Below are 72,089 nucleotides of genomic sequence, written 5' to 3'. Positions count from 1 at the left end.
CTGGGTCGGGGTTTTTTGGTGGAGGCTTTGTCATGGTGCGCAACAATGCCAGCATACGCCCCTTCCGCCGGGGTGCTGTTTTCAGTTGACCCCTTTGGCGCCTGTCTTGCCCGCAGTGCTCCAGGCTCGGGTCTAAAGCCTGCTGCCTGGTTTCCCCGGTGCGCTGCCTGCTTCCGTTATGGTTAGACTTTTGAGTGCTTCAAGTTTCGGCCATGCTGACTGCCTGTGTTGCAGAGTCAGTATGCCAGGCGGCGTACTAGTGGGGGAAGGGCCCACTCTTGGAGGGGCCCTGTCCGAATACGCTGGCGATGTGGGGGGCGGTGTCACTAAGTGACCGCCTGGTGAGGTCTTGATGCCTGGCGTCATTGACCTCTCCGGGCCCCCTTTTTCCGGGGGATCCAGTCCCTTCAGTGGGTCTGGGTCTTCCTTCACGCTCCGCTGCTACGGCCTTGCCACAGGGTTGAGTTTGTTCTTGACCCTGTGATTTTGGGGGCAGTAACGAGGTTTGTTCCTTCCGTTCGTTCCCTGGTGGCATGCGGGTTGTGCGTGTGCGTAGTCGTGGGGTCAAGCCACGGTCTGCTCACCCTGTGTGTTGAGTTGCTCGAGTTCCTCTTCGCACGGTCGGATCCGTCTCCCTCCCGTCCTCCAATAGGGAGGGTATCCCTCCATTAGGGAGGGTCGGGGGGGGCTCGGTCCTCCCCGGTTCTGATGGTTGTGGGGGGCCTCAGTGGGGTACATTTGTCGAGCTTCTAGCTCCCGCTCAGCTCCTGCTATGCATTATGATGCTGAGCGGAAGCTAGCATGAAACAGAACGTAAGGTTATGTATATAACCAAGTTCTGTGAATGCTAGTGACGCTCAGCATCTAGGCGCCACTGCGGCCCTTGATCTTTCATTGTGGTGAAATTTGTTGGGAAGGAGATGAGTGTGTGGCCCCACCCCTGCTTATGTAGGCAGCAGATGGGGGTGTGGTCAGACGGATGTTGGTATGTAAAGGTACATTTTGAAATTTATTCAGTGCATATCCACTGAAGCGAGATATATGCATTATGATGCTGAGCGTCACTAGCATTCACAGAACTTGGTTATATACATAACCTTACGTTCCGGCTGCAGAATCAACCAGTGGCTTTTTCCCGTGCGGAGGATTAATATACTGTCTCTCCCTCAGTTGAGGTCTTCATCTTCATCCTTCCTCCCAAATGTTTAACCCCTCCCTTCCCCCAAATCTACAGTTATATATGGTGTGCCCCCCCCCCTCTCCTGACTATAAAGGGTCTCTCTCTCTCTCTCTCTCTCGCTCTCTCTCTCTCTATTCTTCCTCTTCTATCCTGGTGTCAAAGCTGGCCACTCCAGCCATTCTCTGGTCACTCAGGGTGAGGGCCATCCAGCCATTCTCTCTACTATTTTGTATGTATTGATCTCTCTGAGTTAATACATCGTATTAACCGGATCCATTCGACTCAGTAAATTATTCATATTCTCAACACCCTCTGTCCCCCAATAATGTATAGCCAGCTATGTTACCTGTGGGCTAGCTGTGGCTGACCGTTAATTTCCCCCTCCTTTGTTTTGCAGAGTGTTCCCTCCATTGTTTGTGCCTTCCCTTCCCCATCACCGTTGCTGTATTTAGCAATAGCGGATATTATAGGCAACCTGTTTTAACCTTCCCCTGTGTGTGTCCCCCCTTGTTCCCCTACTTGGTTGACATAGTTGACATCCCTAATTGTGTGTAGTGTTTATGCCTGTTGTGTGTAGTGTTTATGCCTGTTGTGTGTAGTGTTTATGCCTGTTGTGTGTAGTGTTTATGCCTGTTGTGTGTAGTGTTTATGCCTGTTGTGTGTAGTGTTTATGCCTGTTGTGGGTAGTGTTTATGCCTGTTGGGTGTAGTGTTTATGCCTGTTGGGTGTAGTGTTTATGCCTGTTGGGTGTAGTGTTTATGCCTGTTGGGTGTAGTGTTTATGCCTGTTGTGTGTAGTGTTTATGCCTGTTGGGTGTAGTGTTTATGCCTGTTGTGTGTTGTGTTTATGCCTGTTGTGTGTAGTGTTTATGCCTGTTGTGTGTAGTGTTTATGCCTGTTGTGTGTAGTGTTTATGCCTGTTGTGTGTAGTGTTTATGCCTGTTGGGTGTAGTGTTTATGCCTGTTGGGTGTAGTGTTTATGCCTGTTGTGTGTAGTGTTTATGCCTGTTGGGTGTAGTGTTTATGCCTGTTGTGTGTAGTGTTTATGCCTGTTGGGTGTAGTGTTTATGCCTGTTGTGTGTAGTGTTTATGCCTGTTGTGTGTAGTGTGTATGCCTGTTGTGTGTAGTGTGTATGCCTGTTGTGTGTAGTGTTTATGCCTGTTGTGTGTAGTGTTTATGCCTGTTGTGTGTAGTGTTTATGCCTGTTGTGTGTAGTGTTTATGCCTGTTGTGGGTAGTGTTTATGCCTGTTGTGGGTAGTGTTTATGCCTGTTGTGTGTAGTGTTTATGCCTGTTGTGTGTAGTGTTTATGCCTGTTGTGGGTAGTGTTTATACCTGTTGTGTGTAGTGTGTATGCCTGTTGTGTGTAGTGTTTATGCCTGTTGTGTGTAGTGTTTATGCCTGTTGTGTGTAGTGTTTATGCCTGTTGTGTGTAGTGTTTATGCCTGTTGTGTGTAGTGTTTATGCCTGTTGTGTGTAGTGTTTATGCCTGTTGTGTGTAGTGTGTATGCCTGTTGTGTGTAGTGTTTATGCCTGTTGGGTGTAGTGTTTATGCCTGTTGGGTGTAGTGTTTATGCCTGTTGTGTGTAGTGTGTATGCCTGTTGGGTGTAGTGTTTATGCCTGTTGTGTGTAGTGTTTATGCCTGTTGTGTGTAGTGTTTATGCCTGTTGGGTGTAGTGTTTATGTCTGACAAATTGTTCAGAGTATATTTGCTTATAAAACGTAATTGTCTAATTCAATTATTTTTTATTTCTCCACGTGGTGAATACACAGGTCACAACATGTTTACATGAACGCTTTGGAGTTGTATTTGGAGTGTATTCTACAATCTGTTAATAAACGTTTCAATCAATCAATCAAACTATACACTGTAAGGCTCCGGATCCGCCTCACTTCCAGTGATGAAGCTAAGCTATGCTAACGGAGCGACTGTTCCCTAAGCTAAATGCACGCACGGAGACAAAAAAGGTATGTATCTTCTTGTCTAACTCCAGGGAAGATGTTAAATAAGCTAATTTCCCAAAATGTTGGAGTTTTCCTTTAACCCTTTCACTGCCTGGGAAACTACATTAAACAACCCTAAACCGCTCCATTCTCTCTCCTCCTGTGTTTGCTATAATCCCCTCCTCACAGAAAGGGTTAGCCTTCTGTATTGTCGCAGTGAAAGGGTTAACATTCTGTATTGTTGCAGTGAAATGGTTAACCTTCTGTATTGTCGCAGTGAAAGGGTTAACGTTAGGTTATGGCTATAACCAAGTTCTGTTAGTTAGGGGCGACGCTTGGCATCACCTTACTGCACTATCTCGCGTACGTGCACGCGTACTGAATAAATTCCACAAATGTACCTCTAATACCAGTATTAGTCTGACCACACCCCTCATCAGCTTACCTTCATAAGCAGGTGTGTGGTCACCTGCTCTCCTCCTTCCCAAGCTTTCACCACAAGGTGAGGTCAAGGGCTGCAGCGGCCGTCTGATGCCAAGCGTCGCCCCTAACTAACAGAACTTGGTTATAGCCATAACCTAACGTTCTGTTTCATTAAGGGGCTCAGCTTGGCATCACCTTACTGCACAAGGGAGGCCAAGCGGAGCCGCTGGCTGACAAATACACCCCGCTGACAGCCCCCCACAACCATCAGAACAGGGAGGGCCGAGCCCCCCCGACCCCCCCTAATGGAGGGTAGCCCCCCTATTATGGGCTTCACGGGAAGGCGACGGACCCGACCGTGCGAAGAGGCACTCAAGCAACTCAACGCACAGGGTGAGCAGACCGTGGCTTGACCCCACGACTACACACACGCACAACCCGCATGCCACCCGGGAACGAACGGAGGAACAACCTCGTTACTGCCCCCAGAATCACGGGGTCAAGGGCAAACCCAACCCCGTGGCAAGGCCGTAGCAGCGGAGCGCGAAGGAAGACCCAGATCCACCAAAGGACTGGACTCCCTGGAATGGGGGCCCGGAGAAGTCCACGATGCCAGCATCAAGACCCCACCAGGGGGGCACCTAGTGACCCCGCCCCCCACATCGCCAGCGTATCCGGACAAAAAGGGCCCCTCAGCCGAGCGGGCCCTTTCCTCCCCAACAGCACACCGCCTGGAACACAAGCCCTGCAACAGGCAGACAGCATGGTTAAACACACAAGAGGTAACCAACGGAAGCAGGCAGTGCACCGGGGAAAGACCAGGCAACAGGCTGTCAACCCAAGCCTGGAAAAACTGCGGACGAGGCAGGCGCCAGAAAGGACAGCTGAACAGCCGCCCCGGCGGAAGGGGCGTATGCTGGCGTTGTCGCATAACCAAGCTTTCAAACAGCACGTCAGAAGTGGGATCCGTAGACCACTCGACCCCTGACAGCTGCCCACAGAAAAGCCCATACGATCGGCAGACGTCATGAACGTGCAGGGGCACCCTCAACCGGAGAACCGGGAGTTGACACTGCAGCAACACACCAGAGAACCAACCACCCAGGCATCACCCCATGCAATGGTTGGTCCCATAAGCCCTCAGGAAAGAACCCCGAAACACACCTGCGGCACCGCCGCAGCCCGCGTTCCGGTTCCCAACAGGGCTATCCCGGGCCTACGGGTCAACGAGCATCACCCCGGACCGGGCCCGGTGATACGGGGAGCACAGGATCCCAGAGGAGGTTAACCCCACCCAACAGGCTCCTCAGCGCCAAAACGCAAGAGAAGAGCGTAATATGGAAGACCAGCCCCAGCACCCCGCACTCGGTATTCCCAGGAGGTCACCCAACCAAGTACCAACCAAGACCAACCCGTACAGCGGCCGAGATCCGACGAGATCGGACGCGTACAGGTCGGCACGGCCGTAAGCCATTACATACAACGCACCCAACAAGGGTCCCATAACGCTCAACCCTGTGACACCCGGATCGACCTAGCATTTTTCCCCCTGAAAAAACCCCAAGTCCCTCAGGGTACCAGAACAGCAGATCTGCATCCCCAGCGGACAACGGGTGCACTGATCTGGACCAGCGCGACCAGAACCAGTCCCGTGCCCTAATCACGCCGACCTGCCAACCCCAGGAGAAGGGGCAGATATGCGCGTTTGATCCCAACATAAAAAAGAAGGCGCCACCCAGACATGTCGGTATGAACCGCGTCCGGTGGCCCACCCCTAGGGCGTGAGACCCTTCCCCATATGTCCAGACCCATTCCGTCATCATCCCCTGACATGAACGGGAACCCATCGACAACACACAGGATGTCGGAAGAGGAAAAACCCCCATCCCAATTGCTCCATAAAAACGCTGTTTTACCCAAGCAAACGAGGCGCGCCAGTCAGCAAACGGCCCAAAGCACATCCTGAGCCAGCACTATGTGTGCGTTCTGACATACCCACATCAACAATAGGCCGTTTAGACCACCATATTGAATCCCCAAGACGCCCAGGGAACGACAAGAGGGGCGAGATGCAATCAACTCCATGAATGAATGAACGAAAATATTTACCCAACAGACTGCAGTACAGGAATACATACAAAAAGATAAGGGGAGGCAGACCTGAGAAAGACGTTAGTCTTGTTTCCATCAGGGACCCTCATTTCATATCCATCAAGACACATTCAACTCTTTATAAAATAAAGAAAAGGCATCACCCGTATGACCCAACTGCACAGCTGGGAGTAAAAACCCTGTTTTTCACATGATTTTAATCCAGTCACTCCTTTTAATCAGAGTGTAAGACCAGACTCCCCCAGAAAACACCTTCCCACATGAGACTACGGTCAAGAAAAAGATATGTAAACTGTGAGACACGTGACCAACAGACTCAAGTTTGACACATAAAACGGGCGCAGCAGGCCTGTAAGTCCTGCGCCCAACCTCGACATCTTTAAGACACCAGCTCATGGAAGGCGTCGCCATAGCAACAACGCTACAACGGGCGGGGAAACCCACCGGATCCTGTCATAACAGGAGTCGGTAGAATACCCCTATGGATCTCTCCTCTGCCATCTCTCTGCATGTTGAGGTCATCAATTGCAAGGCCTTCCCGAACAGGCCAGCGTCGGAGAGGGCGGCCGTCAGAAGAGGGGCTCTCTTCTTCTCTGGCACACGGGCCTGCTCCAGCCAAAGGTGACGCTGGCCCAGGGTGGCCAGGGCGCGCACTTTCCCCATGGCTATGGCCAGCACCTGGGAAAGGTGCAGGACAGCTCCCGCAGCCTGGGTGATCTGATCGCATTCTACCTCGTTCAGATCCGTGCCGCCCGTCATTATCCCTGATACAAATCTAGCCAGGTGGGCGATGTTAGACGCCGCAGCCAGCGACTGTGTACCAGCGATGAATGACTGGTCACCCCAATAAGCCAATCGCCTAGCCGACTTCCCCTGGAGGACCGGCTTGCATAGGGGTTCCCACACCATATCCGGACAGAGGAGCGCGGCCATCGGATTGTCAAGCCGAGGTACGCCCTCCCCCATACCTTTGACTAACCCCGACACCCGCGTAACTGGTACGTAGGCGGGAGTTAGTCCCATGATGTTGGACACCGCCTGACCCCGACGAACATAGGCCCCCATCGATGGGAAAAATGGGTAGACAACGTCCACCCCTCTCACTGGGGGACGCTGCCAGGGATGGCCTATGAGGTCATCAGGGACAGGTGCAGGCAATGGCAGCGGCAGCGGCACACCGTTTGCGGTGGCGGCTACCGCCATGAGCTCGGGAAACAAGGCCCGCAGTTCCCCCTGCGAACCCTCCTCCACCGACCCCGCATCCCTCGCATACAGCAGGCTGCGACTGGTCAAGGAGCCACAATCCGATGCGGCCGACAGTAGGGCATCCTGCTGATGAGGCCAAGGTGGTTCCTCGACATCCTCGAACAAGGCGCCCCATGGAGCCATTTCTCCCCCCTCCGGGGTCTCCGGAGGAGGGATACTCTCCTCCACGGGACCATCATACAAGAACCCGTCCGCCTCCTCCATGAAGTCTTCAGTTTCCATCAGAAATCCAGAGTCGGACGCGTCCTCGCTGGTCTCCAGCAATTCCCCAAACCCAGGCCGTTCGCGTCTGCACGCCACCATCTTGCGACGCGAGCGAGCAGACGCAAAAAGTTTTCGTCGCAAATCCTCCGGCTCCAAAACAATCCCCCGTTCATCAACGGGCGATTCCCCAGAACCAGAGGAACCAGAGTCGAGATCAGGCCATCGCCGGAGCGACGGCACCGAACCCTCGGCTCGTCGGTGAGGAAAACTATTCACCGGCAGTCTCCCGGGCTGGGTCGGCAACCACGAGAGTGGCAACAGCCCAGCACCGAGGCGCACGACGGAGGCGGGAATGGAGAACCGGTGGTGAAGAGTAGGTCTAGCGGGTCTACTCTCCGCGGAATACATTATGACCCAAACCTTTTCTTATACAACAAGTGAGAGAAGAAAAGGTTAAGCACAATGTAAACCAGTCACAACTCTTTTCAACTAACAAACACGTCAAGTGGGGTACTACCGAGGCACTTTCCTTGTGGTGAAAGCGAGAAGGAGGAGAGCAGGTGACCACACACCTGCTTATGAAGGTAAGCTGATGAGGGGTGTGGTCAGACTAATACTGGTATTAGAGGTACATTTGTGGAATTTATTCAGTACGCGTGCACGTACGCGAGATAGTGCAGTAAGGTGATGCCAAGCTGAGCCCCTTAACGAAACAGAACCTTATGTATTGTCGCAGTGAAAGGGTTAACCTTCTGTAGTGTGGCAGTGAAAGGGTTAACCTTCTGTAGTGTGGCAGTGAAAGGGTTAACCTTCTGTATTGTCACAGTGAAAGGGTTAACCATTTGGTAGTGCGGTAGTGAAAGGGTTAAAGCACCCAAGGCGCCCCACTAGCCAGGGCGGTTTAGGGGAGCGGTTTAGGGGAGCCCCTTCTCACTGTTAGCGGTAGCCTCCCTAGCCCCCAGGCAGCGTAGTGTCTGTGGAGTAGCAGAATATGCCAAAGTGTGTGCGAGCTCAGACTCAGCGTGTAGTAGCAGTGATAGCCTTTGTTGCACTGCAGTGTGCTATAGCGGTAGTCTCCATTGTGTCTACGTTGTGTCAGTGTGTCAGAGGTACACAACAGGCATAAACACAACAAGCATAAACACAAAGCACAGGTATAAACACTACACCCAACAGGCATAAACACTACACACAACAGGCATAAACACTACACACAACAGGTATAAACACTACACCCAACAGGCATAAACACTACACACAACAGGCATAAACACTACACACAACAGGTATAAACACTACACCCAACAGGCATAAACACTACACACAACAGGCATAAACACTACACACAACAGGCATAAACACTACACCCAACAGGCATAAACACTACACACAACAGGCATAAACACTACACACAACAGGCATAAACACTACACACAACAGGCATAAACACTACACACAACAGGCATAAACACTACACACAACAGGCATAAACACTACACACAACAGGCATAAACACTACACACAACAGGCATAAACACTACACCCAACAGGCATAAACACTACATCCAACAGGCATAAACACTACACACAACAGGCATAAACACTACACACAACAGGCATAAACACAAAGCACAGGTATAAACACTACATCCAACAGGCATAAACACTACACCCAACAGGCATAAACACTACACACAACAGGCATAAACACTACACACAACAGGCATAAACACAACACACAACAGGCATAAACACAAAGCACAGGTATAAACACTACACACAACAGGCATAAACACTACACCCAACAGGCATAAACACTACACACAACAGGCATAAACACTACACCCAACAGGCATAAACACAACAAGCATAAACACAATACACAACTAGCATAAACACAATACACAAGTATAAACACTACACACAACAGGCATAAACACTACACCCAACAGGCATAAACACTACACCCAACAGGCATAAACACTACACACAACAGGCATAAACACTACACACAACAGGCATAAACACTACACACAACAGGCATAAACACTACACACAACAGGCATAAACACAACAAGCATAAACACAATACACAACTAGCATAAACACAATACACAAGTATAAACACTACACCCAACAGGCATAAACACAACAAGCATAAACACAATACACAACTAGCATAAACACAATACACAAGTATAAACACTACACCCAACAGGCATAAACACAACAAGCATAAACACAATACACAACTAGCATAAACACAATACACAAGTATAAACACTACACCCAACAGGCATAAACACAAAGCACAGGTATAAACACAACACCCAACAGGCATAAACACTACACACAACAGGCATAAACACTACACACAACAGGCATAAACACTACACACAACAGGCATAAACACTACACACAACAGGCATAAACACTACACACAACAGGCATAAACACTACACACAACAGGCATAAACACTACACCCAACAGGCATAAACACTACACACAACAGGCATAAACACAACACCCAACAGGCATAAACACTACACCCAACAGGCATAAACACTACACACAACAGGCATAAACACTACACACAACAGGCATAAACACTACACACAACAGGCATAAACACAACACACAACAGGCATAAACACAACACACAACAGGCATAAACACTACACACAACAGGCATAAACACTACACACAACAGGCATAAACACTACATCCAACAGGCATAAACACTACACCCAACAGGCATAAACACTACATCCAACAGGCATAAACACTACACACAACAGGCATAAACACTACACACAACAGGCATAAACACAACAAGCATAAACACAATACACAACTAGCATAAACACAATACACAAGTATAAACACTACACACAACAGGCATAAACACTACACACAACAGGCATAAACACAACAAGCATAAACACAATACACAACAAGCATAAACATTACACATAATACACAGGTGGGGCTAAACAAAGGGTCTACGAACAGGTCGAAAAGTACCTTGCGAAAAAAAAATCGAATTTACGAATTCCAATCTGGCTTCAGAACATCCCACTCCACTGACACATGCCTTCTCTATTTGAACGACCACATCAAACAAGAGGTGGACGCGGGCAAATACTGTGGCATGGTCATGCTGGACCTACAAAAGGCCTTCGACACTGTCAATCACTCCATTCTGATTGACAAGCTAAAAGCTATTGGTTTTGATAGTTTATCAGTGAGCTGGATGCAATCCTACCTTGAGGGGAGAGAACAGATGGTGGAGGTAAACTGTACTCTACCCCCCCCCCCCCCCCCCCCTCACAGTGAGCTGTGGTGTTCCACAAGGAAGCACACTAGGACCGCTACTCTTCCTAATTTATGCAAATGACATGTCGTCAGCTTGTGACTGCAACTTGTTCTTGTTCGAGGATGACTCAGCCCTGCTGGTCTCTGACAAGAACAAGTTACAAGTTGAAAAAACCCTCAGCTCAGAACTCGGCAGAATCTGCACCTGGCTCGCTGATAACAAACTATCATTACACCTGGGTAAAACAGAGTCCATTCTCTTCGGTTCAAATAACAAACTCAGCAAGCCCGACGGCTTCTCAGTTACAGTGGGTGACAATATTGTCACAAGGAAAGATGAAATTAATCCATCCAAGGTAATAAAAAAAATCAACCAACAAACTAGATTTTTGTACCGGATCTCCTCTCTGGTGAACAAGAATACCCTGAAGACTCTGGCAGGAGCACTCATTCAAGGGTACTACGACTATGCTTGCACCTCATGGTACCAAAGCAACTCAAAGGCGCTAAAAACAAGATTACAAACATCACAAAACAAACTGATCAGACTACTACTTGACCTTACTCCTAGAACCCACCTCACCCCTGCCCACTTTGACTACCTAGGATGGCTTAGAGTAGACGACAGAGTACAGCAACTTGCAATGGGCCTGGTCTACAAGATACACTATACGACTAAGGTACCCATGTACATGTCAAAATACCACGACCACAACACCAGAGGAAGCTCAACAAATCATGTTAAACCCAGATTCGGCTCAAACAAGGGACTAAACACGTTTCGCAATTATGCCACATCAATGTGGAACGCCCTACCCAAAGCTGTAAAGGAATGTGAATCCCTACCCACATTCAAAACCGCTCTAAAAGAGCACCTACGGGAGGCTGCAATTCTAAACTGGCCACCGTAAATGTCCAAACCCCCCCACCCCGACCTAATAGACAGTCTCCTTCCCACCGTCTGTATATATTCTCTCCCCACCGTATGTATATTTCTCTCCCACCCACCCACCCCTCCTAATGTACAGTCTCCTCCCCATCATATGTATATACTCTCTGTCAGGATCTATGGGTAACAGTACTGTATATTTGCATATCATATATGTCACAAATGTAACAGTACTATATACCTGTATGTCATGTATGTCCCTATGCCATAAATGTCATGATGTCATGTATGTTGTGTATGTCATAAATGTCACTATGGATTGAAAATGGGGGACCCTGATGTAAACAAGACAAACGTCTTTCTCTGGTCTGCATCCCCTTAACAATTGTATGTATTGAGCCGTACTGTATTGTACCCATTCTGCAATCTGTTAAATAAAGTTTTCATTAATTAATTAATTAATTAATTAATTAATTAATTAATTCATTCATTCATTCATTCATTCATTCATTCATTCATTCATTCATTCATTCATTCATTCATTCATTCATTCTCCAGTCTGAAGGATTCTTCAAAAAGGCGTTTGGCCTCATGGCCTGGAGAGGGCGCTGTGCTCCACTGGAAGACATGAGGGAGAGAGAGAATAGGTGAGTGGGGTCCTTTGCTTGGGGTAGTCTCTCTCTCTTTCTCTCTCTCTCTCTCTCTCTCTTTCTCTCTTTCTCTCTTCTCTCTCTCTCTCTCTCTCTCTCTCTCTCTCTCTCTCTCTCTCTCTCTCTCTCTCTGTGTGTGTCTCTCTCTCTGTCTGTCTCTTCATCTCTCTCTCTCTCTCTCTCTCTCTCTGGGGTGGATGAGCTCACAGTCACACACCATGGACAAAACAGTCATTAATGCTCCTTTCTGTGAGAGAAGAGAGAGAGAGAGAGAGAGAGAGAGAGAGAGAGAGAGAGAGAGAGAGAGAGAGAGAGAATCCATGCTGGTACAGGCAGGTGGTCTTCCTCTGTCAAACTCTCTCCATACATTCAAGGGTTTCCATTGGCTCCTGTTTGTAAGAGAAGGCTGTTGGTCCCAGGTACTTACCTAACGGTGGGGGAGACAGTTTTAGCTTCTCAAAGTACACGCTTTAATTCAACACACACACACACACACACACACACACACACACACACACACACACACACACACACACACACACACACACACACACACACACACACACACACACACACACACACACACACACACACACACACACACACACACACACACACACACACAATATACACAGTATATCACAATGCACTACACTGCTCAAATTAGATTAAAATGTATTGTCATTTCACAATTACTATACAACAAAAAGAAGTTGGCATTTAAAACCAGAGTGCAAATGTAACAGTAAAATGCATGAACAATATACAAGTGGTATAACTAGTAAGTGTAGGATATATATATACAGAACAGGAATATATGCAGATTCAACAGTTGCATGGCCAAATTTTCCACGGGATGAATAACGTATTTCTATTCTATTCTATAGTATATACAGTATTATAGTATTATTGTACATGGCTATCATACTATCATAGGTATGTAAACAAAAGAACAACCCCCTCTGGCTGCTTACTGGAACGTCTGTTCCTTCTGAGTGTCATCCTTCTCATCTGGTTGTCTGCTCCTGAATTATATTTTAATGTTAGGCCTATTTAGTAGGGATGTCCGATATTATCGGCCTACCGATATTATCAGCCGATATTGGCATTAAAATGTGATATTGGAAAATATCGATTTATTTTTTTACATTTCTATAACCTTTATTTACCCAGGCAAGCAATTAAGAACAAATTCTGATTTTATTTATTGTCAAAAGTATGCATAATGTTGTGTTAATTCCACAACAAGAGATAAGTAATGTTAATTACCTGAAATTATTCTGTTTTTTGGGGGGGGGGGAACCCTGCATATATCGGTATCGGTTGATATCGGTTGATATCGGTATCGGAAATTAAGAGTTGGACAATATCGGTATATCAGTATCGGTAAAAAAGCCAATATCGAGCATCCCTACTATTTAGGTTTACTATAGGCAAGATGTCTTTAACTTTACCCCTATTTTATTTGTGTGGTAATTATATAGACAGAATGTTTAAATAACATGTAATTACTACTGCTGCTGGTGTACTACTATGTAGGCCTATCATAATAATACGTATTATTATATTGCTGTATATATGTGTAACGGATGGTATTGTGAAGCGCAGTCAAGAAGGGCTGGGGTGAGTAGCGGTGCTATGGGTTAAACTCACTCTCACATCCTCAAAAGACAGATAGACACGTTGCGAAGTAGTGAATTCACCTCTTGGTATAGCGGCCTGTGTTGCTGCCTGCGGTGTGGGAGACCGGGGTTTGACTCCCACTCGGGGCATCGAAGTTTGACGTGACGTTGTCACAACCGTTACATAATGCAAATATCAGTGCATGCTATTGCTATACATATCACATAATCAAAGACGGTGATAAAGCCTTAAGCTGAATGAATGAATGAATGAAAACTTTATTAACAGATTGCAGAATGGGTTATAAATATATCTGTTAAGTTATAACAGATATATTGTTGTAAACTATAATATTGTATATTTCCCCTGTTGGTAAATCAGCCCTGGCATGTTGACAAGATGCCGTTCTGTGGTGTAATGTTAACTGGTCCGGTAGAACAGCAGTAACGTCACGCCACGTATAAATTATATTAATTCATTAACTACACTAATTAAAAAGTAAAATGTCAGGGAGCTCCCGTAGCTCACCGCATATCTCGGTGCTATTTCTGCGTCGGGGAAAACCGTGCTCGTCACGGATCTGGGGGACACGAGTTCGATTCCCGGACCCGCCGTCATTTCTCAGAATGTCTTCCCCTGATCTACATCCCATTTCAACCTGTTTCTGTCGGTCATGCTTGACCAGAAAAGCTAAACGCTAAAAAATAAACTTTAAAAACAAGAAGTAAAACGTCTGAACTTACGTTACTTGTTGAATGTGTTTCCCAGCGTTAGTTAGTTCGGTAACGTTAGTTCTGTTTCATTAGGGGCTCTGCTTGGCATCACTACTGCACTATCTCGCGTACGTGCACGCGTACTGAATAAACCACAAATGTACCTCTAATACCAGTATTAGTCTGACCACACCCCTCATCAGCTTACCTTCATAAGCAGGTGTGTGGTCACCTGCTCTCCTCCTTCTCGCTTTCACCACAAGGAAGAAGTGCCTCGGTAGATCCCCACACTTGACACCATGATGGAAGAAAGGTTTAGGAGCAGCTTTGGGAAACAAGGATACGTTGACATCATATCTTTATTTTCTCTCTCACTATTTTCGAGAAAATACGGCGATATTGTCTTCGTACTGGAGTGTCTGGAAGATGATGATCATTCTAAAAACCCTCCACCGGTTTTCGTATTGGGAGCACGCCGCTGCATGCTTCTCAACTGCAGTTCCTTGCTGTGTTTGTTGGGGTGAAACCTGTCAGGCCACAGCTGAACTGTCGGACATGCCGCTGTTGTGAGAAGCGGTGCGTTCCAGGTTGGGTGAGTAGTGTTTGCTGGCTGGCTCCACTTGTCTGTTAGTGCTATGGGGGCTACTTGACAAAGTTTATGGAAACCGGCCCCAGGCTAGGGTCCTTTGTTCAGCCACCTAGGCGACAGAAGGCCTTGGTCTGGAGACCATTATAGTTTTAACTAGTGGGCCGCGACCATTGACACTGGTGATCCCTGTGTGTTCTGGACGAGTGGATTCTCTCTGTCACCGTGTTAAGGCCCCATCTTTCATATCCAAATGAGAGTATTCCTTCACGAGGGGATATGTGCATGTAATGTGCGATAGCGGCAGATTCATGTTCAAAGTCAGCTACACAGGCCAGTTGGTACTGTGCTGATTCCGTCGGATGTGGTAAAGTCACCGTTGTGGAGCGGTGTTGACATCTTGTTTTCTCTTTTCTCTTAAAAAGTGAGGAGAGGTTCAGAACGGCGGCCTGTCTGGGTGAGTGTTATGTCATTGTTTACATGTTCATAGCTTACGGTTAGCCAGTCAGCTGTTAACTGCTGCGTTAGCCTGCTGGATCGCTGCATGGCCTGCTTAGGGCCTACTATTAGCCAGTCAGCTGTTAGCTGCGGGGCTAGCATGTCGTGGTCGCTAGGTAACGTTAGCTTGCTGCTATGGCCATGGCTGGCGTGGGGTAGCTTAGCTTCTCGCGCGCCGCCGTGAGCTCGCTTCTGATCGCGATGCTATTCTGTTGAACGTGCTTTGATTTTAACATGTTTTACACTCTTGACCGCGACGTCATCCTTGACAGGGGATGTTTCGTCGACCCTGCCCTGAGCCTGGACGGCAAGGTTGCATCAACGGGGGACTGTAGTACGGGTTGGGGCGGTGACGCTACCCAGTTCGGACAACACAGGACGGCTGTGTTCCTATGGTGTCTGTGACTGCACTTCGCTGATCTGCGTTCCGGGTAGGAACGGGGTTGACCAGACCTCATAACACGTCTTCTGGTTTTACTTTGCTAAATGTATTGTGAATAACGGTGTTTTTCCCAAAACGTGTGTTGCTACAATGCATTTAGGATACGTTGCGGGTTATGTGTGAGCTGTTTTTGTCACTGGCAGTTAGCTTCTCCGTGCAAACGGGATGTAATGATCTGGTTGTTGTGTGAGAAACACGGCCGTGTACTCACAACTAAGGTAACTAACCTATGAAGCTATGCTTGGTGACAAGTGAGTAAAAGAATGTTCTTTCTCAGACTGTAATGACAATGAACAGTGTGTTCACACATTAACAGGTTTTCCTGTTTTAACTGGCCGTATTGAGGGTAAAATAGGAGGATTGTGTTTTTCCCCCCCGGTTCCCTGGGGACTTTTTCATCCTCCTGTCAGACATGTTGTGCATTAATTGTGTCTTTTGTGTGGTAGGGATACGATGTAACTCTTAGCTTGATTGCTGAGGTTGTGCTAAATCTGCTGGAGAAACTTATTTCCTAAAGGGAAATTGGTTTGGTTGCTGTCATGTGTGCTTAGCAAGGCCTGTGGTCGATACTAATCAAGAATGATGTATTCTCTCATTGTGAAAAAAACGGCGTTCCTCTGTTGAGTGTTTTTGTCATTTTTTGTAGGTGATGATGGGTTGTGTGTGTCATGTGACCTACAACTGGGTTGTACTGGCCACAGAAGCACATGTGTATGTTGGACCGGGGTTCTTAGAGCCCTCTCTATTCTGTGTTTTTCCTTAGTAAAAATCAGATAGCAGGTTAGCTCATGCGCTGTGTGGAGCTGTGAAACGCTTCATAGAGCTGACTATGACTGTGTCATATTCTCTTTTTGTCGTTACATCGTATCATGGGTGTGGGGTCGTAAAGGGGTGAACTGGTAACCTTTCCTCTCCCCATTGTTCTGTCGGTCAGGGGTACACCCCCTGTCCTTCAAGGTTCCCGTCACGTGGCTGTTCGGCACGTTACGGGGGGGGGGGGGGGGGGGGGGAGGGAGTTCCTGGTCCCACGGCCTGGTATATTGGGCGTGTGCACCGCAGGAATTCCCCCGCCATAGAGTACGTCACCGTGCGCGTCTCTGTTGGTAGGACTTCCGTGTGCTGTTCAGGTCCATGTGATGGATCTGTTTTCAGGGGGGGTGGTCAGGGCTCCTCCTCACCAAGCGCCTATTCAGGCCTTCTGTGAGTTCGGACTCCTTCTTCCATGTGAGGAAGCCTCCATCAGAGTACAGAGCCTTCCTCCTCAGATTGTCAAAGTGAGTGGACCCTCTAGAAGGGTCCTTTTCTATTGTATGTATATTCGATTCAATTCGTTTATTGAGTGTGTATGGGTTCAGTGCCTCTTCCCCGGAGGCCCTAAAACCAGTTTTTTACATGGCTCAAGGTGCAATATATTCTTTTCAATCTGTACAGCTCGCGTGGGAAGTCTCTCTGGGGATCCCCGTCTCTTTCCTATGGGAGGGTGGTGGGATGTAAAAATGTGAACATTTTTTACCCCGGCTGTGTAGACTGGGATACATACTGTTGATGCTTCCTTCTTTCTATTCCAGAAGTGTTGGAGTTAGGGAGTGTCACACCCCTCTTGTCGTTCCCCTGGGCGCCTTGGGGATTCAATGACAGGTCTAAATAGCCTGTTCATTGATGGGGGTGTGTCCCGACGCACGTATAGTGCTAGCTCGCTGTAAACAGGCGATTGACTGGCACGCCTTGGTTGCTTGTGGTTGAAACAGCGTTTTTATAAAGCAACTGAGATGGGGGTTTTTCCTCTTCCGACGACCACATCCCATGACCTGGGTGGGTTGTCGACGGATTCTCGTTCATGTCTGGGGGATGATGACGGGATGGATCTGAACATATGTGGTGGGGTCTCACGCCCTTGGGGTGGGCCACCAGGCGCGGTTCGTCCGAACGTCTGGGTGGCGCCTTCTTTTCATGTTAAGATCAACACGCATATCTGCCCTTCTCCTGGAGTAGGCATGTCGGCGTGGTTAGGGCACGGGACTGGTTCTGGTCACGCTGGTCCAGATCAGTTGAACCCGTTGTCCGCCGGGGATGCAGATCTGCTGTTCTGGTACCCTGAGGGACTTGGGCTTTTTTCAGGGGGAAAAATGCCAGGTCGGTCTGGGTGTCACAGGGTTAAGCGCTATGGAGACCCTGGTTGGGTATGTTTTTACTCAGCACTGTCGTCATGGCTTACAGCCATGCCATTCTGTACGCGCTCGATCTCGTCGGATCTCGGCCGCTACACAGGTTGGTCCTGGTTAGTACTTGGTTGGGAGACCGCCTGGGAATACCAAGTACGGTGTGCTTAGGGGCTGGTTCTCCATTATTTTTCGCTCCTCTCTCACGCATGGCGAAGAGGGGCCTGTGGGGGTGGTTTTTTGACCTCCTCTGGTGACCCTGTGCTTCCCGTACCGCCAGGCCCGGTCCGAAGTGATGTTTGCGACCCGTAGGCCTGGGTTAACCCTTTTTTGAAAACTGAAACACTTGTACTGCGGTATAGCCGGTGTATACCCGCAGGTGTGTTTTGGAGTTTTTTCTTGAGGGGTTATAGGAACAACCACCGCATTGGGTAACACCGAGGTGGTTGGTTCCCTGGTGTGTTGGTGCAGTGTCAACTCCCGGGTTCACCGTTTGAGGGTGCCCCTGCACGTTCATGACGTCTGCCAATCGTGTCAGCCTTCTCTGCCTCGACCCCTCTGGGTGGGGGTTTTTAAATGGAGGCTTGGTCATGCAACAACGCCAGCATACGCCCCTTCCGCCGGGGCAGCTGTGTTCAGCTGTCCCCTCTGGCGCCTGTCTCGTCCGCAGTCTCCAGGCTAGGGTTAACAGCCTGTTGCCTGGTTTTTCCCCGGTGCGCTGCCTGCTTCCGTTGGTTAACCTTTTTTGTGTGCTTACGGCCATGCTGACTGTCTGTTCTGCAGGGTTAGTGTGCCAGGCGGTGTACTGTTGGGGGGACGGGGCCCGCTCGGCTTACGGCCATACCGACCTGAACACGCCCGATCTCGTCCGATCTCGGAAGCTAAGCAGGTTCTGGCCTGGTTAGTACTTGGTTGGGATACCGCCTGGGATTACCAGGTGCAGTAACTGGGGGGCCTTTGTCCGAATACGCTGGCGATGTGGGGGGCGGGGCACTACGTGCCCACCTGGTGGGGTCTTGATGCTGGCATCATGGACTTCTCCGGGCCCCCATTCCAGGGAGTCCAGTCCTTTTGGTGGGTCTGGGTCTTCCTTCGCGCTCCGCTGCTACGGCCTTGCCACGGGGTTGGGTTTGCCCTTGACCCCGTGATTCTGGGGGCAGTAACGAGGTTGTTCCTCCGTTCGTTCCCGGGTGGCATGCGGGTTGTGCGTGTGTGTAGTCGTGGGGTCAAGCCACGGTCTGCTCACCCTGTGCGTTAAGTTGCTTGAGTGCCTCTTCGCACGGTCGGGTCCGTCGCCTTCCCGTGAAGCCTCTAATAGGGGGGATACCCTCCATTAGGGGGGGTCGGGGGGGCTCGGCCCTCCCTGTTCTGATGGTTTTGGGGGGCTGTCAGCGGGGTGTATTTGTCAGCCAGCGGCTCCGCTTGGCCTCCCTTTGTGCAGTAGTGATGCCAAGCAGAGCCCCTAATGAAACAGAACGTTAGGTTATGACTATAACCAAGTTCTGTTAATTAGGGGTGACGCTTGGCATCAGACGGCCGCTGCAGCCCTTGACCTCACCTTGTGGTGAAAGCTTGGGAAGGAGGAGAGCAGGTGACCACACACCTGCTTATGAAGGTAAGCTGATGAGGGGTGTGGTCAGACTAATACTGGTATTAGAGGTACATTTGTGGTTTATTCAGTCCGCGTGCACGTACGCGAGATAGTGCAGTAGTGATGCCAAGCGTCACCCCTAATTAACAGAACTTGGTTATAGTCATAACCTAACGATATCTAAGATCACCCGGCGTTGTTGACACACGCAGCGACGTTTCCCTGGCAACGGGCTGGAGAGAGCGCGTCTAAATGAATGAATGAATGAAAACTTTATTTAACAGATTGCAGAATGGGTACAATACAGTACAGCTCAATACACACAATTGTTAAGGGGATGCAGACCAGAGAAAGACTTTCGTCTTGTTTACATCAGGGTCCCCCATTTTCAATTCATAGTGACATTTATGACATACACAACATACATGGCAGCATGACTTTTATGACATAGGGACATACATGACAAACAGGTATATACTGTCAGCTACTCCTTAGAGACAATGAATTAGGAAAGATAGCCCCAGCGGAATGTATTGCATATGACCTATAATTGTATTCTATGTTATCTGGTTTTATAAACGTGGGAAAAGAGAGATAAAGATTAAAGACACAGAAGAGTATAAACGGGTGGACCTCGCGGGAGGTCCAACGTGACGTCAGACGTGTCTTTGGACCTCCCACCGAACGAGAACTGCGAGCAACAACAAAAAACTCCCTGGGTGACGTCAGCAGTACTAGTCATACTTCCTGGTTATGGTTACTGTGTTTGGTTCAGGCATAAATAATATAATATGACACATGGAGGACTGAAGTGGATCGGGCTGATTCCTCTAGCGCTCACGCTCCGCGCACTTCCTTGTATCGCCTGCAGATCTGGAAGCAGGTACTGTAGGCTGTGTGGGATTCATGAGGCTCGTTTGAGATGTCACTCAAATCTGTATTATTACTTATTATGCACGAGTGTTGTGGCTTTGCTCTGGGTTGATGCTAGATGATCACACACCGGTGTCAGGGGGACCCTGATGGAAACAAGACAAACGTCTTTCTCAGGTCTGCATCCCCTTAACAATTGTATGTATTGAGCCGTACTGTATTGTACCCATTCTGCAATCTGTTAAATAAAGTTTTCATTCATTCATTCATTCATTCGTAGCCCCCGAGTGAACACACAGTCCCTTGTCCCACCATGTAGAATTCCTACAATTAAGTCTGTCTCGCTTTTCTTTATCAAAACGCTCCTCGTACAAGTGTCGCAGAGACATGTCAAAGGTACTCAGAGTTGCACGAGGGATTCGGACAGACAAACGCCAGGGTTTGAAAGCTCGGCGTTACTAATAAACATTTTAAATACGTTTTTTATAAACTGGTCAACACAGTTTTATTTCCGGCGTTGGGTGCCTGTGATCACAGCGCAGGCGCATCAGGCAGCTAAAGCCGTTTTGAGCAGCGTTGACCAACTTGACCATGCAGTTTATAAAAACTTCCCACGTTCGCTTCACCCAGGACCCAGGGAGAAAGAGGATCCCCAACAACAACATTCTACAAGATACTGCGTGGTCGTGAGTAACGTTGCATTGCGCAACACATGGGAATCCCGCGGGGATATTATGAACTTGAATGACTTAATCTTGGATCCGACGTCTTTGTGGAAGGGCTACCAGGGAGGTGGCTCTGATTCAATTATTCTCCGCTGTGGATACATTTGTTTGACCATAACGCACAGACTGTGTTTCATTGTGTTTCACAAAGCATAATAATAAACACCGAAGCGGCTTTACGCATGGATGACATTTGCGGGAATTCTGAACTGTTAAACTGTTGACATTGCATCACTGACGCTGTCACACACATAGCTGTCAACATTTCGTTTTGAGAAAACGTGCACGTTTTAGCCCCGCCCCTTCTCCTGGCCCCGCCCCCTCAGCCCGCCCCCTCCAACCCGGCCCCGCCCCCTCCCAATGGAGCTGCCTCGTCGCTGCCATCTGCTGGTCAAAACCTGTATGTACCCAGCCATTTCGTTGTAGGGTAAACTTTTCCTACTTAGTGTAAATGCTATGTAAATTATGGTTTTGTTGAACATTTGTATTTCACAGGAGAGAAACTGTATTCAAAGAAAGCTATTAAAATAGTCTTTGAATCTAAATATACTTTCTTTGTGTTGATTTTACATTAATTCCATGATTTTACTCAAGTAAATATCTGTTACAAGCTTCGGTTTTATGTAGAAAAATGCTGTTTTTAATCTAGATTAATCTAGATTGATTACAGAAAATTGTGAGATTGATTAGTTAATTTTTTTTATCTATTGGCGGCGCTGGTGTATATATTATATATATATATATATATATATATATATGTATGTGTATATATGTAATGTGTGTATATATGTCAGAGAATCAGCCCCTTGCGTCCTTAGTGTAAAGCATATGACATGGTGTATGTTTGTTCATTGATGTGACAGTGTCTGGCAACATACTATTGTTCTTTTTATTTCTTTGTGTTTGTGATTTGTCTTGATGTGTTTGTGAAACTATAAAATCAATCAATCAATGTATTACCATAGTGTCTTTATACCTTCATCACTGTAGGCTACATATTAATACTACAACTCGTTAAAGCTATAAAAAATACCTATGGTCATTAATTTAGCAGTGGGAATATAATTTTGGAACAGTGTGTCTACAGAAAAAAGCCAATGCGATTTTGTGTTTTTCCTCAATATCTCTGCAATGCCTGCGAGTTACCAGTGACTGTATTTGTCATACCATGACAATTCACGACAACTTTTAAAACGGATCAATTATTATTTATAAATCGCATTCAGGAAATTGGGCATCAGAGTGAAGGAGGGGGACGCGTGAACCTTACAGGGGAGGCGCAGAGCAAACGGCTGTTCACCAAGACATTTACACATTCCTTCCTGCATCACATACACAGTAACTTTGTATTGTTTTATCCACAGAAGATTTGCAAACCCTTTGTTCCAGAGACAAAAGCCACAGAGTGGGCAATCAAGAGACACTGGCTAAGTTGACTTGACACCCTCGGTGCCGCATCAGTCTCTCCCCTGAGCTCTGAGCAAATCCGCTCGCTGTTCTGTTCTTATTCTTCTTCGGCTGGCAACCGTCTCCCGGTCTGACTTCCTGTGATAACGGTCTAATCTACACTGCTGCCACCTGTCGTCACGGAGGAGAATTGCACCCATTTTGTAAAAAAAATAATAATAATAATTAGTACAAAATACGTACCAATCCGTGCGCCGTAAAGACGGCGTGCAGAGGGTCGAAATACAGGAGAATCCCGGTAAAACCGTGCGTGTTGACAGCTATGGTCACACATTATTGTGATATTTCAACTATAATTAAAAATAATGTCTGAAACGGAAATGGCCCAAGAGGCTGAGAGAGAGCTGGTGAAATTGATTGGCTCTCGCAGGGCGAAGCTCGGTGTATTGACTAGGCGCAAGAATGAGTTGGATGCGCTGTTCGACGGACATGATGACGTAGACGTAGAAAAGGCGAATGAACATTTGCAAGCCTTTGATGTTTTAATGAATGAATTTGAGAAAATGCACCAATCTGTCCAAGCACTGTTATATGAAGATGAGAAAGAGGGTGATGAATACGGCTGGTATAAACCAAAGGTTCAACAATTCAATTCATTTATGAATGATGTTCGAAACAGAATAAAACCTGGTTATAAAGAACAGGATCACGTTCGACCTGAGGACAGCATCAGCAGCACATCTAAGAAGACCACTAAATCAACAACCTCAAACCTCAACTCTGCGTATAACACTAGAAACGGAGTGAGCTGCTCTCATTGCAAAATCAGCAGCCATGGAGGAAAAGTGGAAATTGGAGGAGGAAGAGGATAAACTGAAAAAAAGGAAGGAACAACTTGAAATACAAATGGCATTTGCTGAATCTGATGCTAAACTGAAAGTCCTCGATAAATACGACAAAATAAAGGAATCCCAGGCTGAGGTCAAATAATGTGAATCCCAGGCAAAGACTCCTACAGATGGCATGAATGAGTATCTTGACCAAATGCAAGCCAGGCAAGATCAACCCCCAATGACAATGGACATTATTGATCCGGGAAGCTCACCCCCCCCGCCTGACGATGACCGACAACAGTCCCCCCAGCTAGGAGCTAGGTCAAGGATCCCACCTGACCACTCCATGGAAACGAAATACAGTCAACCCCTGTCACAGGCAGGTCCATATCCGTCGAGGCCATCACATGTTGACCATTTCTCAGTTGGACCACTAGGGGGAGGCATTCAGCCAGGAGCAGCAACTTACCTGTCGCCATCTCCTTCTGGCCGACCTCTTCTGGAGGCGATGGAAAAAGGAGCACATCCCTCTGCTTCAAGAACGTCAGAAATGGAACCAAGTAAGGAAGAACTTAGCCCCAGGGGACGTGGTCCTCATTGTGGATGAGTCATCACTAGGGATGGGAATCGAAAACCGGTTCCCATTGGGAACCGGTTCCTAATTGGCCGATGCCTGGAACCGTGTGGCTCCTGTGACTTTCGATTCCCTTATCGCTGCCTACAGTTGCGCAATAACGTTACGTTAGCATGTAGCCATGGCAGACTCTATTTGATTCCTTAAGGGCTCGAAATTGCCTGGGTTTTGGTAATATGCTCCCGAAATGCTCCCGCTGTTTGGCTACTTCTATGTGCAGTGAAAACTACTTGAATGCTTTAGAACCTAGTCATTGATTTAGATCAGGGTGAGCTAAAATTAGCCGCGGAGCTAACGTGAGCTAACGTGAGCTAACGCTATTTAATCAAGCTCACAAAGAGAGATAAACAGCTGACAGCGGATAGTACAGGTACAAATACAATAAAACAGCAGGTGGGGGCTGTTGTGTAAACCTTGTACTCTTTAGTTCACATATAATGAGAGACGTGAGTGCTTGTTTACAAGTCTGTAAGCCAGTTAGCCAGGAAGTACAGTGGTGCAACATACAAATGTGTCCGTGTAGCAACACAAGCCAATACATAAAGGACAGGGGCCCGGGGAGGGAGCTGTGTGTGTGTGTGTGTGTGTGTGTGTGTGTGTGTGTGTGTGTGTGTGTGTGTGTGTGTGTGTGTGTGTGTGTGTGTGTGTGTGTGTGTGTGTGTGTGTGTGTGTGTGTGTGTGTGTGTGTGTGTGTGTGTGTGTGTGTGTGTGTGTGTGTGTGTGTGTGTGTGTGTGTGTGTGTGTGTGTGTGTGTGTGTGTGTGTGTGTGTGTGTGTGTGTGTGTGTGTGTGTGTGTGTGTGTGTGTGTGTGTGTGTGTGTGTGTGTGTGTGTGTGTGTGTGTGTGTGTGTGTGTGTGTGTGTGTGTGTGTGTGTGTGTGTGTGTGTGTGTGTGTGTGTGTGTGTGTGTGTGTGTGTGTGTGAGAGACAGAAGTCAGAGGAATAACAACCTGTTATTCAATAGATTAAATTAGTTTAAGAATAAAAAAATAAATACATTTTATTTAAGTGTAGGCAATGTTTTATTTTTTACAGTTTTTGTATTTTTCAGACATGGGGGCTCAACAATAAATGACAATCAGAAATGTCAAGTTGCATGTTGTTATTCTAACCAGCTTAGACCCCTACGCTCTGCATCTTCTGGCCGCCTCAGACCTACTCCTATCCAAGCTCCGGGAGGGTCATCAAAGAGAAGTCGCCTATTCTCAGTCCTTGCCCCACAATGGTGGAATGAACTACCCACCCCAGTTAGGACAGCCGAATCACGTCCAATCTTTCGCCGTCGACTAAAGACGCACTTCTTCAACCATTATCTGAATAAAAAAAAATATATCTAACCCTAACTAACCGTACTGTCATGCACTTGTCCTAATAAACTAACCTACACTGTAGCACTCAACACTTTGATGAACATTGTTGCTCAGCTGATAGAGTTGTGCCCTTCCTGATGGCTTGTCGTACAGAACTTGTAAGTCGCTTTGGATAAAAGCGTCAGCTAAATGACTAAATGTAGTTCTGTTGCATTTCCAATTTATTTATTTAAATTATAATTTGATCAGGTATCGATAAGGGAATCGATAAAGAATCGAATCGATAAGCAGAATCGATAATGGAATCGTATCGATAAAATCCTATCAATTCCCATCCCGAGTCATCACCAATAAATTCCTGGCTCATGGGCAAGGTGGAAGAGACAATGCCTGACAGCAGAGGGCATGTACGCAAGGTAAAGGTCAGGACCAAGTACAATATCCTAGAGAGGCCCATCAGCAAACTATGCTTGCTGAAAGAAGCAGATTGACTGACATTGACTAGCCCCTACTGACTTCTTCACGCGCTTGTTTGTTTTTTCCTTTTCGAGGGCAATGCCTGAACCTTTGTTACACTGATGGACTACACCTTTTTATGGATTATACCTTTTTTGTGGATTATACCTTTTTTGTGGATTATACGCTTTTTCGTGGAACATACCCCCTTTTTGGAATATTTCGATTCCTACATGAACTATATAAAGACATGTTCAGGCTCCTGTTAACATATTTGCATAGAATAATTGCCCCTTTTTAGGATAATGGACAATTAGAGGCCGGAATGTAGGAGCCATTCTTGAGTTATTTAATCTTTGAGTTTGTATCATGCAATTATTTGAATTATGAAAATGCTTTATGGATTACGAAATATGAAAACGAAAACTGATAATTTGATTGACAAGTCATGATATTATTTACACTGATTATCTTATTGTAACTATTCTTATGATTTGAAACTATGTGCACTTTCCCTTTAAAGAGACCTACCTGAGCTATCCACCTGTGTGGTTTACCTTGATAAGGGGTGGTGGCTTGCATGGGAGACGTGGAACCGGGAAAGCAAACAGTTTTTGTACCGCACGAACGCACGCACTGCACGCAACGGACGCATGTATTAGATATACGAGTTTTGTTTGTTTTGCTTATTGGAAATAAATGATTGATTCATTGTGACAGCCAAACGGATGGATCAGAATCTTTATTATGTGCGCGTAGACTAAAGCTATCCCCGGAGTGGAAGTGGCAAATACGAAAGACAAAATAGTTTGTAAATAGCCACTATACCCATAATGTTGGCGTGTTCCTTTTTAAGGCTTCAGTCTTTCATTAAAGCCTTGAAATGGTTGAAATGATGTGACCCTCAACACAATATGTTTTTGGGGAAAGAAATTAACCATTATTTCTCTCTCTCTCTCTCTCTCTCTCTCTCTCTCTCTCTCTCTCTCTCTCTCTCTTCTCTCTCTCTTCCCCCAATCAGGGCTCCTGTCTCTTGTTCCTCTGCTCAACCTTTCGGCGTCGGTCAGTCCATCACAGGTGGTGCTTCCTGTGCCACACGAAGCATGTCGTCCTCGGCAGCCCTTCATATCAAGTCCAGATGCCCTCAGTATCCAGGGTCAAAGGTCGCTCGCTTCCCCGTGCCCGCTGACAGAGTGGACTGGAGTACAGACTGGCCCCAGTACGCACCGGTCAACTACACGGCTCCAGCAGTGACCAGCGCCCCGTCGTGGGCCGATCCGGATATTGGGTGAGACACGTGGCCGAGGGGGAGAGGAGTGAGGCCGAGACCACTTATTGATTTGTCGATAACTGTGTGAAATCGATCACTTATCGATTTTTTTTGCATGGGTAACATTTTTTATAATTTTTTTTTTAAATGCAAAAAGAAAAAAAAAATTATTTAACGTTTGTGTGTGTCGTTTTGTGAGAGTCAGAGAAGTGCATAATAATAAAGGTATATTTTCATAACTGAATAAAGAAACTGTGCTCAGAGGATCCATGGAACATTATTTGAAGCTATACTATGCTTCCTGAAAAGTTACTGTTTCATTGCTGTTGTTCACAAAGGCAGGGCCCGCAATTTAGTTAACAAACATAATGCTTGTGTTTGATTCACAGTGCCTAATATTTTTAATTTATGATAACACAAGATAGAATAAGTCTAAGAATTACAGTACATGTATTTAGCAGGTCTGCACACCTTTCATTTATTGTGTTCATCATCTTTTTTGTAATACATGGTGCTTTTTAATTCAAAAGGGTTTATTATAATCGATTAGTTTTACCCCTAAATCTTTATAATACAATATAACCTACTACTGTATATATCGTTGATGATAGTATAATAAAAACCCGTACCTTTGCATGATGGATCCATATACCTTCATATTAGGTCGGCCTAGGGCTCCCAGCCCTGTTACACCATGACGACAACAACCATATCACCCAGCCGGGCTGGAACCTGCTACAGCCTCCCTCTCCTCTGAGCTACACAGGGAATGGAACCTCTAACCCTGGCAGTGTTAGTGCCTTGCTCTACCCTTGGGGGCTACACAGGGAATGGAACCCCTAACCCTGGCAGTGTTAGTGCCTTGCTCTATTGAGCTACACAGGGAATGGAACCCCTAACCCTGGCAGTGTTGGTGCCTTGCTCTACCCTTCGAGCTACACAGGGAATGGAACCTCTAACCCTGGCAGTGTTAGTGCCTTGCTCTACCCTTGGGGGCTACACAGGGAATGGAACCCCTAACCCTGGCAGTGTTAGTGCCTTGCTCTACCCTTGGGGGCTACACAGGGAATAGAACCCCTAACCCTGGCAGTGTTAGTGCCTTGCTCTACCCTTTGAGCTACACAGGGAATGGAACCCCTAACCCTGCCAGTGTTAGTGCCTTGCTCTACCCTTGGGGGCTACACAGGGAATAGAACCTCTAACCCTGGCAGTGTTAGTGCCTTGCTCTACCCTTGGGGGCTACACAGGGAATGGAACCCCTAACCCTGGCAGTGTTGGTGCCTTGCTCTATTGAGCTACACAGGGAATGGAACCTCTAACCCTGGCAGTGTTGGTGCCTTGCTCTACCCTTCGAGCTACACAGGGAATGGAACCTCTAACCCTGGCAGTGTTAGTGCCTTGCTCTACCCTTCGAGCTACACAGGGAATGGAACCTCTAACCCTGCCAGTGTTAGTGCCTTGCTCTACCCTTCGAGCTACACAGGGAATGGAACCTCTAACCCTGGCAGTGTTAGTGCCTTGCTCTACCCTTTGAGCTACACAGGGAATGGAACCTCTAACCCTGGCAGTGTTAGTGCCTTGCTCTACCCTTGGGGGCTACACAGGGAATAGAACCCCTAACCCTGGCAGTGTTAGTGCCTTGCTCTACCCTTCGAGCTACACAGGGAATGGAACCTCTAACCCTGGCAGTGTTAGTGCCTTGCTCTACCCTTCGAGCTACACAGGGAATAGAACCCCTAACCCTGGCAGTGTTAGTGCCTTGCTCTACCCTTGGGGGCTACACAGGGAATAGAACCCCTAACCCTGGCAGTGTTAGTGCCTTGCTCTACCCTTCGAGCTACACAGGGAATGGAACCTCTAACCCTGGCAGTGTTAGTGCCTTGCTCTACCCTTCGAGCTACACAGGGAATGGAACCTCTAACCCTGGCAGTGTTAGTGCCTTGCTCTACCCTTCGAGCTACACAGGGAATGGAACCCCTAACCCTGGCAGTGTTAGTGCCTTGCTCTACCCTTCGAGCTACACAGGGAATGGAACCTCTAACCCTGGCAGTGTTAGTGCCTTGCTCTACCCTTGGGGGCTACACAGGGAATAGAACCCCTAACCCTGGCAGTGTTAGTGCCTTGCTCTACCCTTGGGGGCTACACAGGGAATAGAACCCCTAACCCTGGCAGTGTTAGTGCCTTGCTCTACCCTTCGAGCTACACAGGGAATGGAACCTCTAACCCTGGCAGTGTTAGTGCCTTGCTCTACCCTTCGAGCTACACAGGGAATGGAACCCCTAACCCTGGCAGTGTTAGTGCCTTGCTCTACCCTTCGAGCTACACAGGGAATGGAACCCCTAACCCTGGCAGTGTTAGTGCCTTGCTCTATTGAGCTACACAGGGAATGGAACCCCTAACTCTGGCAATGTTAGTGCCTTGCTCTACCCTTCGAGCTACACAGGGAATGGAACCCCTAACCCTGGCAGTGTTAGTGCCTTGCTCTATTGAGCTACACAGGGAATGGAACCTCTAACCCTGGCAGTGTTAGTGCCTTGCTCTACCCTTGGGGGCTACACAGGGAATGGAACCTCTAACCCTGGCAGTGTTAGTGCCTTGCTCTACCCTTCGAGCTACACAGGGAATGGAACCTCTAACCCTGGCAGTGTTAGTGCCTTGCTCTACCCTTGGGGGCTACACAGGGAATGGAACCTCTAACCCTGGCAGTGTTAGTGCCTTGCTCTACCCTTCGAGCTACACAGGGAATGGAACCTCTAACCCTGGCAGTGTTAGTGCCTTGCTCTATTGAGCTACACAGGGAATGGAACCTCTAACCCTGGCAGTGTTAGTGCCTTGCTCTATTGAGCTACACAGGGAATGGAACCCCTAACCCTGGCAGTGTTAGTGCCTTGCTCTACCCTTGGGGGCTACACAGGGAATGGAACCTCTAACCCTGGCAGTGTTAGTGCCTTGCTCTATTGAGCTACACAGGGAATGGAACCCCTAACCCTGGCAGTGTTAGTGCCTTGCTCTACCCTTGGGGGCTACACAGGGAATGGAACCTCTAACCCTGGCAGTGTTAGTGCCTTGCTCTATTGAGCTACACAGGGAATGGAACCCCTAACCCTGGCAGTGTTAGTGCCTTGCTCTATTGAGCTACACAGGGAATGGAACCCCTAACCCTGGCAGTGTTAGTGCCTTGCTCTACCCTTGGGGGCTACACAGGGAATGGAACCTCTAACCCTGGCAGTGTTAGTGCCTTGCTCTATTGAGCTACACAGGGAATGGAACCCCTAACCCTGGCAGTGTTAGTGCCTTGCTCTACCCTTGGGGGCTACACAGGGAAGGAGGTGTGAGTTTTATACTTCAATAATGGGTCTGTTCTAACAGTGGCCCTCAACATTTTTGGTGTCAAATGCCCCCAGATTGACACATGTCAGACAGCGGACCCCGATCCGATAAAACTTTCATCCCAAGGGACCCCCACCAGGGGCGTATCTAGACCCAGCACTTCAGTAGGGCACAGAAGGGCACCAAAATCTATGAAGCGGGAGCTCGTAGCGCGACTGCGAATACAATTTGGCCGGTTTGTGGGCGAAAATGGGTGGATTTTGTAACTATTTTTTTTTTAACTTTATTTCGGTTTAGAGTTAGGTTAGGGTTATGTTATTTAATTATTTGGGGGAGCCAGCCCCCCAAACTCCTGAAATGCATAGAAATCTATGAAATAAATAAAACAATCTGACATTTATATTAAAAAGAGCTAGCCACCCAAACCCCTAAAATACATAGAAATCTATGCATTTTGGAACAGTTACTATATATATAGTCAAGAAAGCATTTAGTCATACTTAAAGTTTAAAGTGCTTTACTTGCATTGAACATTGCATTGAACATTGAACATTGAGGAGACATCATTAGAAAGCACAATGTATGTTTCCATAGTTACACAGATGACACGCAATTGTACATCTCCGCTGAACCAAATGATCACACAGCTATAAACTCCATTTCCGCCTGTCTCTTAGCAATAAACAAATGGATGACGAACAACTTCCTAAAATTAAATGAGGGCAAAACTGAAATCCTACTAGTCGGTCCTATAACAAAAAGAGAAATGTTACAGAGCAATATGGGGCAACTTACTCCTTGGATCAAACCCGAAGTTACAAGTAAGTAACCTACACTGGCTTCTGGTAACATTTAGAATTGATTTCAAGGTCCTCCTCCTTATATACAAAGTATAAACATTGTGATCATCTACTACTGGTCTATTGAAGGTTTCAAGCCACAGTCTAAAGAAAATCAGGGATGCAGCCTTTGCTAACTATGCACCAAAGTTATGGAACACACTACCTATGGACATTGGGGAAGCTAGATCTCTTAATATTTTCAGAAATAAGCTAAAAACGTACCTCTTCACCATAGCCTTCTAATACACCCTGCTGTTGATTGTACTGTAGCACTATTTTACTCTGGCCATTCTATTGCATAATTTTACTATCTATTCTACTATTCTATTATTGCACTGTATTATTGGTGTGCAAACCAGTCAACTTACAAAAAAGAGCCTGTTGGAGGATTTCAACAAGATAAATGCAGTGCAAAATATTTCACTATAATATTTCAAAGCGAAGTAAAAAATATTATAATAATTATTTGATCATGTTAAATGATCATTTGATCATGTTAAAAAAGGGAAAATAAAAAACATTTGTTAAAAAAAAAAAAAACGTTTTTTTTTTTTTTTTTTATCCGTGGGGCACAGATGATCATCAGTAGGGCACGTGCCCTACTGATAGTGGTCTAAATACGGCGATGACCCCCACACCTGAGAGGACTTAGTTATTCCACAACAGTCTACATTGTGGAATAACTTGTCCGTGTCTCGCTTCCCTCCGTCATCCTCTCCTCCGGTGGCTAAGCTACACAGTGTAGTGTGTGTTAGTGTACTACTAGCACACTAATGCAGTGTGTTAGTAGTACTGTAGGTCGTTTGCAGTGTGTTAGTACTGTATACAGTACTACAGTGGAGAGAGTGACACCTGACGGAATTGTCATCCTTATTCGTTCTGTCGCTGGGCTCAACTTCTAGTCAAGTGAAATAATGGTGAGATGAAAATATTCCCTCTTCTTGCCACGTTGAGAAACACTGTGTTACAAGGCGTGGAGGCCGGCGATAACTGTTCTATTGTGTCCGCGGCTGCAAGGTGTGTCCAGGTCAATGATTCATTGCTCTAACAATCACCTCAATGACTCAAAACTACAGGTGTGTGTGTGTGTGTGTGTGTGTGTTGTGTGCGTGTGTGTGTGTGTGTGTCACGTGCACTCACTGTAGTGTTTGCGATGCTGTCGTTGGCCCACGCCAGCGAGTCGTGCTGAGCCGCGCGCTGCCAGTAGCGATCAAGAAGATGCCGTCTGAAGTGTGGCAACATTTGGAGAAGTTGGAGGGCAATGCATTTGTTGTTTGCAACGTACATAAACAAAACTATTGTTTTCAGGTCGATCCGCTGGGTCAGAGGTCATGAGCTACAGAGAGAGATAATGAGATACCGCTCTGGTTCCAATAGCATTTTCATTGTCTGATCGTTAAACTGACATGACCGTCATGTCCGCCTTCAAAAGATACTCATGGTCATTTTTTTTTTTTTTTTGAGTAGTGGAAATGTCTTTAATAATATTTGGAACGGTGTGTGTGTACGACATTGTAGCGCACGTTTTTATTCAGTGTCTCTGTTTACCAGTAACTGCATGACAACTGCATTTTTTATCCACTTTTTTCTCTTTGTTTTCTATTTTTCTCCCATCCCAATTTCGCTGTTTTCAATTCTCCCCTCCCCTGTCTTGAACGTTGCTCGCATATGCCCCCCAGTGGTTGGTCGTAGGGAGGATAGAAGCCTTGCATCACGTGTCCCCTCCGGTACACGCGAGGCAGCCTGTCGCATCTTTTCGCCTGCTAGCGCGGACTCTCATTGGCGAGGTGTAACGTGTGGGAGGCTCACACTACCCCCACTACTTCCTGTCTCTGCTGTGCAGGCGTCCCCAACCGACCTGTAGGAGTCGCTGTCCACAACGTCCAGATTACCACCCATCGACTTCCCACCCGCTGACTCTGCCAATTGAGTCAGTATGACGGCCGACTTTGAACCCGGTGTCTCTTGCGTTGGTGACGAGCGCAATGTCCACTGCGCCACCCAGCCGCCGACTCATGACAACTTTTAAACTGATAAAATTATGTTTATAAATCATATTCCTTGAATTGGCGTAAGTACTGTAAAGGCTGCTCTTTGTGTCGTAACGGAGAGGAGAGGCGGGTTCTGTCTCACCGGCCTCCATTGAAATGGATTCATCTTTGTTTTGTTGTTTTTAACCCTTTCACTGCCACACGACAGCCGGTTAATCCTTTCACTGTGACAATACAGAAGGTTAGCCCTTTACTATCACACAACCGATGGCGATGCTCCATCATTAGCATCATTAGCTCCGCGGATCAGCTTCCATTTATTTGTGCTAAGCTAGGCTAGCTTGCAGCTAGGATAGCTTTCTACTGAACGCACAGAGACGAAATTGATATCTTATCTTCTTGTCTGATTTCCCATAATGTTGGCGTGTTCCCTTAAAACAGATTCTATGTTATGTGTTTTGCGGTGGCCTCTGTGTGTAAATGGAGCCCCAGAGACTCATATTATATTGTGGTGACTCACTTATCACGCACAATTGGTGCAGACATTCACTGGACTTGAGGAGCGGAGGAGTGCTCCTTTAAGCCTGGGGATTCTGGGAACGGGGTGGGTATTTGGCAACCTACAGTATATTATGTCACCCGTCAGCTGTCAGCTGGCTGCTGTCACTTTCGAGTAGTAACGTTAAACGTCTCTGCACTCTGTTGGATGTATGTAATTTATGTTGGGAAGTAAAAGGAAAGACTGGACTACCGTCTCCCGTTTCATCCTTTCTTGCGATCCCACAATATCACATATACGGTGCGTTTATATAACGGCTTTTATCCAAAAAGTTTTTAGTTCCTCACATTTTTACCCATTCACTCACCGACGGCGGAGGCAACCATGCAATGTGCCAACCTGCTCATCAGGAGCAGTTAGGGGCTAAGTGTCTTGCTCAAGGACACTTCGACACGCTGCCCCCCGGAGGAGCGGGAATTTAACCGAGAACCTCCGGATTACCAGACGACTGCTCTACCTCCCCCCAGATCTTTCGGATGTTATTGTCACGTGTTTTTTTTTTTTTGCACGTGTCATTTAATTTATGCCTGAAACATGTGACATGTGACGGCACCAGGGAACATGTCCTAGATAAGTCTTATGGCAGTGTAGTCAAATCTGTAAAAGTAGACGTTTGAATATTGGGTAGTTAGTATTTAATTTTTAAGGGAGATCCAGCTATCGGGACAGGACCTCGCCATGAAATGTTTGAGCTCTTGATTCTAGTTCAGACTTTCTAGCGATGCTAGAAGACGAACCACATTTGGGTGTAAGAGCTCACATAAACATGTTCTGTCCTCGTAAAGTCAGAGTCTCTGGTGCAGCCCCAGATTCTACATCCCTGTGACATCACCAAGCACTGACTGAACTGTCCTGGTGCAGCCCCAGATTCTACATCCCTGTGACATCACCAAGCACTGACTGAACTGTCCTGGTGCAGCCCCAGATTCTACATCCCTGTGACATCACCAAGCACTGACTGAACTGTCCTGGTGCAGCCCTAGATTCTACATCCCTGTGACATCACCAAGCACTGACTGAACTGTCCTGGTGCAGCCCTAGATTCTACATCCCTGTGACATCACCAAGCACTGACTGAACTGTCCTGGTGCAGCCCCAGATTCTACATCCCTGTGACATCACCAAGCACTGACTGAACTGTCCTGGAACACGGGGCATATACTAAGTATATACTAAGGCGACAGTGGCTCAGGAGGTAGAGCTGTAATCGGAGTCTGGTAATCAGAAGGTTCCTGGTTCGATTCCCGCTCCTTCCGGCAGTGTGTCGAAGTGTCCTTGAGCAAGACACGTGACGTAACCCCTAACTGTTCCTGGTGATGAGCAGGTTGGCACCTTGCGTGGCTGCCTCTGCTTATGGTGTGTGAGTGAATGGGTGAGTGAATGGGTGAGTGAATGTGTGAGTGAATGTGTGAGTGAATGTGTGAGTGAATGGGTGAGTTAATGGGTGAATGTGAGGAACACATTGTAAAGCGCTTTGGATAAAAGCTGCTATATAAATGCAGTCCATTTACAATTTACCATGTGAATTCCTAAAATGGGTGGCATCCCCCTTTTTAATGCCATTTCATTTCTTGGATTGATTTGTTCAGGGTTCGCACAAGGTCCTTGAAGTGCTTAAAGTGCTTGATTTTTTACAATTTATTTTAACAAGGTGCTTAAAAAGTCCTTGAAATTCAAATCAACCATTCGCATTGAAAGTTTTGTTCATCCATGATAAAATTGTTCTGAATCAAGAAATTTAATATTTTTATTTAAAGTGTAACTAATTGTCAGAAATAGGTTTTATGTCATAAATATTGGATCAGATTTTTTTTTGTGTCAATTGTATCCTTAAATGCCCTTTTAAAATGAAAAAATAGTGCTTAGGAAAGTCCTTGAAAGTCCTTGGAATTTCATTTTGCAATGCCTGTGTGAACCCTGTTTGTTACAGAAGTACCTTCTCCCCGCTGTTCAACACGGTGGACGGGGCTGTGGACAGGACCAGCTTCCAGGGCCCCTACAGAGTGGAGCAGGGCAAGCCGCTGTGAGTGTTCACCCTGTAATTATAGAATTCCTGAGTTTAAGAACATTTTCCAAAAATACATCACGTATAAACGGAAGACTGCACCACTAATTCGTTTATGCCAAAAAATTTATCTGTTGGCTAAAATAAACAGAAGTTATAACCAGCCAACATTGTTTCAATTAGAGCTCAAAGGAAACATTTACCCGCTAAGCAGCTGATTCCACACCAGAAGTAAACATAGTTGATGTTAACGACTAGAAGAAGTGCATGTCTTCATTCCTAAATCCCATTTCATGATATCTCAAGACAAATCCAGCAAGTCGGCTATGTTACAACAACACAAAAAGTGAAACCTAGGCAAATCAACAACGTTGGACGCATTTTGGCAGCAACACAATCGGCTAACATTACCCAAGGCTCGCACAAGCTATACCGTTAAGTAATAACATTACCCAAGGCTCACACAAGCTATACCGTTAAGTAATAACATTACCCAAGGCTCGCACAAGCTATACCGTTAAGTAATAACATTACCCAAGGCTCACACAAGCTATAACGTTAACCACTTCAGGATCGGACGGCCTGTATTCGCACTCTTGCAACAACCATCAAATGCACACAGCACACACACCCACACGCACACACTCACTTTAAACAAACAACACACTGCAGCACCCACTCTCCACACTTTAGATCACCTAAACACACTTTATATTTATTGATAAAGGATTTGCACTACAACTTGTACACCTTACTGTAAATTGTACCTAAATTGTACCTCATCCCATTTCTGCTTTGCACTATATAATATTGTATATTAGTACACTGCATAGTATATTGTATATTATATGGTAACTCGGTTACGTCTATTCTGCATCGAACATTGTACATATGTCTATACTGAACACTGAACACTGACCTCATTTTTACTTCTAATTTACATGCTATACTATGTTATTTCATACTTATCTTGTCTAGCACAGTCTCGGGAGCGTAACAGTAAGAAGCATTTTGTATAAAAGTATTCTGTACTTCTGTATGACAACTATTAAAGAAACTTGAAACTTGAACTTGCACGTCGCAGCACTTTGCGCTCGTCTGCCGGTTCCGGGCTGCGTTTTCGCCGATCAACCAATACATTGTTGGAAAGTTGAATTTGCTGCCTTTCGATCGTCACCTCACTCAACCTATTGCGTGATTCCATTCTCGAGTTACAAGACGAAACATCCGGCGACCACGTCTGTTACCTTTCAAAAGAGACCAGACTCATGCATGTGCTATAAGTATAAAGTATAATAAATCACAAATTACTTTGGGTATGCAATGTTCAAAATAAATAAATAAACTAGCCCCATTTTTGCCCCATCCTTAGACCTCTACACTACCCAGCCACTTCAGTGTTTAGACTTCTACACTACCCAGTGTTTAGACCTCTACACTACCCAGCCACTCTAGTGTTTATACTTCTACACTACCCAGTGCTTAGACCTCTACACTACCCAGCCACTTCAGTGTTTATACTTCTACACTACCCAGTGCTTAGACCTCTACACTACCCAGCCACTTCAGTGTTTATACTTCTACACTACCCAGTGCTTAGACCTCTACACTACCCAGCCACTTCAGTGTTTATACTTCTACACTACCCAGTGTTTAGACCTCTACACTACCCAGCCACTCTAGTGTTTAGACCTCTACACTACCCAGCCTCTCTAGTGTTTAGACCTCTACACTACCCAGCCACTCCAGTGTTTAGACCTCTACACTACCCAGTGTTTAGACCTATACACTACCCAGTGGTTAGACCTCTACACTACCCAGCCACTCTAGTGTTTATACTTCTACACTACCCAGTGCTTAGACCTCTACACTACCCAGTGTTTAGACCTATACACTACCCAGTGGTTAGACCTCTACACTACCCAGTGTTTAGACCTATACACTACCCAGTGGTTAGACCTCTACACTACCCAGCCACTTCAGTGTTTAGACCTCTACACTACCCAGTGTTTAGACCTCTACACTACCCAGCCACTCTAGTGTTTAGACCTCTACACTACCCAGCCACTCTAGTGTTTAGACCTCTACACTACCCAGCCTCTCTAGTGTTTAGACCTCTACACTACCCAGCCTCTCTAGTGCTTAGACCTCTACACTACCCAGCCACTCTAGTGTTTAGACCTCTACACTACCCAGCCTCTCTAGTGCTTAGACCTCTACACTACCCAGCCTCTCTAGTGCTTAGACCTCTACACTACCCAGCCACTAGTGTTTAGACCTCTACACTACCCAGCCACTCTAGTGTTTAGACCTCTACACTACCCAGCCTCTCCAGTGTTTAGACCTCTACACTACCCAGTGTTTAGACCTCTACACTACCCAGTGGTTAGACCTCTACACTACCCAGTGGTTAGACCTCTACACTACCCAGCCACTTCAGTGTTTAGACCTCTACACTACCCAGTGTTTAGACCTCTACACTACCCAGCCACTCTAGTGTTTAGACCTCTACACTACCCAGCCACTCTAGTGTTTAGACCTCTACACTACCCAGCCACTAGTGTTTAGACCTCTACACTACCCAGCCACTCTAGTGTTTAGACCTCTACACTACCCAGCCTCTCTAGTGCTTAGACCTCTACACTACCCAGCCACTCTAGTGTTTAGACCTCTACACTACCCAGCCTCTCTAGTGCTTAGACCTCTACACTACCCAGCCTCTCTAGTGCTTAGACCTCTACACTACCCAGCCACTAGTGTTTAGACCTCTACACTACCCAGCCTCTCTAGTGCTTAGACCTCTACACTACCCAGCCACTCTAGTGTTTAGACCTCTACACTACCCAGCCTCTCTAGTGCTTAGACCTCTACACTACCCAGCCTCTCTAGTGCTTAGACCTCTACACTACCCAGCCACTAGTGTTTAGACCTCTACACTACCCAGCCACTCTAGTGTTTAGACCTCTACACTACCCAGCCTCTCTAGTGTTTAGACCTCTACACTACCCAGCCACTTCAGTGTTTAGACCTCTACACTACCCAGCCACTCTAGTGTTTAGACCTCTACACTACCCAGCCTCTCTAGTGTTTAGACCTCTACACTACCCAGCCTCTCTAGTGTTTAGACCTCTACACTACCCAGCCTCTCCAGTGTTTAGACCTCTACACTACCCAGCCACTCTAGTGTTTAGACCTCTACACTACCCAGCCTCTCTAGTGTTTAGACCTCTACACTACCCAGCCACTCTAGTGTTTAGACCTCTACACTACCCAGCCACTCTAGTGTTTAGACCTCTACACTACCCAGCCACTCTAGTGTTTAGACCTCTACACTACCCAGCCACTCTAGTGTTTAGACCTCTACACTATCCAGCCACTCTAGTGCTTAGACCTCTACACTACCCAGCCTCTCTAGTGTTTAGACCTCTACACTACCCAGCCACTCCAGTGTTTAGACCTCTACACTACCCAGTCTCTCTAGTGTTTAGACCTCTACACTACCCAGTCTCTCTAGTGTTTAGACCTCTACACTACCCAGCCTCTCTAGTGTTTAGACCTCTACACTACCCAGCCACTCCAGTGTTTAGACCTCTACACTACCCAGCCTCTTTAGTGTTTAGACCTCTACACTACCCAGCCTCTTTAGTGTTTAGACCTCTACACTACCCAGCCACTTCAGTGTTTTCATTTTCACAAATTGACATACACTCATACAAAGTCAATAATAAAATAAACCTAGTTTTGATCAAGTATACTCAAACATGTGACTGATGCTGTATATACATGGTTTAGTTTTCCTACAGTTTTAATGTACTTTCTATGTTTTATAATGATAATTTTGTGATGGTAAAATGTATGACAATGGCTCATGTTAGATATTCTATATTGGTCCCAATACCTTTGATGGGGGCACTACTGTAACTGCAGACAAAACTCCCATCAACATGGTCATATTAGCATAATAAGTTGCCATTTAGAAAATGTAAACGATCACTCTGTTGAGCCCCTAAGGTACAACGATTTAAATAGCTTTATATTAGCTCATATATTTCAGAGTTGAGTGGTAAGTTAAAAAGCACCCAGATAGCAGTGAGCTGAGCTTGTGATGATGGCGTTATGGCAGAATGTTATAACCTCTGCTATGAGGAATTGTTCTTCATCTGATGGTTCATTCCTGCTCATTTAGGAATCCCCTCGGACGCACTGGATTGGTGGGCAGAGGTCTGCTGGGACGATGGGGCCCTAATCACGCAGCGGATCCAATCATCACCAGGTACCGGTCCCGTTACTCTTTGCTTTAGGCCACGTTTAGACGGAGAGAGTCTGAACAGAAACCGCAAAAGTCGTCTTGCGGTTTCACTTTTAATTTTGCGTTTAGACTAGTGTTTTGGGGTGGAATTCTCCGTGCAGACGAGGCTGTAATGACGGAGCCCCGCTGTCACACGATTGGCGCATATGTCACATGACGTGCTGTGAAGACCCGCCCTACTCTGCCTCTGATTCGCAGACTGTGGATGGGGAATGTGATTGGACCAAAGCAGAGTCACTCACAGACAGTGGGTCCAGTCATGCCGCGGGACAGATTCTTGTGTATTTAACCCTTTCACTGCCACACGACAGCCGGTTGTGTGATAGTAAAGGGTTAACCTTCTGTCGTGTGGCAGTGAAAGGGTTAAAAGTACTGCCAATGTAGCCTTCAGGTGATCGCCATGGATAGAATCAGACATGCTTTGTTTACGCTTCTAGGCTACTGGCGCATGCCTGTGATGTAAGCAGTACACGCGACCAGAGCCATGACAACCCTTTCGTCAACGTTTTATGCGGTTTGACAGTTTAGATGAGAGCGCGAAGGTTTATCGTTTCTAGGAATTCCACCCTGGAAGGTAGTCTCACTTTTTTGCGGTTTCACCCCGTAAAAACGCTGTTTCCGTATAAACGAAAGGCACATCCGAAAAAATATTTTTGCGGATTCACCTGCTAGCGTTTCCGTCTAAACGGGGCCTTAGTGTCCCTAAAACTACTTTATACAATGGCATGCAAATTTCTTGGTTCTGATTGGCTGAAACAGTCAAGTTTACCGGTTGTTATTTTGTATAACACACTCCACGTGATCCCAGATCCCTCCCACAACCGAATTACTTTTTTTTTCTGTCTCAATCAATCCGCCATAGATAGAAAAATGGAAGTATGAATAGCTTTTGAACGAATCCTCCAAAAAAGATAGTCAACTGGAATATGTTAGCTTGTTACATACACATGGATTATGTAATTCATTTGTCATGACTCATTGTGAAACAAAAGAAAAATCGCGGACATAAAAAAAAAAAAAAAGGCCGTAGATCTTTTTTTTTTTTTGTTTGTTGTCAGATTTTATTGATTGATTGATTGAAAATGTTATTAACAGATTGCAGAATGGGTCCCCCATTTTCAATTCATTATAATATGACATACAGATAGACAGTACTGCTACATCTTTATTTTTTTGACCTACTTTTTCTCCTTTTTCTGTGATTTTTCTCCCATCCCAATTTCCTCTCGTGCCAATTCACCCTCCCCTGTCCTGATCGTTGCTCGCATGTGCCCCCCACTGTCTGGTCGTAGGGAGGATAGAGGCCTGTGTCCCCTCCGATACATGTGGAGGCAGCCAGTCACTTCTTTTCACCTGCCAGCGCGGACTCTCATTGGCGAGGTGTAACGTGTGGGAGGCTCACACTGCCGCAGGCGCCCTGACCGACCTGTAGGAGTCGCTGTTTACAACGACCAGATTACCACCCACCAACTCAGTTGAGTCAGTATGACGTCCGGCCGTAGGCAACGCTGACAGCCGGATTCGATACCCGTGTCTCTTGCGTTGGTGACGAGCGCAATGTCCGCTGCGCCACCCAGCCGCCCCACAGTACTGCTACATCTATACATTTATGACATACCAGATTTACAAATACAGTACTGTTTGTGATACAAAAAGAGTCTAAAAAAGAGAGTATATACATTTGACGAAGAAACTGTACATTGGAGGAGGTTGGCTAGGTGGGGTGGGGGGGGGGGGGGGGGGGTTGGGTAGGTTGGGCGGGGTGGGGGGGGGTAACTGTACATTGGATTATCGACAAAACCTTACTTGGTCCCAAGAAAAGGGTCTTGTGTATTATTGGGTTATTTACTGTACATTGGAGGGGGTTGGGTTAGGACATTTACAGGGGCCAGTTTCGAATTGCAGTCTCCTTCCTGTAGGTGCTCTCTTTTGGTTTTGAAAGTGGGTAGTGATTCACATTCCTTTACAGCTGTGGGTAGGACGTTTAGTCCCTTGTTTGAGCCAAATCTGGGTTTAACATGGTTTGTGGAGCTCCCTCTGGTGTCTACTAGTGGATCTACTATTGGATCTACTTTCTCTGTGGATGGTTTTGTGAATAAATCTCCATTATGCTTCAATTACTGTGTGTTTATTGTATAGCAATAAGGTTGGGTGAATTCGGTCATTGTATAAACGCATTACATCACTTGAAGTCGTGTGTTATACAAATTAGATCACGCCTATGAGGCTGCGCCTCGGGCCTAACAACCACCCATAGGCGTGATCTAATTTGTATAACACACTCCGTCTCGTGATGTAATGCTTAAGTAAAGTAGTACAAATCAAGAAGGTCGACTAGCGGGATTTCCTACTTAGGAATGTTAACTAGGAGTGTTATCTAGGAATGTTAGGGAGGAGTGTTGGGTATGGTGTTAGCTGGGAATGTTAGGGAGGAGTGTTAGGTATGTTGTTAGATGGGAATGTTAGGGAGGAGTGTTAGGTATGGTGTTAGATGGGAATGTTGGGTAGGAGTGTTAGATGGGAATGTTAGCTAGGAATTTTAGCTGGGAATGTTAGCTAGGATTGTTAGATGGGAATATTAGGTAGGAGTGTTAGCTGGGAATGTTAGCTAGGAATGTTAGATGGGAATGTTAGGTAAGAATGTTAGCTAGGAATGTTAGCTGGGAATGTTAGCTGGGAATGTTAGCTAGGAATGTTAGGTAAGAATGTTAGCTAGGAATGTTAGGTAGGAATGTTAGCTAGGATTGTTAGATGGGAATGTTTGTATGAATTTTAGCTGGGAATGTTAGGAAGGAATTATAGCTGGGAATGTTAGCTAGGAATGTTAGGTAGGAATGTTAGCTGGAAATGTTAGCTAGGAATGTTAGGTAAGAATGTTAGCTAGGAATGTTAGCTAGGAATGTTAGGTAAGAATGTTAGCTAGGAATGTTACCTGGGAATGTTAGCTGGGAATGTTAGCTAGGAATGTTAGGTAAGAATGTTAGCTAGGAATGTTAGGTAAGAATGTTAGCTAGGAATGTTAGGTAGGAATGTTAGATAGGAACGTTGATGTTAAAATATTAATTTCAATGATCAATTCTATAGATAAAGGCTGTTGGATTTCCACATTCATATCAATGCATCAGACATTTCTTTTACACCCCAAGTATGTTTTGACACGGGGACTATTTCCTGTCTGTCACTATCCTACAGGTGGAAAGTGGATAGTGATGGGAAAACTGTAGCTGACCTCGTGTCCAAACGGCCCGTCCTGCAGTTTGTGTCCATTAAGAGGAAGGACTGTGGGGAGTGGGCTATTCCAGGGGTAGGTGGCATCATAACCTAACCCTAACCCAAGGCTAACATAATAGGTCACACGTGTAGCCCCAAGGCTAACATAATAGATCACACGTGTAGCCCCAAGGCTAACATAACAGATCATACGTGTAGCCCCAAGGCTAACATAATAGATCACACGTGTAGCCCCAAGGCTAACATAACAGATCACACGTGTAGCCCCAAGGCTAACATAACAGATCATACGTGTAGCCCCAAGGCTAACATAATAGATCACACGTGTAGCCCCAAGGCTAACATAATAGATCACACGTGTAGCCCCAAGGCTAACATAACAGATCACACGTGTAGCCCCAAGGGTAACATAACAGATCACACGTGTAGCCCCAAGGCTAACATAATAGATCACACGTGTAGCCCCAAGGCTAACATAATAGATCACACGTGTAGCCCCAAGGCTAACATAACAGATCACACGTGTAGCCCCAAGGCTAACATAACAGATCATAATGTGGTCGTAATGTGACCCAGACCACCTCAGAACGCGGTCTGAGCGATCGGATCTCGATGCGTCTTGGGTGCGTTCACACCTGTTGTCCACTTGTGATCAGAATGATCCCATTTCAATGCCAAGTCTGAACGGGGCCAAAGTAGATCTCAGTGAGCCTCAGTCAGCTTGTACAGACAGGAGCTTGACCCCATTGACTTTGTGTGTGGCTAACTGGAGCTAGTGTGAGGAACAGCATGGTTTGTGGCCAACTGTCCTGGAGCTAGTGTGATGCTAACTTTCCTGGAGCTAACTGTCCTGGAGCTAGTGTGATGCTAACTTTCCTGGAGCTAACTGTCCTGGAGCTAGTGTGATGCTAACTGTCCTGGAGCTAACTGTCCTGGAGCTAACTGTCCTGGAGCTAACTGTCCTGGAGCTAACTCTCCTGGAGCTAACTGTCCTGGATCTAACTGTCCTGGAGTTAACTCTCCTGGAGCTAACTGTCCTGGAGCTAGTGTGATGCTAACTGTCCTGGAGCTAACTGTCCTGGAGCTAACTGTCCTGGAGCTAACTGTCCTGGAGCTAGTGTGATGCTAACTGTCCTGGATCTAACTGTCCTGGAGCTAACTCTCCTGGAGCTAACTCTCCTGGAGCTAGTGTGATGCTAACTGTCCTGGAGCTAACTGACCTGGAGCTAACTGTCCTGGAGCTAGTGTGATGCTAACTGTCCTGGATCTAACTGTCCTGGAGCTAACTCTCCTGGAGCTAACTCTCCTGGAGCTAGTGTGATGCTAACTGACCTGGAGCTAACTGTCCTGGAGCTAGTGTGAGGCTAACTGTCCTGGAGCTAACTGTCCTGGAGCTAACTGTCCTGGAGCTAACTGTCCTGGAGCTAACTGTCCTGGAGCTAACTGTCCTGGAGCTAGTGTGATGCTAACTGTCCTGGAGCTAACTGTCCTGGAGCTAACTGTCCTGGAGCTAACTGTCCTGGAGCTAACTGTCCTGGAGCTAGTGTGATGCTAACTGTCTGGGAGCTAACTGTCCTGGAGCTAGTGTGATGCTAACTGTCCTGGAGCTAGTGTGATGCTAACTGTCCTGGAGCTCACTGTCCTGGAACTAGTGTGATGCTAACTGTCCTGGAGCTAACTGTCCTGGAGCTAGTGTGATGCTAACTGTCCTGGAGCTAACTGTCCTGGAGCTAGTGTGATGCTAACTGTCCTGGAGCTAACTGCCCTGGAGCTAGTGTGATGCTAACTGTCCTGGAGCTAACTGTCCTGGAGCTAACGTGAGGCTAACTGTCCTGGAGCTAGTGTGAGGCTAACTGTCCTGGAGCTAACTGTCCTGGAGCTAGTGTGATGCTAACTGTCCTGGAGCTAACTGTCCTGGAGCTAGTGTGATGCTAACTGTCCTGGAGCTAACTGTCCTGGAGCTAGTGTGATGCTAACTGTCCTGGAGCTAACTGTCCTGGAGCTAACTGTCCTGGAGCTGGGAGCATGTCTATGTTCCCCGGGTCCTATGTTCCCCGCTTGATTGATTGATTGAAAATTTTAGACCACCAGCCCCGATTCCAAACTCTAACCTTAACCAACTTCGAAAGAGGGCCTAAGCTTAACCAGTTTGAAACAAGGCGGACATTAATAATTAATCAAATAATACAAATGTATAAAAATGTCAATCAATGAATCAATCAAGCGGGGAACATAGGACCCGGGGAACATAGGGATGATCCCCCGGAGCTAACTGTCCTGGAGCTAGTGTGATGCTAACTGTCTTGGAGCCGACTGTCCTGGAGCTAACTCTCCTGGAGCTAGTGTGATGCTAACTGTCCTGGAGCTAGTGTGATGCTAACTGTCCTGGAGCTAACTGTCCTGGAGCTAACTGTCCTGGAGCTAGTGTGATGCTAACTGTCCTGGAGCTAGTGTGATGCTAACTGTCCTGGAGCTAACTGTCCTGGAGCTAGTGTGATGCTAACTGTCCTGGAGCTAACTGTCCTGGAGCTAGTGTGATGCTAACTGTCCTGGAGCTAACTGTCCTGGAGCTAGTGTGATGCTAACTGTCCTGGAGCTAGAGTGATGCTAACGGTCCTGGAGCTAACTGTCCTGGAGCTAACTGTCCTGGAGCTAACTGTCCTGGAGCTAACTGTCCTGGAGCTAACTGTCCTGGAGCTAATGTGATGCTAACTGTCCTGGAGCTAATGTGATGCTAACTGTCCTGGAGCTAACTGTCCCGGAGCTAGTGTGAGGCTAACTGTCCTGGAGCTAACTGTCCTGGAGCTAGTGTGATGCTAACTGTCCTGGAGCTAGTGTGTGGCTAACTGTCCTGGAGCTAGTGTGATGCTAACTGTCCTGGAGCTAACTGTCCTGGAGCTAGTGTGATGCTAACTGTCCTGGACCTAGTGTGATGCTAACTGTCCTAGAGCTAACTGTCCTGGAGCTAGTGTGATGCTAACTGTCCTGGATCTAACTGTCCTGGAGCTAGTGTGATGCTAACTGTCCTGGAGCTAACTGTCCTGGAGCTAGTGTGATGCTAACTGTCCTGGAGCTAGTGTGATGCTAACTGTCCTGGAGCTAACTGTCCTGGAGCTAGTGTGATGCTAACTGTCCTGGAGCTAACTGTCCTGGAGCTAGTGTGATGCTAACTGTCCTGGAGCTAACTGTCCTGGAGCTAGTGTGATGCTAACTGTCCTGGAGCTAGAGTGATGCTAACTGTCCTGGAGCTAACTGTCCTGGAGCTAACTGTCCTGGAGCTAACTGTCCTGGAGCTAACTGTCCTGGAGCTAACTGTCCTGGAGCTAATGTGATGCTAACTGTCCTGGAGCTAATGTGATGCTAACTGTCCTGGAGCTAACTGTCCCGGAGCTAGTGTGAGGCTAACTGTCCTGGAGCTAACTGTCCTGGAGCTAGTGTGATGCTAACTGTCCTGGAGCTAGTGTGTGGCTAACTGTCCTGGAGCTAGTGTGATGCTAACTGTCCTGGAGCTAACTGTCCTGGAGCTAGTGTGATGCTAACTGTCCTGGACCTAGTGTGATGCTAACTGTCCTGGAGCTAACTGTCCTGGAGCTAGTGTGATGCTAACTGTCCTGGATCTAACTGTCCTGGAGCTAGTGTGATGCTAACTGTCCTGGAGCTAACTGTCCTGGAGCTAGTGTGATGCTAACTGTCCTGGAGCTAACTGTCCTGGAGCTAGTGTGATGCTAACTGTCCTGGAGCTAACTGTCCTGGAGCTAGTGTGATGCTAACTGTCCTGGAGCTAACTGTCCTGGACCTAGTGTGATGCTAACTGTCCTGGAGCTAACTGTCCTGGAGCTAGTGTGATGCTAACTATCCTGCAGCTAACTGTCCTGGAGCTAGTGTGATGCTAACTGTCCTGGAGCTAACTGTCCTGGAGCTAGTGTGATGCTAACTGTCCTGGAGCTAACTGTCCTGGAGCTAGTGTGATGCTAACTGTCCTGCAGCTAACTGTCCTGGAGCTAACTGTCCTGGAGCTAACTGTCCTGGAGCTAACTGTCCTGGATCTAACTGTCCTGGAGCTAACTGTCCTGGAGCTAACTGTCCTGGAGCTAACTGTCCTGGAGCTAACTGTCCTGGAGCTAACTGTCCTGGAGCTAACTGTCCTGGAGCTAACTGTCCTGGAGCTAACTGTCCTGGAGCTAGTGTGATGCTAACTGTCCTGGAGCTAACTGTCCTGGAGCTAACTGTCCTGGAGCTAGTGTGATGCTAACTGTCCTGGAGCTAACTGTCCTGCAGCTAACTGTCCTGCAGCTAACTGTCCTGGAGCTAACTGTCCTGGAGCTAACTGTCCTGGAGCTAACTGTCCTGGAGCTAACTGTCCTGGAGCTAGTGTGATGCTAACTGTCCTGGAGCTAACTGTCCTGGATCTAACTGTCCTGGAGCTAACTGTCCTGGAGCTAACTGTCCTGGAGCTAACTGTCCTGGAGCTAGTGTGAGGAACAGCATGGAGTGTGCTGGGAAAGGACTCAACATCATTGGTAAGTAAGGAATAGGGCCTAGGGTTCCAGAAATCAGAACTATCCCTGTAAGTGTCAGGCAGAATGTGGTGTTGTTAGTCGATGATGGGTCTACTTTGTGTGTCTATGGACAGGGTATGGTGGACCCAGGGGAGGCCATATCTCTCACCCTACAGCGAGAGTTCTCGGAGGAGGCGCTGAACTCGCTGGCCGCCACGCCGTCGGAGAGGGCAGAGATCCATGGGCGCATCAGCCAACTGTTCAACTCGCCAGGTTTTGAGGTTGGTCATTTTTTACACAGACCCTTTGTGTTAAAGGATACTTTGACATTTTAAAGATGTTGTACAGCTGTCTAAAAAGTTGTGTTCTGCTATCCAGAAACAAACAAAACAACTGTGGCTTTTTAGCCCCGCAAAGAGCTGTTTCATACAAGGCAGTCATACAGCAACTCGATAAGATAAGATAAGATAAGATAAGATATTCCTTTATTGATACCGTTGGGGAAATGCAGGATAAGACTGCTGAATTACAGTCCATCCAATGAATTACAATCCCTCTAATTAAGTACAGTCCCTCCAATTCATTACCGGTCCTTCCATGTTCAGGTCTATAAGAGCTCTCTCTCTCTCTCTCTCTCTCTGTTCAGGTCTATAGACCACCGCAACACTTCCGGGATTCTGAAATCGGGGAGGAGATTGCGGGGGGGGGGGGGGGGGGGGGGGGCAAATGAATGAATGTGGATGAGAGCCTTGACATTAAGTGATTGCAGCTACGGCTGTGGGGGTGCTGGAGACATGATCCAATAGACTTGTATGCGCCTGAGTCTCCTGAACACGGCGCGAGACATTCCTAATCGATCAGAACTAAATTGGCAGCGAAAAAGACCGTTTTTAAGCATCGATTCCCCCGTGCACATGCGCAGATTGGCCACGGAGTGTGACGCAACGCACATCCACCCTGGAATGTTCCATTAGAGGGGGTGTTGTGTTGTGAGAATGTGAGCGGCAATCGGAGCATCAACTACTACTACACGGTGGTGGTGGGGCTGATCTCGGACAACGACGAGAAGGCCTACCGGGAGGAGGTGGAGGTACTGGAACGCTGGTGCCAGGACAACAGCCTGCTCCTGAACATTGGTAAAACCAAGGAGCTGATCGTGGATTATAGGAGAGGACAGCAGGAGACACACACACCACTGATGATTAACGGGGCTACCGTGGACAGGGTGAGCAGCTTCAAGTACCTGGGGGTCCACATCTCAGAGGACCTGACATGGTCAACACACATAGGCACAGTAGTAAAGAAGGCGAAACAGCGTCTCTACCACCTGAGACAGTTAAGGAAGTTCAGAGTATCGGGGAAGATACTCCAGTCCTTCTACTCAGGAGCTGTAGAGAGCATCCTGACCGGAAACATCACTGCCTGGTATGGAAACAGCACGGCACAGGACAAGAAGGCCCTACAGAGAGTGGTGCGCTCTGCCGAGCGTACCACGGGTATTGCACTACCACCCCTGCAGGTTCTATACAACAAGAGGTGCAAATCCAGAGCCTGCAGGATAATGAAAGACCCTCACCACCCCAATAACAGCCTGTTTCAGCTGCTGAGGTCAGGCAGACGCCTGCAAATCCCAGCTACTAGGACAGAGCGGCTTAGGCTCAGCTTCTTCCCCCAGGCCATCAGAGCCATGAACAATGTACATTGAGTGCTCAGAACATTGAACTGTCCACACACAAGCACACATGAACACACACACGACACGCACACTGTGCACGCTCACACACGAGCAGCCACTTAACACTTTAACATGAGCGGGCACACACTCATGTCGCACACACGCACACTTATGGCCAAAGGAAAGGACACTTTAAATTAGAATAACAGGAACAGTGTATTGCACTACCAAAGCTAACTAGCATGTCACACATGCGCTGTAAATAACTATGTACAGATACCGAGATGTCACTCCATGTTACCTGCTATCTGTTACTGCACAATGTTGTTTCTTCTTTTGATTCTATTATATGTACCACTGTATTGCACATCGTTGCGGGCAAGACCACCCGCATTTCATTGTATACCTGTATGCCGTGACAATTAAAACTCTTGACTTGACTTGACTTGACTAACAACAGAACAACAAGCAGCCATGCCTAAAAGTTGCTGTGTTGTTAATTGTTCGGCCAACATTCATTCATTGTTGTTCTGTTGTTAGTAGTTGATGCTCCGATTGCCGCTCACATTCTCACAACACAACACCCCCTCTAATGGAACATTCCAGGGTGGATGTGCGTTGCGTCACACTCCGTGGCCAATCTGCGCATGTGCATGGGGAATCGATGCTTAAAAACGGTCTTTTTCACTGCCAATTTAGTTCTGATAGATTAGGAATGTCTTGGCGCCGTGTTCAGGAGATTCAGGCGCATACAAGTCTATTGGATCATGTCTCCCGCGCCCCCACAGCCGTAGCTGCAATCACTCAATGTCAAGGCTCTCATCCACATTCATTAATTTGCCCCCCCCCGCAATCTCCTCCCCGATTCAATGTAACGCGGAAGTGTAGTGGTCTCTCTCACTCTCTCTCTCTCTCTCTCTCTCTCTCTCTCTCTCTCTCTCTGTTCAGGTCTATTAGAGCTCTCTCTCTCTGTGTGTTCAGGTCGCGTTCCTATTCTTCTACAACGGAGTTCGGCGATTTGCGAATCTGATTGGCCACTGACGTTTCTGGTCATGTGACATGTGCGCCCAATAGCGTGACGAGCTGTGTCTTTGCCCATTTCCGCGTCGAACAGCCTGCAAAGCACCTGGCGTTCTATCGCCTAACCCTAACCTTAACCAACTTCGAAAGAGTGCCTAAGCTTAACCGTCGGAATCAGGGCAGGCGTTCTATCGCCCTGCTCTAAGACAAACTCTAACCTTAACCGCCTAAGCTTAACCAGTGTAGAAACTTGCGGTCCCACGATTGGGCGTACATGTCACATGACCAGAAATGACACTGGCCAATCAGATTCGCAAATCGCCGAACTCCGTTGTAGAAAAACAGGCGTTCAGGTCTATAAGAGCTCTCTCTCTCTCTCTCTCTCTCTCTCTCTCTGTCTCTCTCTCTCTCTGTCTCTCTCTCTCTCTCTCTCTCTCTCTCTCTCTGCTCTCTGTCTCTGTCCTCTCTGTCTCTGTCTCTGTCTCTCTCTGTCTCTGTCTCTGTCCTCTCTCTGTCTCTGTCTCTCTCTCTCTCTCTCTCTCTCTCTCTCTCTCTCTGTCTCTCTCTCTCTCTGTCTCTCTCTCTCTCTCTGTCTCTCTCTCTCTCTCTCTCTCTCTGTCTCTCTCTGTCTCTCTCTCTCTCTCTCTCTCTCTCTCTCTCTCTCTCTCTCTCTCTCTCTCTCTCTCTCTCTCTCTCTCTCTCTCTCTCTCTCTCTCTCTCCTCTCTCTCTCTCTCTCTCTCTCTCTCTCTCTCTCTCTCTCTCTCTCTCTCTCTCTCTCTCTCTCTCTCTCTGGTGGAGATCCAGAGGGAGAGGCAGGACCGGGTGGAGAGTGCTTGGGGACTGGGGAATGCAATGGGTACTGTGGGGGGGGAGGGCTGAACATATGATTTTGAATGTCAAGTGGTTTTTATGTGCTGGAGGAGGTTTTTGGAGTGTGTAGGGGTGGTTGTGGGTGTGGGTGTGTGTGTGAGTGTGTGTGTGTGTGGGTGTGTGCGTGCGAGTGTGTGTGTGGGTGTGTGTGCGGGTGAGTGTGTGGGTGTGTGTGTTGTTTTTATGAAGATGCCGTGAGATTTTTGTGTCTCTATTGACTGTTTTAGTTGACATGTTTTAATAAAAGAACATCAAAAGTCTCTCTCTCTCTCTCTCTCTCTCTCTCTCTCTCTCTCTCTCTCTCTCTCTCTCTCTCTCTCTCTCTCTCTCTCTCTCTCTCTCTCTCTCTCTCCAGGTCTATAAGGGTTATGTGGATGACCCCAGGAACACGGACAGTGCTTGGATGGAGACGGTGGCCATGAACTTCCACGACGACACAGGTACCGAGAGTTTCTATTGGCTGCAGTGGGGGAGAGATGTTTCTATTGGCTGCAGCAGTGGAGGAGAGAGAGAGAGAGATGTTTCTATTGGCTGCAGCAGTGGAGGAGAGAGAGAGATGTTCTATTGGCTGCAGCAGTGGAGGAGAGAGAGAGAGATGTTTCTATTGGCTGCAGCAGTGGAAGAGAGAGAGAGATGTTTCTATTGGCTGCAGTGGAGGAGAGTAACGATACAAGACTATTAGCAGGTTTCTGACTAAATAAAAGCAATGCATAAAAGTGCAGACATAGAATGAGTGTAAAATGAGACAGAATAAGAGCAGTGCAGTAAAATAAAGATGTTTCCTCAAGTGACACTGAGTTTTTTTTAAATTTTTTTGATTTTAAATCTTTATTTCGAACATGTAAATACAAACAATATAAAACAAAAACAAATCATTGATCTCTAGCAATGAAATTGAATATTTCTTTATTAAAAAACAAAAATAAAACAAAAAAGAGAACATAACTCAATTTACATGTTCGAAAAGGAGTAGGAAGAAGTATACACTTATTTAATCCTATCCCTTTTCCACTACTCAAAATTAATGTACTAATTTAAAACCTTACAAAACAAATATATATATAGTAGTAGTAGTAGTTTATTTTATCAGTCATCACCACACACAGTACAATATACATATCATTTATCAATATTTGATTATTTACAGTGACTGAAAAAGGGTACAGACTGAAGCATAGTGCTTATATGTGCCTGTCCTATATTCTTACCAAAAAATATTTTTTTTACTCAAACAGTATTCTAAAGAAAAGAAGGAAAAAAAGCAAGCAAAACAGTATTATTCACCCTTGTAGTCTTTCAAAATCTAGCTTCACAAAAAAAATACAAAATGTAGATTCCAAAACAGTATTCTAAAAGAAAAAAAAGCAAACAAAACAGTGTTATTCACCCTTGTAGTTTTCAAAATAGCTTTACAAACCTTTTTCTTAAAAACCAAAATCGAATTACTCATTCTTAACTGTATATCCGCATTGTTCCACAAGTTAACCCCAATAATAGAAATACACCTCCTTTTAATCCCTTTCTTAGCTTTCTGAACAGTACATTTACAAATATCTCTCAAATCATATTTTCTTTCATGTGTTGAAAAAAACCTTTGCACCCCATCTGGAGTAACTTTGCTTTAGCTCTGTACATTATTTGCATAGTTTTATAGTAAACCAAATCATAAAATTGTCATAATATGAGACTTTATAAACAATGGATTTGTGTGTTCATAGTAACCAGCCTTGAAAAGGTTCCGAATGGCCCGCTTTTGCAGTACGACTATTGGATTTACTGTATTTTAAATGTCGACCCCCATACTTCCACACAGTATATACAGTATATATACATGCAAAACGTGAAATAAATAAGTAAACACCCGTAAATGTCGAATCCCTTCCTCATCCCTGTACCTCGTGAAAATGATTTCCTCATTCAGTTTGAATTGCGTCATGTTTTGACATTGCTTTAGCACGACATTCAGTTCCTCGAGCTGTGGTTCAGTCATGCAGCTAGACGAGAGGGTTCTCTCTGGTTCTGTTCAGGTGCAGCTAGACCAGAGGGTTCTCTCTGGTTCTGTTCAGGTGCAGCTAGACCAGAGGGTTCTCTCTGGTTCTGTTCAGGTGCAGCTAGACAAGAGGTGTCTCTCTGGTTCTGTTCAGGTGCAGCTAGACGAGAGGTTTCTCTCTGGTTCTGTTCAGGTGCAGCTAGACCAGAGGGTTCTCTGGTTCTGTTCAGGTGCAGCTAGACGAGAGGCTTCTCTCTGGTTCTGTTCAGGTGCAGCTAGACGAGAGGTTTCTCTCTGGTTCTGTTGGTGCAGCTAGACGAGAAGGTTCTCTCTGGTTCTGTTCAGGTGCAGCTAGACCAGAGGGTTCTCTCTGGTTCTGTTCAGGTGCAGCTAGACGAGAGGTTTCTCTCTGGTTCTGTTCAGGTGCAGCTAGACGAGAGGGTTCTCTCTGGTTCTGTTCAGGTGCAGCTAGACGAGAGGTTTCTCTCTGGTTCTGTTCAGGTGCAGCTAGACGAGAGGGTTCTCTCTGGTTCTGTTCAGGTGCAGCTAGACGAGAGGTTTCTCTCTGGTTCTGTTCAGGTGCAGCTAGACCAGAGGGTTCCCTCTGGTTCTGTTCAGGTGCAGCTAGACCAGAGGGTTCTCTCTGGTTCTGTTCAGGTGCAGCTAGACGAGAGGTTTCTCTCTGGTTCTGTTCAGGTGCAGCTAGACCAGAGGGTTCTCTCTGGTTCTGTTCAGGTGCAGCTAGACCAGAGGGTTCTCTCTGGTTCTGTTCAGGTGCAGCTAGACGAGAGGGTTCTCTGGTTCTGTTCAGGTGCAGCTAGACGAGAGGGTTCTCTGGTTCTGTTCAGGTGCAGCTAGACGAGAGGGTTCTCTCTGGTTCTGTTCAGGTGCAGCTAGACGAGAGGGTTCTCTCTGGTTCTGTTCAGGTGCAGCTAGACCAGAGGGTTCCTCTCTGGTTCTGTTCATGTGCAGCTAGACCAGAGGGTTCTCTCTGGTTCTGTTCAGGTGCAGCTAGACGAGATGTTTCTCTCTGGTTCTGTTCAGGTGCAGCTAGACCCGAGGGTTCTCTCTGGTTCTGTTCAGGTGCAGCTAGACGAGAGGGTTCTCTCTGGTTCTGTTCAGGTGCAGCTAGACCAGAGGGTTCTCTCTGGTTCTGTTCAGGTCCAGCTAGACCAGAGGTTCCTCTCTGGTTCTGTTCAGGTGCAGCTAGACGAGAGGGTTCTCTCTGGTTCTGTTCAGGTGCAGCTAGACGAGAGGGTTCTCTCTGGTTCTGTTCAGGTGCAGCTAGACCAGAGGGTTATCTCTGGTTCTGTTCAGGTGCAGCTAGACGAGAGGGTTCTCTCTGGTTCTGTTCAGGTGCAGCTAGACCAGAGGGTTCTCTCTGGTTCTGTTCAGGTGCAGCTAGACGAGAGGGTTCTCTGGTTCTGTTCAGGTGCAGCTAGACGAGAGGGTTCTCTCTGGTTCTGTTCAGGTGCAGCTAGACGAGAGGGTTCTCTCTGGTTCTGTTCAGGTGCAGCTAGATGAGAGGGTTCTCTGGTTCTGTTCAGGTGCAGCTAGACCAGAGGGTTCTCTCTGGTTCTGTTCAGGTGCAGCTAGACGAGAGGGTTCTCTCTGGTTCTGTTCAGGTGCAGCTAGACCAGAGGGTTCTCTCTGGTTCTGGTCAGGTGCAGCTAGACGAGAGGGTTCTCTCTGGTTCTGTTCAGGTGCAGCTAGACGAGAGGGTTCTCTCTGGTTCTGTTCAGGTGCAGCTAGACCAGAGGGTTCTCTCTGGTTCTGTTCAGGTGCAGCTAGACCAGAGGTTTCTCTCTGGTTCTGTTCAGGTGCAGCTAGACCAGAGGGTTCTCTGGTTCTGTTCAGGTGCAGCTAGACGAGAGGGTTCTCTCTGGTTCTGTTCAGGTGCAGCTAGACCAGAGGGTTCTCTGGTTCTGTTCAGGTGCAGCTAGACAAGAGGGTTCTCTCTGGTTCTGTTCAGGTGCAGCTAGACCAGAGGGTTCTCTCTGGTTCTGTTCAGGTGCAGCTAGAAGAGAGGGTTCTCTCTGGTTCTGTTCAGGTGCAGCTAGACGAGAGGGTTCTCTCTGGTTCTGTTCAGGTGCAGCTAGACGAGAGGGTTCCTCTCTGGTTCTGTTCAGGTGCAGCTAGACCAGAGGGTTCTCTCTGGTTCTGTTCAGGTGCAGCTAGACGAGAGGGTTCTCTCTGGTTCTGTTCAGGTGCAGCTAGACGAGAGGGTTCTCTCTGGTTCTGTTCAGGTGCAGCTAGACCAGAGGGTTCTGTTCAGGTGCAGCTAGACGAGAGGGTTCTCTGGTTCTGTTCAGGTGCAGCTAGACGAGAGGGTTCTCTCTGGTTCTGTTCAGGTGCAGCTAGACGAGAGGGTTCCTCTCTGGTTCTGTTCAGGTGCAGCTAGACAAGAGGGTTCTCTGGTTCTGTTCAGGTGCAGCTAGACCAGAGGGTTCTCTCTGGTTCTGTTCAGGTGCAGCTAGACCAGAGGGTTCTCTCTGGTTCTGTTCAGGTGCAGCTAGACCAGAGGGTTCTCTCTGGTTCTGTTCAGGTGCAGCTAGACGAGAGGGTTCTCTCTGGTTCTGTTCAGGTGCAGCTAGACGAGAGGGTTCCTCTCTGGTTCTGTTCAGGTGCAGCTAGACGAGAGGGTTCTCTCTGGTTCTGTTCAGGTGCAGCTAGACCAGAGGGTTCTCTGGTTCTGTTCAGGTGCAGCTAGACGAGAGGGTTCTCTCTGGTTCTGTTCAGGTGCAGCTAGACCAGAGGGTTCTCTCTGGTTCTGTTCAGGTGCAGCTAGACGAGAGGGTTCTCTCTGGTTCTGTTCAGGTGCAGCTAGACGAGAGGGTTCTCTCTGGTTCTGTTCAGGTGCAGCTAGACGAGAGGGTTCCTCTCTGGTTCTGTTCAGGTGCAGCTAGACAAGAGGGTTCTCTGGTTCTGTTCAGGTGCAGCTAGACCAGAGGGTTCTCTCTGGTTCTGTTCAGGTGCAGCTAGACCAGAGGGTTCTCTCTGGTTCTGTTCAGGTGCAGCTAGACGAGAGGGTTCTCTCTGGTTCTGTTCAGGTGCAGCTAGACGAGAGGGTTCTCTCTGGTTCTGTTCAGGTGCAGCTAGACCAGAGGGTTCTCTGGTTCTGTTCAGGTGCAGCTAGACGAGAGGGTTCTCTCTGGTTCTGTTCAGGTGCAGCTAGACGAGAGGGTTCTCTCTGGTTCTGTTCAGGTGCAGCTAGACAAGAGGGTTCTCTGGTTCTGTTCAGGTGCAGCTAGACGAGAGGTTCCTCTCTGGTTCTGTTCAGGTGCAGCTAGACCAGAGGGTTCTCTCTGGTTCTGTTCAGGTGCAGCTAGACGAGAGGTTCCTCTCTGGTTCTGTTCAGGTGCAGCTAGACGAGAGGGTTCTCTCTGGTTCTGTTCAGGTGCAGCTAGACGAGAGGGTTCTCTCTGGTTCTGTTCAGGTGCAGCTAGACCAGAGGGTTCTCTCTGGTTCTGTTCAGGTGCAGCTAGATGAGAGGGTTCTCTCTGGTTCTGTTCAGGTGCAGCTAGACAAGAGGGTTCTCTGGTTCTGTTCAGGTGCAGCTAGACGAGAGGTTTCTCTCTGGTTCTGTTCAGGTGCAGCTAGACGAGAGGGTTCTCTCTGGTTCTGTTCAGGTGCAGCTAGACGAGAGGTTTCTCTCTGGTTCTGTTCAGGTGCAGCTAGACCAGAGGGTTCTCTCTGGTTCTGTTTAGGTGCAGCTAGACGAGAGGGTTCCTCTCTGGTTCTGTTCAGGTGCAGCTAGACGAGAGGGTTCTCTCTGGTTCTGTTCAGGTGCAGCTAGACGAGAGGGTTCTCTCTGGTTCTGTTCAGGTGCAGCTAGACGAGAGGTTCCTCTCTGGTTCTGTTCAGGTGCAGCTAGACAAGAGGGTTCTCTGGTTCTGTTCAGGTGCAGCTAGACCAGAGGGTTCTCTCTGGTTCTGTTCAGGTGCAGCTAGACCAGAGGGTTCTCTCTGGTTCTGTTCAGGTGCAGCTAGACGAGAGGTTCCTCTCTGGTTCTGTTCAGGTGCAGCTAGACCAGAGGGTTCTCTCTGGTTCTGTTCAGGTGCAGCTAGACGAGAGGTTTCTCTCTGGTTCTGTTCAGGTGCAGCTAGACGAGAGGGTTCTCTCTGGTTCTGTTCAGGTGCAGCTAGACGAGAGGGTTCTCTGGTTCTGTTCAGGTGCAGCTAGACCAGAGGTTTCTCTCTGGTTCTGTTCAGGTGCAGCTAGACGAGAGGGTTCTCTGGTTCTGTTCAGGTGCAGCTAGACGAGAGGGTTCTCTCTGGTTCTGTTCAGGTGCAGCTAGACCAGAGGGTTCTCTCTGGTTCTGTTCAGGTGCAGCTAGATGAGAGGGTTCTCTCTGGTTCTGTTCAGGTGCAGCTAGACCAGAGGGTTCTCTCTGGTTCTGTTCAGGTGCAGCTTGACGAGAGGGTTCTCTCTGGTTCTGTTCAGGTGCAGCTAGACGAGAGGGTTCTCTCTGGTTCTGTTCAGGTGCAGCTAGACGAGAGGGTTCTCTCTGGTTCTGTTCAGGTGCAGCTAGACGAGAGGGTTCTCTCTGGTTCTGTTCAGGTGCAGCTAGACCAGAGGGTTCTCTCTGGTTCTGTTCAGGTGCAGCTAGACGAGAGGGTTCTCTCTGGTTCTGTTCAGGTGCAGCTAGACCAGAGGGTTCTCTCTGGTTCTGTTCAGGTGCAGCTAGACCAGAGGGTTCTCTCTGGTTCTGTTCAGGTGCAGCTAGACTAGAGGGTTCTCTCTGGTTCTGTTCAGGTGCAGCTAGACGAGAGGGTTCTCTCTGGTTCTGTTCAGGTGCAGCTAGACGAGAGGGTTCTCTCTGGTTCTGTTCAGGTGCAGCTAGACCAGAGGGTTCTCTCTGGTTCTGTTCAGGTGCAGCTAGACGAGAGGGTTCTCTCTGGTTCTGTTCAGGTGCAGCTAGACCAGAGGGTTCTCTCTGGTTCTGTTCAGGTGCAGCTAGACCAGAGGGTTCTCTCTGGTTCTGTTCAGGTGCAGCTAGACGAGAGGGTTCTCTCTGGTTCTGTTCAGGTGTAGCTAGACGAGAGGGTTCTCTCTGGTTCTGTTCAGGTGCAGCTAGACGAGAGGGTTCTCTCTGGTTCTGTTCAGGTGCAGCTAGACCAGAGGGTTCTCTCTGGTTCTGTTCAGGTGCAGCTAGACCAGAGGGTTCTCTCTGGTTCTGTTCAGGTGCAGCTAGACAAGAGGTTTCTCTGGTTCTGTTCAGGTGCAGCTAGACGAGAGGTTCCTCTCTGGTTCTGTTCAGGTGCAGCTAGACGAGAGGTTCCTCTCTGGTTCTGTTCAGGTGCAGCTAGACCAGAGGATTCTCTCTGGTTCTGTTCAGGTGCAGCTAGACGAGAGGGTTCTCTCTGGTTCTGTTCAGGTGCAGCTAGACGAGAGGTTTCTCTCTGGTTCTGTTCAGGTGCAGCTATACAAGAGGGTTCTCTCTGGTTCTGTTCAGGTGCAGCTAGACAAGAGGGTTCTCTGGTTCTGTTCAGGTGCAGCTAGACCAGAGGGTTCTCTCTGGTTCTGTTCAGGTGCAGCTAGACCAGAGGGTTCTCTCTGGTTCTGTTCAGGTGCAGCTAGACGAGAGGGTTCTCTCTGGTTCTGTTCAGGTGCAGCTAGACAAGAGGGTTCTCTCTGGTTCTGTTCAGGTGCAGCTAGACGAGAGGGTTCTCTCTGGTTCTGTTCAGGTGCAGCTAGACGAGAGGTTTCTCTCTGGTTCTGTTCAGGTGCAGCTAGACGAGAGGGTTCTCTGGTTCTGTTCAGGTGCAGCTAGACCAGAGGGTTCTCTCTGGTTCTGTTCAGGTGCAGCTAGACCAGAGGGTTCTCTCTGGTTCTGTTCAGGTGCAGCTAGACCAGAGGGTTCTCTCTGGTTCTGTTCAGGTGCAGCTAGAACAGAGGGTTCTCTCTGGTTCTGTTCAGGTGCAGCTAGACGAGAGGTTTCTCTCTGGTTCTGTTCAGGTGCAGCTAGACCAGAGGGTTCTCTCTGGTTCTGTTCAGGTGCAGCTAGACGAGAGGGTTCTCTCTGGTTCTGTTCAGGTGCAGCTAGACGAGAGGGTTCTCTCTGGTTCTGTTCAGGTGCAGCTAGACGAGAGGGTTCTCTCTGGTTCTGTTCAGGTGCAGCTAGACCAGAGGGTTCTCTCTGGTTCTGTTCAGGTGCAGCTAGACAAGAGGGTTCTCTCTGGTTCTGTTCAGGTGCAGCTAGACGAGAGGGTTCTCTCTGGTTCTGTTCAGGTGCAGCTAGACGAGAGGGTTCTCTCTGGTTCTGTTCAGGTGCAGCTAGACCAGAGGGTCCTCTCTGGTTCTGTTCAGGTGCAGCTAGACGAGAGGGTTCTCTCTGGTTCTGTTCAGGTGCAGCTAGACGAGAGGGTTCTCTCTGGTTCTGTTCAGGTGCAGCTAGACCAGAGGGTTCTCTCTGGTTCTGTTCAGGTGCAGCTAGACGAGAGGGTTCTCTCTGGTTCTGTTCAGGTGCAGCTAGACAAGAGGGTTCTCTCTGGTTCTGTTCAGGTGCAGCTAGACCAGAGGGTTCTCTCTGGTTCTGTTCAGGTGCAGCTAGACGAGAGGGTTCTCTGGTTCTGTTCAGGTGCAGCTAGACCAGAGGGTTCTCTCTGGTTCTGTTCAGGTGCAGCTAGACGAGAGGGTTCTCTGGTTCTGTTCAGGTGCAGCTAGACGAGAGGTTCCTCTCTGGTTCTGTTCAGGTGCAGCTAGACGAGAGGGTTCTCTCTGGTTCTGTTCAGGTGCAGCTAGACCAGAGGGTTCTCTCTGGTTCTGTTCAGGTGCAGCTAGACCAGAGGGTTCTCTCTGGTTCTGTTCAGGTGCAGCTAGACGAGAGGTTTCTCTCTGGTTCTTTTCAGGTGCAGCTAGACGAGAGGGTTCTCTCTGGTTCTGTTCAGGTGCAGCTAGACGAGAGGGTTCTCTCTGGTTCTGTTCAGGTGCAGCTAGACGAGAGGGTTCTCTGGTTCTGTTCAGGTGCAGCTAGACCAGAGGGTTCTCTCTGGTTCTGTTCAGGTGCAGCTAGACGAGTGGTTCCTCTCTGGTTCTGTTCAGGTGCAGCTAGACGAGAGGGTTCTCTCTGGTTCTGTTCATGTGCAGCTAGACCAGAGGGTTCTCTCTGGTTCTGTTCAGGTGCAGCTAGACGAGAGGGTTCTCTCTGGTTCTGTTCAGGTGCAGCTAGACGAGAGGTTTCTCTCTGGTTCTGTTCAGGTGCAGCTAGACAAGAGGGTTCTCTCTGGTTCTGTTCAGGTGCAGCTAGACAAGAGGGTTCTCTCTGGTTCTGTTCAGGTGCAGCTAGACCAGAGGGTTCTCTCTGGTTCTGTTCAGTTGCAGCTAGACGAGTGGTTCCTCTCTGGTTCTGTTCAGGTGCAGCTAGACAAGAGGTTTCTCTCTGGTTCTGTTCATGTGCAGCTAGACCAGAGGGTTCTCTCTGGTTCTGTTCAGGTGCAGCTAGACGAGAGGGTTCTCTCTGGTTCTGTTCAGGTGCAGCTAGACGAGAGGTTTCTCTCTGGTTCTGTTCAGGTGCAGCTAGACAAGAGGGTTCTCTCTGGTTCTGTTCAGGTGCAGCTAGACGAGAGGGTTCTCTCTGGTTCTGTTCATGTGCAGCTAGACCAGAGGGTTCTCTCTGGTTCTGTTCAGGTGCAGCTAGACGAGAGGGTTCTCTGGTTCTGTTCAGGTGCAGCTAGACGAGAGGGTTCTCTCTGGTTCTGTTCAGGTGCAGCTAGACGAGAGGGTTCTCTCTGGTTCTGTTCAGGTGCAGCTAGACCAGAGGGTTCTCTGGTTCTGTTCAGGTGCAGCTAGACCAGAGGGTTCTCTGGTTCTGTTCAGGTGCAGCTAGACCAGAGGTTTCTCTCTGGTTCTGTTCAGGTGCAGCTAGACAAGAGGGTTCTCTCTGGTTCTGTTCAGGTGCAGCTAGACGAGTGGTTCCTCTCTGGTTCTGTTCAGGTGCAGCTAGACGAGAGGGTTCTCTCTGGTTCTGTTCAGGTGACAGTGCACAGGGTTCACACAAGGTCCTTGAAGTGCTTAAAGTGCTTGATTTTCGAAAAAAGAAAAGTCAAGGCCTGGAATTCCTTGAAAACAGCCAATTTCTTTTAACAAATTCGCATTGAAATTCAAATCAACTATTCGCATTGAAAGTTTTGTTCATCCGTGATAAAATAGTTCTGAATCAAGAAATATGATTATTTTTTATTTAAGTGTAACTAATTGTCGGAAATTGGTTTTTAAGCCATAAATATTGGATCCGATTTTCTTTTAAATAAAAAAACAGCATTTAAAAGTGAATTGTATCCTTTTAAATATCCTTTTAAAATGGAAAATAGTGCTTAGGAATGTACTTGAAAGTCCTTGAATTTCATTTTGCAATGTCTGTGGAACCCTGAGTAGCCGTGCAGCTAGACGGGCCGATGATGAAACATGTTTCTCTCTGATGTCGTTCCAGGCGACAGTGTGAGTGAGCTGCCGCTGCAGGCCGGCGATGACGCGGGGCAAGTCCGCTGGCTTGACCTCCAGTCGACCTCCCCCTTCTATGCAAGCCACGCCCACTTCCTGGAGGCTGTAGCCAAGGAGAGACGAGCACACTGGTGACGAGACGATGCTCTCACCACAGGATGATGGAGGACACACTGGAGCCATACAGCCTACTGTTCAATTTAGCCTACATGCTAGTATTTGTGTTTTTACTTTCAATAAATGCACTCATTTGACTATAAGCGACTGTTTTTTTTGTCAATGTTCCCATCAAAAGGTAGTGGTCTGTCACTGTGCCTATTAGCAGGGGTGTAAAAAGTACCAGAAATTATACTTAAGTGAAAGTATGGGTACCGTCTCAAAATCGTACTCAAGTAAATCTGGCTAAAAACACACTTGAGTAAAAGTCTAAACGTTTCTACTTTTAAACGTACTTAAGTACTAAAAAGTAAATGTAAAAAAAAAAAATTCTGACTGTCTATTCTTCTGATAGCAGGTGTTTAAGATCCCCGCTTTCTAGTCTTGCACAAGGACCAATCAGCATGGGTATGGGCGGGTTCATTTTCCATTGATTGGCTGTTTTTGAATAAAGTGCGGCCGCACGATTAATAATGTTAACGTTAGTTCGGCCAGAGAAACAAATATACTAATTAAAATAGTTGGACCTGCAAGATTTGTACTTTGTAGGTCTGCATTTTAAATGTGAGGAGTAAAAAGTACGTTTTTTTTCTCTGAAATGTAATTGAGTAAAAGTACAAGTATACAAACCTAATAATACTTGAGTAAAGTACAAATCCCCAAAACAGTACTTAAGTATTGTAACGAAGTACAATTACTCAAGTACTTTACACCCCTGCTTATTAGTTTGGTAGATTGAGTTTTTCTGAACCCAAATAGGGCTTTGCTGCTCTTTGAAGGTTGTGGGCTCGCCTGTAATCCATGTTCACTCATAACTGTCTAGCAGAGGAATGTTCACTCATAACTGTAGCAGAGGAATGTTCACTCATTACTGTCTAGCAGAGGAATGTTCACTCATAACTGTAGCAGAGGAATGTTCACTCATAACTGTAGCAGAGGAATGTTCACTCATAACTGTAGCAGAGGAATGTTCACTCATAACTGTAGCAGAGGAATGTTCACTCATAACTGTAGCAGAGGAATGTTCTCATAACTGTAGCAGAGGAATGTTCACTCTGTGACGTGAATATAGTTATTTATTTACAGAGGTATTCCTGCACAATGCTTTACTTATAGAATAATTACCCATGAAGGTAAAATATGCCTACAGTGGCAAAAACTAAATGATATGATAGATAAGTAATATGATATTATTCCTTAGGCTATATTTTATCAAGCTGTAGCCTGCTATTAAATATGATTATGCAGAATGTGTGGGTTTATTATAAATAATTATATATATCCTTTATATATCTGGAAAACATCAGCATATAACACACACACAGGTTGAGCCATTCCTCCACCTCGTTCTACAGCTGGTGAGACCGAGAGAAACGGTTGGTCCTCACAGTCATATAAACCTGACCACCATTTTATTTCATACTTATCTTGTCCTGCACAGTCTCTGGAGCGCAACAGTAAGAAGCATTTTGTATAAAAGTATTCTGTACTTCTGTATGACAACTATTAAAGAAACTTGAACCTCCAGACTCTTGGACACAATCTTAATGAACCAGTCCAGTGTGTTAGGATCCGTTATCCGTTTTGTCTCTTTCCTCTCTCTCTCTCTCTCTCTCTCTCTCTCTCTCTCTCTCTCTCATCTCTCTCTCTCTCTCTCTCTCTCTCTCTCTCTCTCTCTCTCTTTCTCTCTCTCTCTCTCTCTCTCTCTCTCTCTCTCTCTCTCTCTCTCTCTCTCTCTCTCTCTCTCTCTCTCTCTCTCCTCTCTCTCTCTCTCTCTCTCTCTCTCTCTTTCTCTCTCTCTCTCTCTCTCTCTCTCTCTCTCTCTCTCTCTCTCTCTCTCTCTCTCTCTCTCTCTCTCTCTCTCTCTCTCTCTCTCTCTCTCTTCCCCCCCCCCCCCCTGCAGGGAAAGGAGTCCAGCTCCAGTACCTGAGCACCGCATACCCGTCCCTCCACTTGTTCCTCCAGGGCGCCCTCACCCATCCACCTCTCTCCATTCTTCCCTACCTCCTTCCTAGCCGGGTTGTCAATAAAATAAATATAAACAAATAAACCTGTTTGGTCCTCTGAGCTTTTAAAATGGACAAACTGGTTTAGGCAACTTAGATTACAAGTCTAGCAGAGGAAAGTTATGTGAACACAGAAGAGCAGAGCTCGTGACAACGGCTGCAGGGGCTACTTTTGAGTTTTAAATTGTTAAGATATTGTGTGAGCAAAAAAAGAAAAGAAAATACATTTGATGAAGTATAGTTAATTTACTCATACAGTAAGTACATCCTCTGGCCTGTTTGTAGAACGTCCCTGTGTTGTTGACTAAGCTAAACCCTATTGATATGAAGTCTAATGGGAACATGAGAGGATGCCGTCAGTATTGCACTACTGAGTTATTTGCTGCTATGTTTCAATATACACCCAAGGGTGTGTGCTCAGCCCCCTACTCTTCACTCTACTGACTCACGGCCGCACACCAACACACAACACCAACCTCTTCGTCAAGTTTACGGACGACACAACTGTGGTGGGGCTCATTAAAAACAACGACGAGTCTCACTACAGGGACGAGGTGAGCCAACTGACCACGTGGTGCGGGAACAACAACCCCATTCTCAATGTGGAGAAAACAGAGGAGGTTGTTGTCGACTTCCGGAGAGCGCGCACCCAGCACCCTCCACTGACCATCAACGGTGGTGGAGAGAGTGAGCAGCACCCAGGTCCTGGGTGTGCACATCACAGAGGACCTCTCCTGGAACACCAACACCACATCACAGAGGACCTCTCCTGGAACAACCAACACCACATCACAGAGGACCTCTCCTGGAACACCAACACACATCACAGAGGACCTCTCTCTCCTGGAACACCAACACCACATCACAGAGGACCTCTCCTGGAACACCAACACCACATCACAGAGGACCTCTCCTGGAACACCAACACCACATCACAGAGGACCTCTCCTGGAACACCAACACCACATCACAGAGGACCTCTCCTGGAACACCAACACCACATCACAGAGGACCTCTCCTGGAACACCAACACCACATCACAGAGGACCTCTCTCTCCTGGAACACCAACACCACATCACAGAGGACCTCTCCTGGAACACCAACACCACATCACAGAGGACCTCTCCTGGAACACCAACACCACATCACAGAGGACCTCTCCTGGAACACCAACACCACATCACAGAGGACCTCTCCTGGAACACCAACACCACATCACAGAGGACCTCTCCTGGAACACCAACACCACATCACAGAGGACCTCTCCTGGAACACCAACACCACATCACTGAGGACCTCTCCTGGAACACCAACACCACATCACAGAGGACCTCTCCTGGAACACCAACACCACATCACAGAGGACCTCTCCTGGAACACCAACACCACATCACAGAGGACCTCTCCTGGAACACCAACACCACATCACAGAGGACCTCTCCTGGAACACCAACACCACATCACAGAGGACCTCTCCTGGAACACCAACACCACATCACAGAGGACCTCTCCTGGAACACCAACACCACATCACAGAGGACCTCTCCTGGAACACCAACACCACATCACAGAGGACCTCTCCTGGAACACCAACACCACATCACAGAGGACCTCTCCTGGAACACCAACACCACATCACAGAGGACCTCTCCTGGAACACCAACACCACATCACAGAGGACCTCTCCTGGAACACCAACACCACATCACAGAGGACCTCTCTCTCCTGGAACACCAACACCACATCACAGAGGACCTCTCCTGGAACACCAACACCACATCACAGAGGACCTCTCCTGGAACACCACACCACATCACAGAGGACCTCTCTCTCCTGGAACACCAACACCACATCACAGAGGACCTCTCCTGGAACACCAACACTGCATCACTGTTCACTGGCCAAGAAAGCTCAACAGCGCCTCTACTTCTCCACAAACTAAGAAGAGCTGGAGCCTCAGTGCCCATCCTGTGCTCCTTCTACCGGGGGGGGGCACCATCGAGAGCCTCCTGACCAGCTGCATAACCGCGTGGTACCCCGGCTGCACAGCATCCTGCCGCAAGACCCTGCAGCGCACGGTCAGAACAGCTGAGAGGATCGTTGGTGCCCCCCCTGCCCTCCCTCCAGGACATCTACAACACACGCCTGGCCCGACATCACCCACCCCTCGCAGAGCTTCTTCACTCCCCTGCCCTCCAGACCAGGACCAGCAGACTGAGAGACCAGCAGACTGAGAGACCAGCAGACTGAGAGACCAGGACCAGCAGACTGAGAGACCAGGACCAGCAGACTGAGAGACCAGGACCAGCAGACTGAGAGACCAGGAGCAGCAGACTGAGAGACCAGGACCAGCAGACTGAGAGACCAGGACCAGCAGACTGAGAGACCAGGAGCAGCAGACTGAGAGACCAGGACCAGCAGACTGAGAGACCAGGACCAGCAGACTGAGAGACCAGGACCAGCAGGCTGAGAGACCAGGACCAGCAGACTGAGAGACCAGGACCAGCAGACTGAGAGACCAGGACCAGCAGACTGAGAGACCAGGACCAGCAGACTGAGAGACCAGGACCAGCAGACTGAGAGACCAGGACCAGCAGAGACCAGGACCAGCAGACTGAGAGACCAGACCAGCAGACTGAGAGACCAGGACCAGCAGACTGAGAGACCAGGACCAGCAGACTGAGAGACCAGGACCAGCAGACTGAGAGACCAGGACCAGCAGACTGAGAGACCAGCAGACTGAGAGACCAGGACCAGCAGACTGAGAGACCAGGACCAGCAGACTGAGAGACCAGGACCAGTAGACTGAGAGACCAGGACCAGCAGACTGAGAGACCAGGACCAGCAGAGACCAGGACCAGCAGACTGAGAGACCAGGACCAGCAGACTGAGAGACCAGGACCAGCAGACTGAGAGACCAGGAGCAGCAGACTGAGAGACCAGGACCAGCAGACTGAGAGACCAGGACCAGCAGACTGAGAGACCAGGACCAGCAGACTGAGAGACCAGGAGCAGCAGACTGAGAGACCAGGACCAGCAGACTGAGAGACCAGGACCAGCAGACTGAGAGACCAGGACCAGCAGACTGAGAGACCAGGAGCAGCAGACTGAGAGACCAGGACCAGCAGACTGAGAGACCAGGACCAGCAGACTGAGAGACCAGCAGACTGAGAGACCAGGACCAGCAGACTGAGAGACCAGGACCAGCAGACTGAGAGACCAGGACCAGCAGACTGAGAGACCAGGACCAGCAGACTGAGAGACCAGGACCAGCAGACTGAGAGACCAGGAGCAGCAGGCTGAGAGACCAGGACCAGCAGACTGAGAGACCAGGACCAGCAGACTGAGAGACCAGGACCAGCAGACTGAGAGACCAGGAGCAGCAGACTGAGAGACCAGGACCAGCAGACTGAGAGACCAGGACCAGCAGACTGAGAGACCAGGACCAGGAGACTGAGAGACCAGGACCAGCAGACTGAGAGACCAGGACCAGCAGACTGAGAGACCAGGAGCAGCAGGCTGAGAGACCAGGACCAGCAGACTGAGAGACCAGGACCAGCAGACTGAGAGACCAGGACCAGCAGGCTGAGAGACCAGGACCAGCAGGCTGAGAGACCAGGACCAGCAGACTGAGAGACCAGGACCAGCAGACTGAGAGACCAGGACCAGCAGACTGAGAGACCAGGACCAGCAGACTGAGAGACCAGGACCAGCAGACTGAGAGACCAGGACCAGCAGACTGAGAGACCAGGACCAGCAGACTGAGAGACCAGGAGCAGCAGACTGAGAGACCAGGACCAGCAGACTGAGAGACCAGGACCAGCAGACTGAGAGACCAGGAGCAGCAGACTGAGAGACCAGGACCAGCAGACTGAGAGACCAGGACCAGCAGACTGAGAGACCAGGACCAGCAGACTGAGAGACCAGGAGCAGCAGACTGAGAGACCAGGACCAGCAGACTGAGAGACCAGGACCAGCAGACTGAGAGACCAGGACCAGCAGAGACCAGGACCAGCAGACTGAGAGACCAGGACCAGCAGACTGAGAGACCAGGACCAGCAGAGACCAGGACCAGCAGACTGAGAGACCAGGACCAGCAGACTGAGAGACCAGGACCAGCAGACTGAGAGACCAGGACCAGCAGACTGAGAGACCAGGACCAGCAGACTGAGAGACCAGGACCAGCCGACTGAGAGACCAGCAGACTGAGAGACCAGGACCAGCAGACTGAGAGACCAGGACCAGCAGACTGAGAGACCAGGACCAGTAGACTGAGAGACCAGGACCAGCAGACTGAGAGACCAGGACCAGCAGAGACCAGGACCAGCAGACTGAGAGACCAGGACCAGCAGACTGAGAGACCAGGACCAGCAGACTGAGAGACCAGGACCAGCAGACTGAGAGACCAGGACCAGCAGACTGAGAGACCAGGACCAGCAGACTGAGAGACCAGGAGCAGCAGACTGAGAGACCAGGACCAGCAGACTGAGAGACCAGAGACCAGCAGACTGAGAGACCAGGACCAGCAGACTGAGAGACCAGGACCAGCAGACTGAGAGACCAGGACCAGCAGACTGAGAGACCAGGACCAGCAGACTGAGAGACCAGCAGACTGAGAGACCAGGACCAGCAGACTGAGAGACCAGGACCAGCAGACTGAGAGACCAGGACCAGCAGACTGAGAGACCAGGACCAGCAGACTGAGAGACCAGTGACCAGCAGACTGAGAGACCAGGAGCAGCAGCTGAGAGACCAGGACCAGCAGACTGAGAGACCAGGACCAGCAGACTGAGAGACCAGGACCAGCAGACTGAGAGACCAGGAGCAGCAGACTGAGAGACCAGGACCAGCAGACTGAGAGACCAGGACCAGCAGACTGAGAGACCAGGACCAGCAGACTGAGAGACCAGGACCAGCAGACTGAGAGACAGCCAGCAGACTGGAGACCAGGCAGCAGCTGAGAGACCAGGACCAGCAGACTGAGAGACCAGGACCAGCAGACTGAGAGACCAGGACCAGCAGGCTGAGAGACCAGGACCAGCAGACTGAGAGACCAGGACCAGCAGACTGAGAGACCAGGACCAGCAGACTGAGAGACCAGGACCAGCAGACTGAGACAGGAGCAGCAGAGACCAGACCAGCAGACTGAGAGACCAGGACCAGCAGACTGAGAGACCAGGACCAGCAGACTGAGAGACCAGGACCAGCAGACTGAGAGACCAGGACCAGCAGGCTGAGAGACCAGGACCAGCAGACTGAGAGACCAGGACCAGCAGACTGAGACCAGGACCAGCAGACTGAGAGACCAGGAGCAGCAGACTGAGAGACCAGGACCAGCAGACTGAGAGACCAGGACCAGCAGACTGAGAGACCAGGACCAGCAGACTGAGAGACCAGGACCAGCAGACTGAGAGACAGGACCAGCAGGCTGAGAGACCAGGACCAGCAGACTGAGAGACCAGGACCAGCAGACTGAGAGACCAGGACCAGCAGACTGAGAGACCAGGACCAGCAGACTGAGAGACCAGGACCAGCAGACTGAGAGACCAGGAACCAGCAGACTGAGAGACCAGGACCAGCAGACTGAGAGACCAGGACCAGCAGACTGAGAGACCAGGACCAGCAGGCTGAGAGACCAGGACCAGCAGACTGAGAGACCAGGACCAGCAGACTGAGAGACCAGCAGACTGAGAGACCAGGACCAGCAGACTGAGAGACCAGGACCAGCAGACTGAGAGACCAGGACCAGCAGACTGAGAGACCAGGACCAGCAGACTGAGAGACCAGGAGACTGAGAGACCAGGACCAGCAGAGACCAGGACCAGCAGACTGAGAGACCAGACCAGCAGACTGAGAGACCAGGACCAGCAGACTGAGAGACCAGGACCAGCAGACTGAGAGACCAGGACCAGCAGACTGAGAGACCAGGACCAGCAGACTGAGAGACCAGGAGCAGCAGACTGAGAGACCAGGACCAGCAGACTGAGAGACCAGCAGACTGAGAGACCAGGACCAGCAGGCTGAGAGACCAGGACCAGCAGACTGAGAGACCAGGACCAGCAGAGACCAGGACCAGCAGACTGAGAGACCAGGACCAGCAGACTGAGAGACCAGGACCAGCAGACTGAGAGACCAGGACCAGCAGGCTGAGAGACCAGGAGCAGCAGACTGAGAGACCAGGACCAGCAGGCTGAGAGACCAGGACCAGCAGACTGAGAGACCAGCAGACTGAGAGACCAGGACCAGCAGACTGAGAGACCAGGACCAGCAGACTGAGAGACCAGGACCAGCAGACTGAGAGACCAGGACCAGCAGGCTGAGAGACCAGGACCAGCAGACTGAGAGACCAGGACCAGCAGACTGAGAGACCAGGACCAGCAGACTGAGAGACCAGGACCAGCAGACTGAGAGACAGCAGATGAGACCAGACAGCAGGCTGAGAGACCAGGACCAGCAGGCTGAGAGACCAGCAGACTGAGAGACCAGGACCAGCAGAGACCAGGACCAGCAGACTGAGAGACCAGGACCAGCAGACTGAGAGACCAGGACCAGCAGACTGAGAGACCAGGACCAGCAGACTGAGAGACCAGGAGCCAGCAGACTGAGAGACCAGGAGCAGCAGACTGAGAGACCAGGACCAGCAGACTGAGAGACCAGGACCAGCAGGCTGAGAGACCAGGACCAGCAGGCTGAGAGACCAGGACCAGCAGACTGAGAGACCAGGACCAGCAGACTGAGAGACCAGACCAGCAGACTGAGAGACCAGGAGCCAGCAGACTGAGAGACCAGGACCAGCAGACTGAGAGACCAGGAGCAGCAGACTGAGAGACCAGGACCAGCAGACTGAGAGACCAGGACCAGCAGACTGAGAGACCAGGACCAGCAGGCTGAGAGACCAGGACCAGCAGACTGAGAGACCAGGAGCAGCAGACTGAGAGACCAGGACCAGCAGACTGAGACCAGGACCAGCAGACTGAGAGACCAGGACAGCAGACTGAGAGACCAGGAGCAGCAGACTGAGAGACCAGGACCAGCAGACTGAGAGACCAGGACCAGCAGACTGAGAGACCAGGACCAGCAGACTGAGAGACCAGGACAGCAGACTGAGAGACCAGGACCAGCAGACTGAGAGACCAGGACCAGCAGACTGAGAGACCAGGACCAGCAGGCTGAGAGACCAGCAGACTGAGAGACCAGGACCAGCAGACTGAGAGACCAGGACCAGCAGACTGAGACCAGGACCAGCAGACTGAGAGACCAGGACCAGCAGACTGAGAGACCAGGAGCAGCAGACTGAGAGACCAGGACCAGCAGACTGAGAGACAGGACCAGCAGACTGAGAGACCAGGACCAGCAGACTGAGAGACCAGGACCAGCAGACTGAGAGACCAGGACCAGCAGACTGAGACCAGGACCAGCAGACTGAGAGACCAGGACCAGCAGACTGAGAGACCAGGAGCCAGCAGACTGAGAGACCAGACCAGCAGACTGAGAGACCAGGACCAGCAGACTGAGAGACCAGGACCAGCAGACTGAGAGACCAGGACCAGCAGACTGAGAGACCAGGACCAGCAGACTGAGAGACCAGGACCAGCAGACTGAGAGACCAAGACCAGCAGACTGAGAGACCAGGAGCAGCAGACTGAGAGACCAGGACCAGCAGAGACCAGGACCAGCAGACTGAGAGACCAGGACCAGCAGACTGAGAGACCAGGACCAGCAGACTGAGAGACCAGGACCAGCAGACTGAGAGACCAGGAGCAGCAGAGACCAGACAGCAGACTGAGAGACCAGGAGCAGCAGACTGAGAGACCAGACCAGCAGACTGAGAGACCAGGACAGCAGACTGAGAGACCAGGACCAGCAGGCTGAGAGACCAGACCAGCAGACTGAGAGACCAGGACCAGCAGACTGAGAGACCAGGAGCCAGCAGACTGAGAGACCAGGAGCAGCAGAGACCAGGACCAGCAGACTGAGAGACCAGGAGCAGCAGAGACCAGGACCAGCAGACTGAGAGACCAGGACCAGCAGACTGAGAGACCAGGAGCAGCAGACTGAGA

At 48.3% G+C, this 72,089-nt stretch overlaps 1 protein-coding gene across 2 annotated transcripts; it reads left to right on the top strand.

Annotated features, from left to right (window-relative positions):
- The first annotated feature begins 20,341 nt into the window (after window positions 1-20,341).
- nudt9 (nudix (nucleoside diphosphate linked moiety X)-type motif 9) lies at window positions 20,342-62,126 on the top strand. 2 transcript variants are annotated; one of them, XM_084326230.1, is made up of 9 exons: window positions 20,342-20,479; window positions 21,100-21,155; window positions 26,854-27,120; window positions 35,755-35,847; window positions 40,016-40,102; window positions 43,331-43,442; window positions 48,003-48,149; window positions 51,790-51,874; window positions 61,856-62,126. In XM_084326230.1, the coding sequence occupies exons 3-9, from the start codon at window positions 26,936-26,938 to the stop codon at window positions 61,999-62,001; spliced, it is 855 nt and encodes a 284-aa protein (XP_084182356.1). In that variant the 5' UTR covers window positions 20,342-20,479; window positions 21,100-21,155; window positions 26,854-26,935; the 3' UTR covers window positions 62,002-62,126. The 2 variants fall into 2 exon arrangements, with proteins under 2 accessions (XP_084182356.1, XP_084182355.1); XM_084326229.1 differs by lacking the exon at window positions 21,100-21,155.
- Window positions 62,127-72,089: the final 9,963 nt, after the last annotated feature.

This window comes from Notolepis coatsorum (assembly GCF_963971535.1).
Source record: "Notolepis coatsorum genome assembly, chromosome: 12".
In the NCBI taxonomy this organism is placed as follows: domain Eukaryota; kingdom Metazoa; phylum Chordata; class Actinopteri; order Aulopiformes; family Paralepididae; genus Notolepis; species Notolepis coatsorum.
This window is presented reverse-complemented; position numbering and strand designations above follow the sequence as displayed.

Coding starts and splice junctions, on each gene's coding strand:
- nudt9 (XM_084326229.1), top strand. CDS start 20,388: ATGACACATGGAGGACTGAAGTGGATCGGGCTGATTCCTCTAGCGCTC. Junction 35,848..40,015: donor GTGGAGCAGGGCAAGCCGCT/GTGAGTGTTCAC, acceptor CTGCTCATTTAG/GAATCCCCTCGGACGCACTG. Junction 48,150..51,789: donor TCAACTCGCCAGGTTTTGAG/GTTGGTCATTTT, acceptor CTCTCTCTCCAG/GTCTATAAGGGTTATGTGGA.